Source organism: Haematobia irritans, chromosome 5 (assembly GCF_050003625.1).
Source record: "Haematobia irritans isolate KBUSLIRL chromosome 5, ASM5000362v1, whole genome shotgun sequence".
NCBI classification, from domain to species: domain Eukaryota; kingdom Metazoa; phylum Arthropoda; class Insecta; order Diptera; family Muscidae; genus Haematobia; species Haematobia irritans.
Window position 1 is genome coordinate 148,313,962 of NC_134401.1, and position 57,151 is coordinate 148,371,112.

The following is a 57,151-nucleotide window of genomic DNA, read 5'->3' on the forward strand; positions in this document are numbered from 1 at the left end:
CACAATTTGTAATAATTTTTACATTTTTGTGGCTCTAGAGGAGGAAATTAGAAGCCGGCAAGGCTTGATCTTTAATAATGTGTGGTAAACTTTATTGCTGTAGAAAATTTTGTCAACATTTTATTTCTACACAACATTTTGTCAAAATTGTAATTCTATAGAAATTTTTTTCAAAATATTATTTCTATAAAAAATTTTCTCAAAATTTTATTTCTGTAAAATTTTTTCTCAAAATTTTATTTCTATAGAATTTATTGTCAAAATTTTATTTCTATAGAAAAATTTCTCACAAAAATTTGTTTATATAAACTCTTTCCAAAATTTTATTTTTGTAGAGATTTAACAAAAAAGGTTACTAATTTCGGTACAATTCTACCAACTGTGGCAACCGTGGTGGTAATACAAATTTATGTTCTAAGTTATTTACGTTGCATATTCATGTTTTAAGATAATAAAGTACTTAGAACCATTTTTGTTTTGTAAATTTTTTTTTAAATTTAACGAAAAATATTGTAGAGAAAATTGTTTGGGAATATATGGGAAAGTAGGGAACTTTTTTTTGTCGTTGTAGGGAAAACCGAATTTTTTCCCTGCCAACAATGACTATGAGTTATAGTCAGATTGATACAAAGCACCCATAAACAGGTACCCCTTAATTTTCTTAAATATGCAACTGCGGTTTATCTCCCAGACCTATATTAATGTTACCCCACAAATGCTTATGTTTACTAATTCAGTAAGGGTGGTTTAGGGTATGATATAGTTGGCCCCGCCCGACTTTCTACTTTACTTACTTGTTTTTAATTGATACTATCATTTCTGTGATTGAAGACATTTCAATTAAAAATTAATTGGACTAATTAATGTCGTGATGGAAGACAAAAGATACTTTTTGTATGTGTATGTAGTGTTTTGATATGTGTCGTTGCAACAAAGTATATCAATGTATTTTTTAATTCACTTTGAATTCTCTCATAATTCAGCGAAAACAAATTTCCTATCACAAAAATAGATCTTCAAACAAAAAAGATGAACAAAACCAATTCCAATCATAGGAGAAAACCCATGAAGGGAATCGTTAACAGACTGTAGGATACCCTACTCTGTTTTTCACCACTACCGTGCTAAAGGGTATAATAACAGGTTGGCTGATAAGTCTCCGGTCTGACACATAGATGGCGTCGCTAGTATTAAATGCATATTATTTTTATATAGTACCAACCTTCAAATGATTCGTGTCAAAATTTGACGTCTGTAGAGCGTCTTTTGTGAAGCAACTTTTGTTATTGTAAAACAAGTAAGGAAAGTCTAAAGTCGGGCGGGGCCGACTATATTATACCCTGCACCACTTTGTAGGTCTAAATTTTAGATACCATATCACATCCGTCAAATGTGTTGGGTGCTATATAAAGGGTGATTCTTTTGAGGTTAGGATTTTCATGCATTAGTATTTGACAGATCACGTGGGATTTCAGACATGGCGTCAAAGAGAAAGATGCTCAGTATGCTTTGACATTTCATCATGAATAGACTTACTAACGAGCCACAACGTCGAATTTTCAGTGAATGGGCCCTAGAAAAGTTGGCAGAAAATCCGCTTTTTTATCGACAAATTTTGTTCAGCGATGAGGCTCATTTCTGGTTGAATGGCTACGTAAATAAGCAAAATTGCCGCATTTGGAGTGAAGAGCAACCAGAAGCCGTTCAAGAACTGCCCATGCATCCCGAAAAATGCACTGTTTGGTGTGGTTTGTACGCTGGTGGAATCATTGGACCGTATTTTTTCAAAGATGCTGTTGGACGCAACGTTACGGTGAATGGCGATCGCTATCGTTCGATGCTAACAAACTTTTTGTTGCCAAAAATGGAAGAACTGAACTTGGTTGACATGTGGTTTCAACAAGATGGCGCTACATGCCACACAGCTCGCGATTCTATGGCCATTTTGAGGGAAAACTTCGGAGAACAATTCATCTCAAGAAATGGACCGGTAAGTTGGCCACCAAGATCATGCGATTTGACGCCTTTAGACTATTTTTTGTGGGGCTACGTCAAGTCTAAAGTCTACAGAAATAAGCCAGCAACTATTCCAGCTTTGGAAGACAACATTTCCGAAGAAATTCGGGCTATTCCGGCCGAAATGCTCGAAAAAGTTGCCCAAAATTGGACTTTCCGAATGGACCACCTAAGACGCAGCCGCGGTCAACATTTAAATGAAATTATCTTCAAAAAGTAAATGTCATGGACCAATCTAACGTTTCAAATAAAGAACCGATGAGATTTTGCAAATTTTATGCGTTTTTTTTTTTTTAAAAGTTATCAAGCTCTTAACAAATCACCCTTTATAAAGGTTTGTCCCAAATACATATATTTAAATATCACTCGATTTGGACAGAATTTGATAGACTTTTACAAAATCTATAGACTCAAAATTTAAGTTGACACCATGTGTCTATCTCGTCTCCTTCTGGGTGTTGCAAACATATGCACTAACTTAAAATACCCTGTTCCACAGTGTGGAGCAGGGTATAAAAATGGAAAAAAAGGAATTTCGTGTTTTACTGTTTTCTGAAGGGAAAAAATACGGTGGAAGCAAAAACTTGGCTTGATAATGAGTTTCCGGACTCTGTCCCAGGGAAATCAACAATAATTGATTGGTATGTAAAATTCAAGCGTGGTGAAATGAGCACGGAGGACGGTGCGGAAGCTCTGTGCAAAATGGGTCCCGCGCGCGCTCACATTTGACCAAAAACAACAACGTGTTGATGATTCTGAGCGGTGTTTGCAGCTGTTAACTCGTAATACACCCGAGTTTTTCCGTCGATATGTGACAATGGATGAAACATGGCTCAATCACTACACTCCTGAGTTCAATCGACAGTCGGCTGAGTGGACAGCGACAGGTGAACCGTCTCCGAAGCATGGAAAGACTCAAAAGTCCGCTGGCAAAGTAATGGCCTCTGTTTTTTTGGATGCGCATGAAATAATTTTTATCGATTATCTTGAGAAGGGAAAAACCATCAACAGTGACTATTATATGGCGTTATTGGAGCGCTTCAAGGTCGAAATCGCGGCAAAACGGCCCCATATGAAGAAGAAAAAAGTGTTGTTCCACCAAGACAACGCACCGTGCCACAAGTCATTGAGAACGATGGAAAAAATTCATGAATTGGGCTTCGAATTGCTTCCCCACCCACCGTATTGTCCAGATCTGGCCCCAGCGACTTTTTCTTGTTCTCAGACCTCAAAAGGATGCTCGCAGGGAAAAAATTTGGCTGCAATGAAGAGGTGATCGCCGAAACTGAGGCCTATTTTGAGGCACAACCGAAGGAGTACTACCAAAATGGTAAGAAAAAAATTGGAAGATCGTTGTATCGCTCTTGAAGGGAACTATGTTGAATAATAAAAAAGAATTTTGACAAAAAAATGTGTTTTTTTGTTTTTGTTAGACCGGGGACTTATCAGTCAACATGTTACGTTTGTGTATTTATATGTACGCCAAGAAGGAGCAGTTAGTAACCCATCGATCGTCTTAGAATTAACCATCTAATGCCTCAATTTTTGTGCCAGCTGATTAAATTTTCAATGTAAACGACACAAAAGCGAGAGAACCAAGTAAGAAAAATTTATACGGTAAAATTCAGAAAATGTTGCAAAGCCTTTTGAATAGTTTCAAATAAGTTTTCGTTTTATTTTGCCCATTTTTGTAGTCTTAAGGTGTGTTTTACTTAAAGCTTCCTTATTAAATGAAACCTGCCTAAAGGCGGGCTTGGGCATTAGAGGGTTAAATTCTGAATCGATTTAGCAATGTCCGTTTGTCTGTCTGTTCGTATATTTTTACAAACTATAGGTCGCAGTTTAAGTCCAATCATCCTCTGAAGGGCATAATATAGTCGGCCCTGACCGACTTTAGACTTTCTTATTTGTTTTTAATAACTTTGTCATGATGTCGATCGTTTTTTCTATTTTCTTTTTTTATTGTTTTTTATAAAACTACACTGAAAAAAATATTGACCTAATATGGAAGATTATGCAACTTAAATTTTAGGACTCGAAATTTACGGACAAAATTCTTTAAAATAATGACATTTTAACCCAGCAAAAAAAGAGCTTCCAAAAAAGTAGTTTGGATCCCCAATCTGTGATCCGGAAGTAGTGCAAACTTGGATCATCTCCAATAAATTTTACATGGGCTTGTCATAGGACGGAAGTACTCCCTTTTTGGATCCTTTGCATTGCTTTAGAAGTTGTGCCCTGGAAGTTAATTTGAATGAAGAAATTTAAAAAGCGAAAAAAAAATTTTAACCAATTTTACTTTTTTTCATCCATATGTTTTATTACACAATTTTTTTCCTATTATCTAATTTTTACAATTTGACAAAACTTTTTCGCTCAGACCAGGGGTTGAACCTGGGTTTGCTGGCACCATAATAGAACGCCTTCGCACACTCAGCCACAAACGCCATTGAACATAAAGCGTCGAAAGGTCAATTCAAATGTTTGTGATATGATCGTAATACGACACCAAGGAATAACATTCTAATTGCTTCTCGAGATGTTCTTTATTAGTATGAACGAAAAAATAAGAAACGCAGGTTCAAATCTCACCAGCGGCAATTTTTTTATCAAATATTTTTCTAAAAAATTATTTTTTTATGTCATGCATCGTTTTTAGTTTTTATTTTCGGCATACATTTTCGTATAAATATATTTTTTCCATTAAGAATCGACAAAAAAAATTAAAAATTCTCGTTATTTGCAAAACCTTCTCAAAAGAACTTCCATGGAAGCAAAAAAGTCAAACGGCACAGGTTCAAATCCCAGCGGGGATGAAATTTATTTATTTTTGTATTATTATTTTTTACTTTTTTTTAACTTTTATTATTAATTTCTATTTCTTTTTTTTTTAGTTTTTTATTAGTTTTCTATTTTTTTGTAAAATTTAATTGTACAAACTTTGCACTAAAAATGGCCTGATTGCGTTCTTTCTAATACTTGTCCAAAAGGACTGCATCGGAAGTAGAAAAAACTCATTGGGGGATCCCAAGATGCGCTTTAGAAGAAATGTTTGTGCACTTGTCCAAAAGGACTGCATCGGAAGTGGAAAAAAATTATTGGGGGATCCCACGATGCGCTTTAGAAGAAATGTTTGTGGACTTGTCCAAAAAGACTGCATCGGAAGTTGAGAAAACTCGATGGGGGATTCTGGGATGGGCTTTAAAAGAAATGTTTGTGGAACAACTTCCAATTTTTTTTTGCTGGGAATTAAAAGAAAGTTTATAATCCTTGTTTCAAAAATTTTTTCATTAAATTTAGGACACAAATCTTGAAATTGTGCGTCCCTCTGTTGAAGTTGTATATCTTTGAATTAAGGCAAATGTTCTTTAAAATAAAGAAAAACATTTTTAATTTAAAGAAATCGTCTTTAACTCAACTGACATATTGAATTTTCAAATTTAAAATAAAAATGCTTCAAATATAGGCTAAGACTTATTTTAAGGATTTGCATCTTTGGTTTTAATGTTTTATTTTTAAGCATTAAGAAAACAGTTTTTACTTTGAAGTACTTCGAATAATTTGGATTTTGAAACTGGAATTTGTTTGTAAATTAATACCTTTATTAATATATCGCAAACACAGAATAAAAATTCGATGAATGAGATCTGTATACAATTTTAATTTTATCGATCCTAGATTTAAAGCCAGGGAGGTCCATAAAAAATGTCTTTATTTTAAAGAAGCCGCATCTTTGGCTCGGAATCAATACCAAATTCATTAAAGGAAGTTCAAAATTTTTGGATCCAAGTAAACTTTTTTGTGAGTGTAGTCCATTCCATGGTGTACCATTATTTCTATGTCAACAAATATCAAATTCTAAAAATTTCACAACATTGTGTATATTTGCACTTAATGTGGATGATAAGAAGGAACTTGACCTTTATTTATGGGCAAATTCATATTTAGGTTTGCCGCTCGTCGTATTACGATTTTTTTCTTTCGGTAAAATTTCTTAGAAATTCTCTTAGCTGATAACTTTTAGTTCTTCCAACCAATGCTTAGGAAACGAAAGCCATAATACTGAAGCCAAAATCACTTGATCGAAAATGAATTCTCGGACGCCATCCTTTATAGTTGGAATATTTTATGTAATTATAGGCTTGACAGCCACATTATTTCTTCTCTATGGAATTTTTAATGATGCCTTACCTAAGGAGACATTTGTTGGAGAATGTAAGTGCATGAATTTAATTAATTTCCCTTCTTTTTAAATTTCTTATTTAAAAAAAAGTTTAATTTTATTTTCTTTTTTTTAAATTTTAGGCTGGTCACAGCAAAATAAATTAGAGAAAATTTTCGAATTTATATCTGATCAGACCAAAAATGAATTAATTGGTCATTTGTCGAGGCAAATGCTGCAACTGATTTTGGTGATTCTCTTGGCAGTGGGTATTAAACAGGTGGGCGATGAGCAATAAAAATATTTTTTTCTATATTATTATAAATTTAAATTTTCCTATATTTTCTAGAAAAATCGTACACTTATGGCCCCTTGGATTTATGTCAATATTATAGGTTTAACTATTGTAACTATATGCAAAGTACCAGCGTCTATAATAGAGCATATAACAGAGGGGGAATGGTTTACCTATAATGAAATAAATTTTGCCATGTTTTTGTGTAAGCGCATATTTTTTTTGTTTTTTTTTATTATTTTTTTTTTAAATATTCAATTTAATTATTTTCTTTTCTCCCCATAGTTACCTGCTGGTATGTAATCTATCCGATCTATAAATCTTTTAAATGTATTAAGAAATGCGAACAAATACCAACATATAGAGGATATCTTATGCCATCAACTGAAATATGACTTAAGCCATTTAAATAATTTATCATTTAATTATAAATCACTCTAATGGAATCTGCAAAAAAAAAATCCGTGATTAATAATTTCTTTATATCTTTCTCGAAAATTATAATAATAACAAGTCTATAAGGCCATAAGTTCGGCCAAGTCGAATCTTATGTACCCTCCACCACCACCACGAAAGACTGTAATCCACAATCGAATTACTTGGGTAGTGGTATCTTAAAACTTTTTAACATCGTTTTTTAAACTTTGAGTTAATCCATACGTGGTATATATAATACCAAAAAGGTATGTATAGATAAGTCTACAAATAATTACGAATCGATATGGACTTTTGCACGGTACGTAACATAGAGAGCCAGAATATGGGGGTCGCTTATATGGGGCCTATATACAATTATGAACTTGATATGGACCAATTTTTGTGTGATTGGGGATCGATTTATCGGAGGGCTATATCTAAGTATAGACCGATATGGACCTAGTTAGACATGGTTGTTAACGGCCATATACTAGCACAATGTACCAAATTTCAACTGACTCGGATGAAATTTGCTCCTTCAAGAGGCTCCAAAACCAAATCTCGGGATCGGTTTATATGGGGACTATATATGATTGAGGACTGATATGGACCACTTTTGGTATGGTTGTTAAATATCATATACTACCACCACTTACCAAATTTCAACCAGATCGGATGAATTTTGCTTCTCCAAAAGGCACCGGAAGTCAAATCTGGGGATCGGTTTATGTGGGGACTATATATAATTATGGACTGATATGAAACAATTCCTGCATGGTTATTGGATACCAGATACTAACATCACATACCAAATTTCAACCGATTCGGATGAATTTTGATCTTCCAAGGGGCTCCGAAGGTCAAATCTTGGAATCGGTTTATATGGGGGCTATATATAATTATGGACCGATTTCGACCAATTTTTGCCTTGGTGTTTGAGGCCATATATTAACACCATGTACACAATTTCAACTGAATCAGATGAATTTTGCTCTTCCAAGAGGCTCCGGAGGTCAAATCTGGTGATCGGTTTATATGGGGACCGATGTGGACCAATTTTTGTATTGTTGTTAGGGACCATATACTAACACCATGTACCAAATTTCAGCCAGATCGGATGAAATTTGCTTCTCTTAGAGGCCTCGCAAGCCAAATTTGGGGGTCCGTTTATATGGGGGCTATACGTAAAAGGACCGATATGGCCCATTTGCAATACCATGCGACCTACATCAATAACAACTACTTTCAATTCGATAGCTTGTTTCGTTTGGAAGTTAGCGTGATTTCAACAGACAGACGGACGGACGAACATGCTTAGATCGTCTCATAATGTCACCACGACCCAGAATATATACTTTATGGGGTCTTAGAGCAATATTTCGATGTGTTACAAACGGAATGACAAAGTTAATATACCCCCCATCCTATTGTGGAGGGTATAAAAATTATTTTGGCCATATCTCCTTAAATATGCGTTATAGACCCCCAAATATCTAAGTTTTGACGAAAATCTTCAAAAAATATCCAAATTTTTATATGAAAAACTTACTTTTGGCCATAATTCCTTAAATATGCGCCGTAGAGCGAAAATATGATGAACTGGTGACTATTTCCAAAAAAAAAAAATAAAATTTCGATGAAAATCCTACAAAAAATCCAAATTTTTATATGAAAAATTTATTTTTTCAACATCTCTTTAAATATACGCCCTGGAGCGCTAAAGGAGGTTAATTCACGACCACTCCCAAGAAATCAAAATTTCGATGGAAATCCTCAAAAATTCCAAATGTTTATATTGAAATACTTCCTAGCGCCAAAAGGAGCTTAATTCGTGACCACAAAAAAAAATTTAATGCAAATCCTCAAAAAATTCAAATTTGCATCCTACAGGAAGAGGTTAATTCGTGGCCACCACCACCAAAAAAAAATAAAATTTCGTTGAAAATCATCAAAAAATCGAAATTTTTATATGAAAAACTTATTTTGACCATGACTCCTTAAATATGCGCCTTAGATCGAAAATAAGATGAACTGGTGACTATTCCCAAAAAATTAAAATTTCGATGAAAATTCGTACAAAAAATCCAAATTTTTATATGAAAAACTTATTTTGGCGATCTTCATAAGCGTGCTACAACCAAAACGAGGTTAATTCGTGACCACACCCAATGATCTAAATTTCGATGAAACTCCTACAAAAAATCCAAATTTTTATATAAAATATTTATTTTGTCAACATCTCTTTAAATATACGTCCTGGAACGCTAAATGACCCCAAAAATCTTAATTTCGATGAAATCTTAATTTCAATGAAACTTCTACAAAAAATCCAAACTTTTTAATGAAAAACTTTTTTTGGCCATATCTCCCTAATAAGCGTCCTAGAGCCAAAAGAGGTAAATTCATGACCACCCCCAAAAAATCTAAATTTCGGGGAAATCTTTTTTTCAATTTTGTAGATTAAACATGTAAGTAAAGTCCAAAGTCGGGCGGGGCCGACTATATTATACACTTCACCACTTTGTAGACCAAAATCTGTGTTACCATCTTAACTCCTTCATGAAGGTTTATATTCTCATATACAAATATTTATATCTTAACCGTTTTGGAGACAATTTTTTGTACTTCTACAAAATCTCTTGAACTAAAATTTAAATCGGCTTATGCCCTGGGATGAAGTACAATGTTACTAAAAAAATATGTGAAACATTTAAATCTGAACCAATTTTAAGGAAACTTCGCAAAAGTTTATTTATGATTTATCGCTCGGTATATGTGTATTAGAAGTTTAGCAAAATTAGAGTCATTTTTACAACTTTTCGACTAAGCAGTGGCGATTTTATAAGGAAAATGTGGGCATTTTGCCATTTGGGCCTAAATCGGAAAAACATATATATGGAAGCTATATCGAAATCTGAACCGATTTCAATAAAATTTCACATGCATACACCCTCAAAAAAACATCGCTTCTTTAACATATGTTCCAAACATATTTTGCAGGAAGCACATATATTATTGGATACTGCCGAAACATTAATATGTTTGTTTTATGTGAACATATTATATGTTTGGAAGCTTTTTGAGCCCAAAAATAGTATATGCTTGGAAGAATTTTTCCCAAAGACGATTGTGCTAATTGCCTAACATACTCGTAATTTTATAAATTTTTTAAATTTTACCTTTCGCCTGCACGGAGAATCGAACCGAGGACTATACAGTTTGTAAGCCAACACACTATCCACTGGACTACGTAGCTGTTATAGTCACCAGTAGATAATTATCGTTATAAGTTACATTTAAATAGCATAGTTTGCAGCGCCCACGAGCCCATGCAAACATAACATTGTTTAACAGAAACATACATTTGTTTGCCACGTGGAGCAGTGGTTAGTATGTCTGCCTTGCATGCAAAGGGTCGTGGGTTCAATCCATGCTCCGACCGAACACACTTTTTTTTTTAATTTACACATTTATATTTATACTGTATTAAATTTTTATAATGAAACTTCGAAATACGGGTTATTAAAGATTTATAGTCAGTAACAGTGCTTGATATAAACGAAATTGACTGATTTTTGGATAAAATATTTTTTATTGCAAAAATAAAAATTTTGTAACAAAAAACTGTTTTAGTACAAAACTTTAAAATTTGGAAGGAATTCAAATACTCTAACAAAAGAAGAAAGTGGAGTCGACTATAAACATACATAAATAGATTTATAATATAAACATAAATTTAGTTAGGCGTGAACAGTTTTTTACTAGCATTTAACACCATCGCTCTAAAATGCCTTTAATAATTCATTTTAAAGAAAAAAAAACTTTTTAAATTATTTTTTTTTAATAAGAGGAATAATAATTATTTTTTTTCTTAATAAAGAGGAACTAAACTTTGTTTTTATAAATTTTACTGTGTAATTTTTCACTATTTCCTCCTTATTTCATTTTACTGTGCCAACTCTAAAAAGAGTATAGTGCCCTTTCGTTATTTTTATGAATACCCCTGATTTATTTTAACGAACCAAGAAAAAAATTGTGCCCATAATGCCAAAATGATAAACAAAACACATGTCCACACATACATAAAATGCTGCTCTCAAGGCGAAAACATATGCTGTTTGTTATACCCTCCACCGTAGGATGGGGGGGGGGGGGGGGGGGTATATTAACTTTGTCATTCCGTTTGTAACACATCGAAATATTGCTCTAAGACCCAATAAAGTATATATATACTGGGTCGTGGTGAAATTCTGAGTCGATCTGAGCATGTCCGTCCGTCCGTCTGTTGAAATCACGCTAACTTCCGAACGAAACAAGCTATCGACTAGAAACTTGGCAAAAGTAGTTGTTATTGATGTAGGTCGGATGGTATTGCAAATGGGCCATATCGGTCCATTTTTACGTATAGCCCCCATATAAACGGACCCCCAAATTTGGCTTGCGAGGCCTCTAAGAGAAGCAAATTTCATCCGATCCGGCTGAAATTTAGTACATGGTCTCTAACAAACCTGCAAAGATTGGTCCCCATCGGTCCATAATTATATATAGCCCCCATATAAACCGATCCCCAGATTTGACCTCTGGAGCCTCTAAGAGAAACAATTTTCATCCGATCCGGCTCAAATTTGGTGTATGGTGTTAGTATATGGTCTCTAACAACTATACAAAAATTGGTCCATATCGGTCCATAATTATATATATCCCCCATATAAACCGATCCCCCGATTTGGCTTGCGGAGCCTCTAAGAAAAGCAAATTTCATCGGATCCGGCTGAAATTTGGTACATGGTGTTAGTATATGGTCTTTAACAACCATGCAAAAATTGGTCCATATCGGTCCATAATTATATATAGCCCCCATATAAACCGATCACCAGATTTGACCTCCGGAGCCTTTTGGAGAAGCAAAATTCATCCGATCTGGTTGAAATTTGGTTCGTGGTGGTAATATATGATACTTAACAACCACACTGTTAGAAATATATGTTTTTCATATGTTCCGATATAAACAAAATGTGTTTCGGGCACAATTTTTAAACACAATACATTTAAGTATAAAAATGTAATGTTCCTAAACTAACACAAAATGTTTGGGACACATGTTAATATGTTAGAATATATAATGTTTGGGGCATGAATATTTCATAAAAATAATAAGTGTGAATGTAAACATATATAAATTTACAAATTTCGAGTAAACATATATAGGTAGGGATACTTTATTCAGAGAGCGACATAGAGAGAGTTAGTATAGAGAAAGAAATAGAGATGGAAACCGGGAGGGTGAGGGTTGAATAAAAAGATATCAACATAACACAACGAGAGAATGAAATGAGAACAATTTCTGTGAAACCGCTTGTATGTTGTTTCAGAAAACTGTTTCATGATAAGGCCAAACATTTAACGTGCTTAAGTCTAAATATTATTTCATTTGAATATTAGAATGAATATTCGGAACCAAGAGAATAGACATTTGAAAAAAACAGCATATTTGTATTACAGAAAAAGATGCGAAGAACTTAAAAATTTCGTGGAAGTGAAAATTATGTGAGGGAATGAGCACAATCTTCTTTGGGGAATTCTTCCAAGCATATACTATTTTTGGACTCAAAATGCTTCCAAACATATAATATGCTCACATAAAACGAACATATTAGTGTTTCGGCAGTATCCAATAATATATGTGCTTCCTGCAAAATATGTTTGGAACATATGTTAGAGAAGCGATTTTTTTTTGAGGGTGCATGTGAGTTGAAATTTGTGGATGACAGTCTTTCGTAGAAGTTTCTACGCAATCCATGGTGGAGGGTACATAAGATTCGGCCTGGCCGAACTTACGGCCGTATATACTTGTTTTTCAAATGGTTCCGAATGTCTATTCTCTTTATTCAAATTAAATAATATTTAGACTTAAGCATATCAAATGTTTAGCCTTATCATAAAACAGTTTTCCGAAACAACATACAAGCGGTTTCACAGAAATTGTTCTCTTTTTATTCTTTCGCTGTGTTATGTTGATATCTTTCGTCAACTCTCCCGGTTTCCATCTCTATTTCTTTCTCTATACTCTCTCTGTCGCTTTGAATAAAATATCACAACATATGCATGTTTAGCCGAAATTTGTAAATTTATATATGTTTGCATTCACACATATGATTTTTATGAAACATTCATGCCCCAAACATAATATATTCTAACATATTAACATAGATGTCCCAAACATTTTGTGTTAGTTTAGGAACATTACAGGTTTGCACTTAAATATATTGTGTTTTAAAATTGTGTCTGAAACACATTATGTTTATATCGGAACATATGAAAAACATATTTTTCTAACAGTGTAGTTACTATATTAATTCTACTCTCTCCGCAAAATTTCACGTAAATTAGAGTAAAACTTTTTTGGGAGCTATATCTAAATCTGAACCGATTTCAATAGAATTTACCACACTTGACTACACTACTAACTGTATTCCTAGAGCAACATTTCAAGCGAATTAAGGTAAAACTCTGGCTTCTGGGGCCATATAAGCCCATATCGGGCGAAAGATATATATGGGAGCTATATCGCAGTCTGAACCGATTTCAACTAAATTTGGCACAATAAACAATGCTATTAAACGTACTCCTTGTGCAAAATTTGAAGCAAATTAGGGAATAACTCTGGCTTCTAGGGCCATATAAGTCCAAATCGGACGAAAGATATATGTATATGGGAGCTATATCTAAATCGGAACTGATTTTAATCAAATTTGGCACACTTAACTATACTATTAAACGCACTGATTGTGCAAAATTTGAAGCAAATCAGGACAAAACTCTGGCTTTTGTGGCCAACTCAACTTTGGTCTAATTTTCAACAAGTCGGACAAAGGGGAGGTTCCTCTCCGCGACCATATGTCAAAATATGAGGTACCCTATTTTCAGCACATGAGTGCACCCCACGATCTCTGAAAGTTTCAAGTAAATCAGTTCAGCCGTTTTCGCGCCAACCCGGAACATACAAATAAACAAACAAACAAACAAATAAACAAACATAATTTGAATTTTATATATATAGATATATATATGACAGCTATATCTAAATCTGAACCGATTTTTTTCAAAACCAATAGCGATTGTCTTTGAGCCAAATTAAAACTCTTTGCCAAATTTTAGGACGATCGGACTTAAACTGCGACCTATACTTCACAGAAAAAAATATCACCAAAATATTTCCAATTAAAAAGTTAATTGAAGTTGAAAATTTTTTCAATTAATAAATTAATTGATACAATACTTTTTAATCATGACAGAAGCATTAAGTTTATTAAGTCAATGATTGAAAATTTTTAAATTTTTAATTAAAAAATTAATTGATACAATTAACTTTTTAATCAAATTCGGAAGACTAATTCAGTTAAAAAAATGCTGATTTTTTTTTTTTTAATTTTTAATTAAAAATGTATTTCAAACAACCATTTGTTAATCCAAATAAAAACTCTAAGCCAATTCAGAAAGTAATTAAAAATAGTTACCTTTTTTAATTAATAAATTAATTGAGTTTTGCAATCAACATCAATGAAATTTTTAATTGAATCAATTAAAAAATTAATTGAAATTAATTTGAAAATCAATTAATTTTTTAATCAAGCATTTTTTCTATGCCCAATTAAAACTATGATTGATACTATCATTTTCGTGATTGAAGACATTTCAATTAAAAAATTAATTGGATCAATTAATTTGGTGATTGAATCAGAAAATTTTTTTTTGTGTGTTTGCACACAAAATTACATATACAGACAGACAGACGGACATCGCTAAATCGACTCAGAGTTTAATTCTAAGACGATCGGTATACTAAACGATGGGTCTCAGACTTTTCCTTCTTGGCGTTACATACAAATGCACAAACTTATTATACCCTGTACCACAGTAGTGGTGAAGGGTATAATGAGTTGATAAATACGTCAACTATGACCAGATCGGTGATAAATATATATGACAGCTATATCCAAATCTGAACCGATTTTTTTCAAAATCAATAGCGATTGTCTTTGAGCCAAAATCCAAGTCTGTGCCAAATTTTAGGACGATCGGACTTAAACTGCGACCTGTACTTTGCACACAAATTTACATATACTGACAGACAGACGGACGGACATCGCTAAATCGACTCAGAATTTAATTCTAAGGCGATCGGTATACTAAACGATGGATCTCAGACTTATCCTTCTTGGCGTTACATACAAATGCACAAACTTATTATACCCTGTACCACAGTAGTGGTCAATTTTAGGTGATAAATGCATTTTAACTTTCTTTCGTCTGGGAATAGAAAATTTTGGTTTTATTCGAAAAATATACAAAATCAATCTTGCAAAGGCCAAATATGTGATAGATCATTCTTGATAGCCTTCTAATTTGATAACACTACTCAATATTTGAAATATGCCAACTTACTAACATTAACATAAAAGAATTTTATTCTTCACACAAATCAAAGCGAAAGCATCATTTTCGCTCCAAGTATTTTGGAAACGAGAAAGCTAAAAATGTTTCGAGGAAGAACATTGGTCTTTGTGCTACTATTATGGATAGCTCTGACAGTAAGAAATTCATGGGCTTTTTCTAGCGAAGAAATGGATTACCCGGCAGAGGATAACTCAGAATTCAAAGAAGCTACAACTGTACAATCGTATGATGAACTTGTTTGGTGTAAGCGGGAAAATATTTCTTAAGAGACATATTAAAACCCTATTAACATATAATTTTCTAGGTCCTACAAACCGCAAAACATACCAGGAAATCTTCAAGAGCTTCTTATATAAATGGGACGAAAATACAAAATACACAGTATCAATTGCTGTGATCCAATTTGCAAGTACATCGATATTATTGATAATTGGCTTTTATCAGTTGGTAAGATCAAATGAAGATTTGTTTTTTGCCCAAAAATCAGATTATTAATCTAAGTTTTCTCAATATTAATAGAAATGGCATAAAATTATGACACCTGGAATATTTGGACATATGCTTATTATGGCTATATTCATAGGCTATAATGTTTACGCGTTGTTATCGAGATGACCTCAAATAGAAACAAGCAAGCCGGTGTAATAAAGCAACATGCCGATTTAATAGATTCGTGTACATAAAAGCAGCGTAACTATTGAGAATATCTAAAAAAGTGGCTCAAAAAGTGTCATAAAAATCAAAATTGGCAATGTAATTAAAATGAAAATGACAAGAAAATTGGCACATTTTCTTACAAACGAAAAAAAAAATATAATTAAATATATTTTTGTCGGATATTTGTGATAGTATACCCATTTTTCTCAGTGATTTTTTTAAGAAAGAAAACTTCTTGAATAATTTTGTCTGTGTAAACTAATCCTTGAATTAGCAGTTTAGAGGGGTACACGCTTTACCTACACCCAAAAAAAAGTGTCTTCGAAACTAAAGGAAACAAGTATATACGGCCGTAAGTTCGGCCAGGCCGAAGCTTATGTATCCTCCACCATGGATTGCGTAGAAACATCTTCTAAACACTGCCATCCACAATCGAATTACTTACGTTGCGGTAACGCTTGTCGATGGCAAGGTATCTTAAAACCTCGTAACACCTTCTTCTAAATTGTATGTAAATCCATACGTGGTATATATTAAATAAAAAAAGATCGATCAAATACGTATATAATTCAGTTTGACAAAATTTTCTATAGACATACAATTTTGACAAAATTTTCTATAGAAATAAAATTTTAACAAAATTTTCTATAGAAATAAAATTTTCAAAAAAATTTTTATAGCAATAAATTTTTAACAAAATGTTTTTTAGAAATAAAATTTTGACAAAATTGTCTACAGAAATAAAATTTTAACAAAATTTTTTATAGAAATAAAATTTTAACAAAATTTTCTATAGAAATAAAATTTTGACAAAATCTTCTATAGAAATAAAATTTTGATAAAATTTTCTATAGAAATAAAATTTTAAAAAAATTTTCTATAGAAATAAAATTTTAACCAAAAATTTTCTATAGAAATAAAATTTTAACAAAATTTTCTATAGAAATAAAATTTTAACAAAATTTTCTATAGAAATAAAATTTTGACAAAATCTTCTATAGAAATAAAATTTTGATAAAATTTTCTATAGAAATAAAATTTTAACAAAAATTTTCTATAGAAATAAAATTTTAACAAAAATTTTCTATAGAAATAAAATTTTGACAAAATTGTATATAGAAATAAACTTTTGACAAAATTTTCTATAGAAATAAAATTTCGGTAGATTATTTTTGTCTCGAGTGGCAACCATGATTATGAACCGATATGCACCAATTTTTGTGTGATTGGAGATCGGCTATATATAACTATAGACCGATAAGGACCAATTTTGGTATGGTTGTCAGCGGCCATATACTAACACCACGTTCCACATTTGAACCGGATCGGATGAATTTCGCTCCTCCTAGAAGCTCCGGAGGTCAAATCTGGAGAACGGATTCTATATAGGGGGGCTATATATAATTGTGGACCGATGTGGACCAATTTTTGCATGGTTGTTAGAGACCATATACCAACACCATGTACCAAATTTCAGCCGGATCGGATGAAATTTGCTTCTCATTGAGAAGCCAAATCTGGGGATCGGTTTATATGGGGGCTATATATAATTATGGACCGATATGGACCACTTTTGGCATGGTTCTTAGAGACCATATACCAACACCATGTACCAAATTTCAGCCGGATCGGATGAAATTTGCTTCTCTTTGAGGTTCCGCAAGCCAAATCTGGGGATCGGTTTATATGGGGGCTATATATAATTATGGACCGATATGGACCACTTTTGGCATGGTTCTTAGAGACCATACACCAACACCATGTACCAAATTTCAGCCGGATCGGATGAAATTTGCTTCTCTTTGAGGCTCCGCAAGCCAAATCTGGGGATCGGTTTATATGGGGGCTATATATAATTATAGACCCATGTGGACCAATTTTTGAGGCTCCGCAAGCCAAATCTGGGGATCGGTTTATATGGGGGCTATATATAATTATGGACCGATATGGACCACTTTTGGCATGGTTCTTAGAGACCATATACCAACACCATGTACCAAATTTCAGCCGGATCGGATGAAATTTGCTTCTCTTTGAGGCTCCGCAAGCCAAATCTGGGGATCGGTTTATATGGGGGCTATATATATTTATGGACCGATGTTGACCAATTTTTGCATGGTTGTTAGAGACCATACCCCAAAACACCATGTACCAAATTTCAGCCGGATCGGATGAAATTTGCGTCTCTTTGAGGCTCCGCAAGCCAAATCTGGGGATCGGTTTATATGGGGGCTATATATAATTATAGACCCATGTGGAACAATTTTTGCATGGTTGTTAGAGACCATATACCAACACCATGTACCAAATTTCAGCAAGATCGGATGAAATTTGCTCCTCTTTGAGGCTTTGCAAGCCAAATCTGGGGATCGGTTTATATGGGGGCTATATATAATTATGGACCGATGTGGACCAATTTTTGCATGGGTGTTGGAGACCATATACCAACATCATGTACCAAATTTCAGCCGGATCAGATGAAATATGCTTCTGTTAGAGGCTCCACAAGCCAAATCTGGGGATCGGTTTATATGGGGGCTATATATAATTATGGACCGATCTGGAGCAATTTTTGCATGAGTGTTAGAGACCATATACCAACACCATGTACCAAATTTCAGCCGGATCGGATGAAATTTGCTTCTCTTAGAGAATTCGCAAGCCAAATCTGAGGGTCCCTTTATATGGGGGCTATACGTAAAAGTGGACCGATATGGCCCATTTGCAATACCATCCGAACTACATCAATAACAACTACTTGTGCCAAGTTTCAAGTCGATAGCTTGTTTCGTTCGGAAGTTAGCGTGATTTCAACAGACGGACGGACGGACGGACATGCTTAGATCGACTCAGAATTTCACCACGACCCAGAATATATATACTTTATGGGGTCTTAGAGCAATATTTCGATGTGTTACAAACGGAATGACAAAGTTAATATACCCCCATCCTATTGTGGAGGGAATAAAAATGTTCATCAATTTAGTTTAGCCAATTTATTTCCATTCAGTTAAATTTTTGTGTGAAATAATAAAATTTATTTGTTTCAGTAAAAAAATCCTAAACTGAAAAAATCCTAAACTGCAGTTAGGAATAGTTCATTAACTAGAATAAGGCATGGCATTTTACTAATACAGTTTTCTTCGCTGGGTATAAGAATTTACTACTGAAAAAGAAAATTTTATTCACTGATAACAAAGCATTCGTAAAAATAAACAAAAACCGAACTAAAACCAAGTTCCCAAAATTTAGTAAGATTTCTTATAAAATGATAATTCTGACTTCCTTTATTATAGAAAGCTTATCATACATACGAATAACACTTGGCATAGAAAAATATTTTAGTTCATTCGTACTAAGAAGTATTCAATCCTTTCAAAACTTAAGGAAACACACTTGTTAGAATATTTAGCTGTTTTTAATCTACGTACACCAAGTAGGTTCTCTTTTATACATATCTCTTATTTTCGATGTTCTCTTTGTCTCATATTTTTACATTCTTTAAGACCGTAATCTGACCATACTCTTTAACATGTGGGGCGAAAGCATTGCTTTGCTTGCCTTTGTTTATGTCTGCTTCGTGTTCACTCATTCTATTACTTTTTGTAAATTCAACTACAATTTCAATTGGCACATTGGTAATATTTTTTTTTTTTCGGTGTAATGAGTTTTTTTTCTTTTGTATAAACTAATAAATGTCATTTGTTCTAAATTGAAAATACATTTTCTTATTGAGATCATAAATATTATTATCGAAACCCTTATACCACCAGAGATAATGCCACAAAATTAACGGCATTTTTAGCCATATTACAAACACATGTTGTTTTGTTGCGCTCTCTCCCTCTCTAGAATGACATAGTTTTCCGAACATTCATTGAAGTCACTGAATGAATTTATCTTTTCGCGCGTGCCTACACAGGAAATTCTCTTAGCCCCACCATCGAACCACCACCACTACCACCATCATCCTCCTTTAGTCAAAGAGTGGCAAACACAAAGCTATTAAAAGTCAAGACCCGAGCATTTGTGCGATATTAAAAATTGTCAAACGCCCGCCTAGCATGATGATGATGATGAGTAATTAAAAGATGCAGAACCAACGAAGAGATCTGTGGGCCAATCACCCAACTACCTCGCTAACTAAAACATTTGCAACATAAGAGTTCGTTTCACTGCGAATCAGTCATTTCACGACAGTCGTCATAACAATCGCGGCGGCGTTCTAGTTTTACAGCGACGCGATTACCAAGAGAGCCGGCAAAACAGAAAAAATATCTTTCTTTAGAATTTTGCAATGATAACAAAATTGTGTGAGCTCGACAAAAGTTGATAAATTGCCCTTTTATGTTTTTAAGTTTTTGTTGTTGCTCTTCAACTATTTCGATATTGTGTTAAAGAAAAAATATTAAGTGTTGTTTGTGTGTTTACAATTTTATTGAACATCAATTTTTGTAATTTTTAATGTGCAATAATGAATCACTAAAGAAAACTATTAAAAGCTGTTTGTGTGTGAGAGGTTTTTTTTTTGGAATTGTATCATTAATATAAAATAAATAAATATTTCAACAATTATTAAATAAAAATATTTAGGAAAAGAAATTAAATCATCTGTGACCTATTAACACATAAAACATTAAATATGAAAACTTTGTGTGGATTACCTTTGAATACTGCCGCCATTGTGGTGGGCTCATTTTCGGCGGTCATTTTCTTTTATGCCAGCATTCATACCACCTATAATTTAGTGGAATTTATGCGACGACCCAAGATCATGGGCCCCGAATGGATTGTTGATCCTGATACGGGGGAAATTAGTCATGGATCTATTGGAGGTAGAAAAGTTACTAAAGGACCCAAAACAACATATACAGGATGGATAATGGATATTGATAGAGGTAAGATATTAAGGGATGAAGAAATAAATAGTTTGATGAGTTGAAAAATCACTGTTAGCTAGACCTTTGCATCCATACATGTTTAGCAGTGTTGCCAATATTTTTCTAAGCCATGTCCCCAAAATCGGCGCTATGAATATGGGCCCCACGAAAATTAGCCCCAAAAACCTAAATGAAGTAAGGCCCCCAAAAAATTATATGGGAAGTAAAGCATTAGATTTAATTTTTGCGGTATTTAAGATTGTTTCTCATACACAGGATGGATAAAGAATATTAATGGAGGTAAGATATTAAGGAATGCAGAAATAAATATGGCTATAAGGTTGATGAGTTGGAAATAACTGTTAGCTAGACATTTGCATCCATACATTTTTAGCAGTGTTACCAGTATTTTTCTAGGCCATGTCCCCAAAATCGGCGCTACGAATATGGGCCCACAAAAATTAGCCCCAAAACCTAAATGAAGTAAGGCCCCAAAAAAATTATATGGGAAATAGAGCATTAGATTTGATTTTTCCGGTATTTAAGGTTTTTTCTTCTATGGACAGAGTCAAAAGACAACGATTTAAAAGACTGCGTCCTATGGACAGAGTCTTCACATGGTCTTTGAAATCAAAATGCACTAAAAATATTACAGTATAAATTAATGTACTTAAATAAAAAGTGGTACAATATGGAAAAATGTAAAAAGTATGTTATTTAGTGGAACAAAACAAGAGAGATACAAAATTATCACCGATTGAAAAATGTGGCAAATTTGCCTCTAAAGTGGCTTAACGGTAACGCTGGATGTCTGCATCCAAGCATTAGTAGCAGTGTTGCCAATATTATTGTAGGTCCCCAAACTCGGTGCTATGAATATGGGCCCCTTGAAAATTTGGCCCAAAACTGAAATAGGACCCAAAAAATTATATGGAAAACAACAACACCAAAAATTATGTTTTTTGGTGAGTAAGTTGAAAATCACCTTAAGCCAGGGCTGTGGGTCCTAACATCAGTAATTGTGTATTTTTCTAGGTAAGGTCCCCAAAATTGGCGCTATGAATATTGGCCACATGTAAATTAGCCTCAAAACTTAAATGTACTTGAACCCAAAAAAATGATATGGAAAACAACAACACTATTTTTTTTTGAGGAGAACTCGTCTGTCTGTGCATCCAAACAATAGTAGCAATGTTGCTAAAAATTTTTCTAGGTCATGTCCCCAAAATCGACGCTATGAATTTTGGCCCCACGAATACTAGCCCCAAAACTTCAATCAAATAGGACCCAAAAAATTATATGGAAAACAACAACACCAAATATTTATTTATGCTTTTTGGGAAAAAGTTGGAAATAACCAAACATTAATAGAAATGTTGCCAGTATTTTTCTAGATCATGTCCCCGAAATCGGCGCTATGAAATATTGGCCCCAAAAACTTAATGAAGTAGAAGCCCAAAAAATGATATGGAAAACAACAACACCAAATGTTTATGTTTTTTGGGGAGTCACTTTATTTTACTTTTTTGGTTCGTTTGCATTATGAAAATAAACCCCAATATTTTAAATGAAAATAAACTTCAATTTCTTTTTGGGACTGTGCTTCGTTTTCTAGTGGGACCTATTGAGGCATTCTGGCCTTTAACAATGGTGGCAACTATACACACTTTTGTTTTTCTAAATAGTATTGTAATCACGGTTGCCACAGTTGGTAGAATAATACCAAAAATGGTAGATATTTTACTGTTTGGTAGAATTATTTATGTTTTGGTAGATTTTGCAAAATAGTCCTCTCCACTTAAAAGCGTACTTCACAAATGTTCTATAAAAATAAAATTTTGACAAAAATTTCCCTAGGAATAACAATTTCACAAAATGTTCTGTAGTAGTAGAAAAATTTGACAAAATTTTCTACAGAAATGAAATTTTGACAAAATTTTCTATAGAAATTAAATTTTGAAAAAATTTTCGATAGAAATAAAATTTTGACAAAATTTTCTATAGAAAAAATTTTTGACAAAATTTTTATAGAAAAAAATTTTGACAAAATTTTCTATAGAAATAAAAATTTCATAAAATTTTCTATAGAAATAAATTTAAAAAAAAAAAATTTCTATAGAAATAAAATGTTGACAAAATTCTCTATAGGAATAAAATTTTGACAAAATTTTCTATAGAAAAAAAAATTTGGAAAAATTTCCTATAAAGATAAAAATTTGACAAAATTTTCTATAGAAATAAAATTTTGATCAAACTTTGTATATAAACAAAAAATTTTGAAAAAAAATTTCAATAGAAATAAAATTTTGACAACATTTTCTATAGAAAAAATTTTTGACAAAATTTTCTATAGAAATAAAAATTTTCTATAGAAATAAATTTTTAAAAAAAATTTCTAAGAAAAAAAATTTTGAACAAACTTTGTATATAAGGTTAGGTTAGGTTATGTGGCAGCCCGATGTATCAGGTTCACTTAGACTATTCAGTCCATTGTGATACCACAGTGGTGAACTTCTCTCTTATCACAGAGTGCTGCCCGATTCCATGTTAAGCTCAATGACAAGGGACCTCCTTTTTATAGCCGAGTCCGAACGGCATTCCACATTCCAGTGAAACCACTTAGAGAAGCTTTGAAACCCTCAGAAATGTCACCAGCACTACTGAGGTGGGATAAGCCACCGCTGAAAAACTTTTTGGTGTTCGGTCGTAGCAGGAATCGAACCAAGGCGGGCATGCTAACCATTGCACCACGGCGGCTCCGTACTTTGTATATAAACAAAATCTTGAAAAAAAACTTTGTATAGAAAGAACATTTTGACAAAATATTCTTTAGAAATGCAATTTTGACAAAATTTTCCATAGAAATAAAATTTTTACAAAATTTCCCATTGAAATAAAATTTGAAAAAAAATCTATAGAAAAATATTTTTGACAAAATTTTCAATTGAAATAAAATTTTGACAAAATTTTCTATAGAAATAAAATTTTGAAAAAATTTTCTATAGAAATAAAATTTTGACAAAATTTTCTATAGAAATAAAATGTTGACAAAATTTTCTATAGACAAAAATTCCGAAACGTTCGTCCATCCAACCATCTTGCAGAGTATAGGGCTTTGCCCAAATAAATTTGACAAACATTCTTTTCCTATGTTGGTTAAGCTACACTTGTAGTTTAGTCAATGCATGGTTTTAAGCTGAAATCAAAAAACAATAATAATGATTGAAGAATAAACCAACAATAACAAAACATCAAAAAATTTTGACAAAATTTTCTATAGAAATACAATTTTTTCCAAATTTTCTACAGAAATAATTTTTTTTACAAAATTTTCTATAGAAATAAAATTTAGACAAAATTGTCGATAGAAATAAAATTTTGTGAAATTTTCTATAAAAATAAAATTTTGACAAAATTTTCTATAAAAATAAAATTTTGACAAAATTTTCTATAAAAATAAAATTTAGACAAAATCTATATGAAATAAAAATTTTACAAAATTTTCTATAGAAATAAAATTTTGATCAAACTTTGTATAGAAACAAAATCTTGAAAAAAAAATTCGTACAGAAACAAAATTTTAACAAAATTTTCCATAACAATAAAATTCTGACAAAATTTTCTATAGAAATAAAATTTTGAAAAAAATTTTCTATAGAAAGAAATTTTTAACAAAATTTTCTAAGAAACGAAATTTGACAAAATTTTATTTCTATAGAAATGCATGGTTTTAAACTGAAATCAAAAAACAATAATAATGATTGAAGAATAAACCAACAATAACTAAACAAAACAGCAAAAAATTTTGACAAAATTTTCTATAGAAATAAAATTTAGACAAAATTGTCGATAGAAATAAAATTTTGTGAAATTTTCTATAAAAATAAAATTTTGACAAAATTTTCTATAAAAATAAAATTTTGACAACATTTTCTATAAAAATAAAATTTAGACAAAATTTCATATAGAAATAAAAATTTTACAAAATTTTCTATAGAAATAAAATTTTGATCAAACTTTGTATAGAAACAAAATCTTGAAAAAAAAATTCGTATAGAAATAAAATTTTAACAAAATTTTCCATAACAATAAAATTCTGACAAAATTTTCTATAGAAATAAAATTTTGAAAAAATAGAAAGAAATTTTTAACAAAATTTTCTAAGAAAAGAAATTTGACAAAATTTTATTTCTACAGAAATAAAAATATAAAAATATAAAATAATAATAAAATTTGGACAAAATTTTCTATAGAAATAAAATTTACACAAAATTGTCTAAGTAAATAAAATTTTGAGAAATTTTCTATAAAAATAAAATTTTGATCAAACTTTGTATAGAATCAAAATCTAAAAAAAAAACTTGGTATAGAAATAAAATTTTGACAAAATTTTCCATAGAAATAAAATTTTTACAAAATTTTTCATAGAAATAAAATTTTTACAAAATTTTCCATAGAAATAAAATTTTGACAAAATTTTCTATAGAAGTAAAATTTTGACAAAATTTTCGATAAGAATAAAATTTGACAAAATTTTCTATAGAAATAAAATTTTCTATGGAAATAAAAATGTGACAAAATTTTATGTAGCAATAAAATTTTGATCAGACTTTGTATAGAAACAAAATCTTGAATAAAAAACTTTGTATAGAAATAAAATTTTGACAAAATTTTCTAGAGAAATAAAATGTTTACAAAATTGTCTATAGAAAAAATTTACAAAATTATCTATAGAAATAAAATGTTGACAAAATTTTCTATAGAAATAAAATATTGATATTAATAACATAAGATATTTTTGTTTGGTAGTTTTTTGGTCAAATATGCTCCAAATTTTGGTAGACTATTTTTGTCTCGAGTGGCGACCGTGATTGTAATGCCTTAAATTTTATTGTTTTGTGGCCGAACTTCGACCGGTATTTAACACTTCCTTGTATGGACAGAGTCCAAAGTGGGCTATCGCAATACCCAAGAGATAGGATTGATTACCTCACGGCCCTTTAATTTAAAAGTGAAAACGATCCCAAATATTATTTTTCATTACCGCTCCCAAAATCCCCAATTTAAACCGAAATGTCAAACAAATCAATTTCGAGGCCCATTTTCTTAACGCCCCTACAAAATCTCCAATTTAACTATTGAGTTAACTATGACCAATAATATTTCTTAAATTTTTCCAAAAATATTTGTCATATAAGTTGATTTACTATTTTACAAATATGGTTTAGCTAAAAATTTCTAAAATTAACCTTCATTCTCTTTCCTGGTGAGTTCGTTTTTTTTAGTGTAGAAAAAGTCCTCTATTAATAATACTCACTAATAAAATATAATAAAACAATATAAAATATAATAAATAAATATATTTATATTTCAGGGGGATTTCATTGGTTTTTTGTTGGCCTCTGTGTGACGTCATTCGTATCATCAATACTTCTGGTTGTAGGAGCGATAAGGGTAAGTACTGTAAAAGTTCATAGACAACACAGTGATGCTACTCATTGCACTTCAATACTCGTTCTACACCATTTCCATGCCGTAGTAAAAGCACGAACAATTGCTAGTTAGGATTTGTTTTGTACTAAAGTCCAAGTAACATAGAATGAAAGTCAGGCGGAACCCACTATATAATGCTCTAAATTTTAATAAATGGAATTTTTATAGACAATTTGATTGAATGGAATTTTTATAGAAATATTTTTTGGAATTCTTATAGAAAATTTCATTGAATTTTTATAGAAATTTTCATTCAATTGGAATTTTTATAGAAAATTTCATTGAAATGGAATTTTTATAGAAAATTTCATTAAAATAATTTTTTATGGAAAATTCCATTAAAGTGGAATTTTTGTAGAAAATTTCATTAAATTGGAATTTTTATAGAAAATTTCATTGAAATGGAATTTCGACAGAAAATTTCATTCAAATGGAATTTTTATAGAAAATTTCTTTGAAATGGAATTTTTATGGAAAATTTCATTGAAATATAATTTTTATAGAAAATTTCATTGAAATTGGAATTTTTATAGAAAATTTCATTGAAATAGAATTCTGTAGAAAATTTCATTAAAATGAAATTTTATTCTAAAATTTCATTGAAATGGATTTTTTATAGAAAATTTCATTGAATAGGAATTTGTATAGAAAATTTCATTGAATAGGAATTTTTATAGAAAATTTCATTGAATAGAAATGTTTATCGAAAATTTCATTCAAATGGAATTTTAAGGGAAAATTTCATTGAAATTAATTTTTTTATGGAAAATTTCATTGAAATGATTTTTTTTATAGAAAATCTAATTGAAATGGAATTGTTATAGAAAATTTCATTAATTTGGAATTTTTATAGAAAATTTCATTAAATTGGAATTTTTATAGAAAATTTCATTGAAATGGAATTTCGACAGAAAATTTCATTCAAATGGAATTTTTATAGAAAATTTCATTGAAATGGATTTTTTATAAAAAATTTCATTGAAATGGAATTTTTATAGAAAATTTCATTGAAATGGATTTTTTATAGAAAATTTCATTGAATAGGAATTTTTATAGAAAATTTCATTGAATAGGAATTTTTTTAGAAAATTTCATTCAAATGGAATTTTTAGAGAAAATTTCATTGAAATGGAATTTTTTTTTAGAAAATTTCATGAAAATGGAATTTTTATAGAAAATTTCATGAATATGGAATTTTTATAGAAAATTTCATTGAAATTGGAATTTTTATAGAAAATTTCATTGAAATGGAATTTTTATAGAAAATTTCATTCAAATGGAATTTTTATAGAATTTATTTGTTTATTCATTATTTATTACAATTCTAAAAACTATAATAAACATTAAAGCACTAGCTACAAAGGCTATCGGCTTTTTTATAGAAAATTTCATTGAAATAGAACTATATAAAATATAGAAAATTTAACTGATTTTTTTTAAGAAAATTTCATTGAAATGGATTCCTTGGAGAAAATTACACTAAATTGGAATTTTTATAGAATATTTCATTAAAATGGAATTTTTATAGAAAATTTCATTAAAATGGAATCTTTATAGAAAATTTCATTAAATTGGAATTTTATAGAAAATTTCATTGATATTGATTTTTTATAGAAAATTTCATTGAAATGGATTTTTTATAGAAATTTTCATTGAATAGGAATTTTTATAGAAAATTTCTTTGAAATGGAATTTTTATAGAATTTATTTATTTATTCATTATTTATTACAATTCTAAAAACTGTAATAAACATTAAAGCACTAGCCACAAAGGCTATCGGTTTTTTTTTATAGAAAATTTCATTAAAATGGATTTTTTATAGAAAATTTAATTAAAATGGATTTTCTATAGAAAATTTCATTAAAAACGAATTTTTATAGAAAATTTCATTGAAATGCATTTTTTTATGGAAAATTTCATTGAACTGATTTTTTATAAAAAATCTAATTGAAATGGAAATTTTTATAGAAAATTTCATTGAAATGGAATTTTTATAGAAAATTTCATTGAAATGGAACTTTTATAGAAAATTATTGAAATTGATTTTAAAGAAAATTTAACTGATTCTTTTTTAAAGAAAATTTCATTGAAATGGATTTGTTGGAGAAAATTTCACAAAATTGGAATTTTTATAGAAAATTTCATTAAAATGATTGTTTATGGAAAATTTTATTGAAATGAATTTTTTTATGGGAAATTTCATTGAAATGGATTTTTTTATAGAAAATCTAATTGAAATGGAATTGTTATAGAAATTTTCATTAAAATAGAATTTTTGTAGAAAATTCCATTAAATTTGAATTTTTATAGAAAATTTCATGAAAATGGAATTTGTATAGAAAATTTCATTGAATTGGAATTTTTATAGAAAATTTAATTGAAATGGAATTTTTATAGAAAATTTCATTGAAATCGAATTTTTATAGAAAATTTCATTGAAATGGAACTTTTATAGAAAATTTCATTGAATTGGAACTTTTATAGAAAATGTAACTGAATTTTTTTTAAAGAAAATTTCATTGAAATGGATTTGTTATTGTTGTTGAATTTTTATAGAATATCTCATTAAAATGGAATTTTTATTGAAATATTGTTTGGAATTTTTATAGACATTTTTTATTTAATTTTTATAGAAAATTTTATTAAAATGGAACATTTATAAAAAATTTCACTGAAATGGATTTGTTAGAAATAATTTCAGTGAAATGGAATTTTAGCAAATTTTTTACTATACTATAAATAAAATAAATTCTTTCAATGTAGTTTCGTAAATATTTCTTTCCAAATTTCAATTTTCAGAATAATCGCAAACTCTTAGTACCATGGCTTGTAACCGGTACCGTGACTCTAGTTGGTCTGAGTTTATGTTTAATCTACACCATCTACCTGTTCATCATCTACAGTCTAAATGGATGGTGTGTGGAAGGAAATATGGTCATTGTACTTTTCGTGTCAATAATATCACTGGGTAAGTTATTCTATATTATATAGAATTCCACAAATAAACAAACTTTTAAGTTTGAATACCAAATTCATCAAAATTTTACACTCAAAAAAAAGTGAACTCACTATTTCACTAAAGCCAATTTAACTATATTTTAGTTCATGAAATTATTATATTTGGAGAAGGTTTCATTTACACTAATAATTTTTTGCGTACGTTAGTTAAATGAACTAAAAGACGGGAAATAATTATACACAAATTTAGCAAAATGATTTACTAAATTCGTACTTCTCACAAAATAGTTCATTATTTCTTTAAATTTGTAAATTTTACTACAACAGCGTCCATCATGAACTTCGTATGTCACTAAAGACATTCTTGCAATTTCGAACTCCAATTTTTTCCTTCAAACTACAAAATTTTCTTTAAAAAGTGAAAAAAATTATTTATGTCTAATAAATTTTCTTGAATTTGTCGAAAAATATTTACTTATTTTTGTGATATCGGCGTGATGCCAGCGCTTGTAACTCTGTTTAGTTAAAAATTTCTAAAACTATTCAAAATTTTCTAAAAATAGTGAAAAGTTTTCTTCCTGGTGGGTTCACTGTTTTTTCAGTGTAAAATTACTGCACAACTGTATGATTAACTAGCAAGTGATGACAAAATTGAAAGATTTTCTTTAAGTGGTAAAAGTGAAATGAAATTTAAAAACAAAAATGGTTATATTTTAATCCCAACCAAGCAATGTGTCATCAATCATGTCCATATGTTATGTTCGCGAGGGTGGTGTCTATTTTTGTTGGCACAAATTCAATTTCATCCCATGTCGGCTATACATGAAATGCCACCACAATTAGCAATTTTATAGGCCAACATCGGACCTTGACATCAAATTCTTCGATATCATTTAATGAGTGTGTGGGTGTGTGGGTGTGTGTGAGAAGTTCTGGAGAGACTATTTTCCCCATCTGATGAATTTTAAATGAAAGTGCATTTTCCATTAGGTTCACACACATCATTGTAGACAATTACAAAGTACAAATTGACAATGTTATATTAGAGTGTAACGATTAAAGAATCATTTTTCTTCATATGCTATGAAAACATTTGATTGATATTTAAAAGCTGGGTCTAAAATTCATTTAAAATCTAAGATATATCGAAAAAGTTCACGCCAATATATTCCCAATAAAAAAAAGTTAATTGAAAACAATTAATTTTTTAATCAAATTAAAAAATAAAGTCAATTAAGAGAGAGAATGAAAACTTTTAAGTTTTTAATTAAAATATTAAGATAATTAATATTTTAACTAAAAAATAAAAACACTTACAATCATTTTCATTTTGTTTATCAAAAATTTCGTTTCCCAGAAAATAAATTCATTTGTTTACGGCAGTATGAAAATATGCCCCTTGATAATGAGCCCCAAAACTCGAATAGAACAGGGACCAAAATTTGGGGTGACGCTTTTTAATCAATATAAGCCCCAAAAAGCAGATGTGTCGAAAATCGACTCTAAAATTTAAGATGAAGGATTTTTTTGTAAAATTTACAAAACTTAAGACATTATGAACAATTTTGTGGGAAAGTCAATTTTATAAAATTTTTTTCTTCATGTAACAAAATGTTTTCGTTTTTAGTTTAGTTAAATTATTAAAGTGTAAGATTTTTTTGTTTTAATATTGGACAAATTTTAAATAAACCATAATAATTTCCATGAACTAAAATAAAGTTAAGTCGGGTACTAAACCCTTCTCTGTCTGTCTGTTGTAAGTACGCCACAGGCTTCAACAATGGCGCTATTGTCCTGTAATTTGGCACAGATTCGTTTTTTGTTAGCAGACAAGTCACGTACGAAGATTTGCGATATCGGTCCAGGTTTTGATATAGCCCCCATTTTATACCTCCCGATTTAGGGTCTTGGGCTCTAGAAACAGTATTTTCAATCCGATTTGCCTCATATTTGAAATCGAGAGGTATTTTGGGACCAAAAATAGGAGTGTCGAAAATGGTGCCAATCGGTCCAGGTTTTGATATAGCACCCCCCATATAAACCGACTCCCCCGACATGGGGTCTTGGGTTTATAGAAACCGTATTTTCTATCCGATTTCCATGAAATTGGAAATCTTAAAGTATTTTAGCAATAAACAAGTATATACGGCCGTAAGTTCGGCCAGGCCGAAGCTTATGTACCCTCTACAATGGATTGCGTAGAAACTTCTACTGAAGACTGTCATCCACAATCGAATTACTTGGGTTGCGGTAACACTTGCCGATGGCAAGGTATCTTAAAACTTCCTAACACCGTAATATATACCACATAGTCCATACGTGGTATATATTAAACTAAAAAAGGCCGATTAAATTCGTATATAATTAAGTTTAAAGCTTTTATAGAAATAAAATTTTGACAAAATAACATTTTGACAACATTTTCTATAGAAGTAAAATTTGGAAAAAAATTTTCTATAGAAATAAAATTTGGAAAAAAATTTTCTATAGAAATAAAATTTTCACAAAATTTTCTATAGAAATAAAATTATGACAAATTTTTATATAGAAATAACATTTTGACAACGTTTTCTATAAAAATAAAATGTTCATAGATTATTTTTGGCTCGAGTGGCTACCATGATTATGAACCGATATGGACCAATTTTTGTGTGATTGGGGATCGGCTGTATATAACTATAGACCGATATGGACCAATTATGGCATGGTTATACGCGGCCTGATACTAACACCATGTTGCAAATTTCAACCGGATCGGATGAATTTTGCTCCCCCAAGAGGCTCCGGAGATAAAATCTGGGGAACGGTTTATATGGGGGGCTATCTATAATTATGGACCGATATGGACCAATTCTTGCGTGTTTGTTAGAGACCACGTTCTAACACCACGTTGCAAATTTCTACCGGATCGGATGGATTAAGCTCCTCCAAGAGGTTCCGGAGGACAAATCTGGGGATCGATTTATATGGAGCTATATATAATTATGGACTGATATGGACCACTTTTGGCATGGTTGTTAGAGACAATATACTAACACCACGTACCAAATTTCAATCGGATCGGATGACTTTTGCTCCTTTAAGAGCCTCCGGAGGTCAAATCTGGGGAACGGTTTATATGGGGGCTATATATAATTGTGGGCCGATGTGGAGCAATTTTTGCATGGTCATTAGTGAACATATACCAGCACCATATACCAAATTTCAGCCGGATCGGACGAAATTTGGGTCTCTTAGGGGCTCCGCAATCTAAATCGGGCGATCGGTTTATATGGGGGCTATATGTAATTATGGACCGATATGGACCAACTTTTGCATGGTTGTTAGAGACCATATACTAACACCATGTACCAAATTTCAGCCGGATCGGGTGAAATTTGCTTCTCTTAGAGCCATCGCAAGCCGAATTTGGGGGTCCGTTTATATCGGGGTTATACGTAAAAGTGGACCGATATGGCTCATTTACAATATCATCTGACCTACATCAATAACAACTACTTGTGCCAAGTTTCAAGTCGATAGCTTGTTTCGTTCGGAAGTTAGCGTGATTTCAACAAACGGACGGACGGACATGCTCAGATCGACTCAGAATTTCACCACGACCCAGAATATATATACTTTATGGGGTCTTAGAGCAATATTTCGATGTGTTACAAACGGAATGACAAAGTTAATATACCCCCATCCTATGGTGGAGGGTATAAAATAGGTGTGCCGACAATGGTGGGTATCGGTCCATGTTTTGGTATGTCCCCCATATAGACCGATCTCCCGATTTTACTTCTTGGGCTTATAGAAATCGTATTTTCTGCCCGATTTCCCTGAAATTGGAAATCTGGAGGTATTTTAGAACCATAAAGAGGTGTGGCCAAAATGGTGAGTATCGGTTCATGTTATGGTATAGCCACCATATAGACCGATCTCCCGATTTTACTTCTTGGGTTTCTAGAAACCATAGTTTCTATCCGATTTGCCTGAAATTGGAACAAGAGAGGTATTTTAGAACCATAAAGAAATGTGTCAAAAATGGTGAGTATCAGTCCATGTAGACCCCCATATAGACCGATCTCCCGATTCAATTTTGCGGGCTTCTAGAAATCGAAGTTTTTGTCCAATTTGTCTGAAATCGAAAATCTAGAGGTATTTTAGAACCATAAAGAGGTGTGCCAAAAATGGTGAGTATCGGTCCATGTTTTGGTATAGCCCCATATAGACCGATCTCCCGATTTTACTTCTTGGGTTTCTAGAAACCGTAGTTTTTATTCAATTTGCCTGAAATTGAAAATCTAGAGGTATTTTAGAACAATATAGAGGTGTGGCAAAAATAGTGAGTATCAGTCCATGTTTTGGTATAGCCACCATATAGACCGATCTCCCGATTTTACTTCTTGGGCCTCTAGAAACCATAGTTTCTATCCGATTTGCCTGAAATTGGAACAAGAGAGGTATTTTTGAACCATAAAGAGATGTGCCAAATATGGTGTGTATCGGTCCATATTTTGGTATAGCCCCCATATAGACCGATCTCCCGATTTTATTTCTTGGGCTTCTAGAAACCGTAGTTTTCATCCAATTCACCTGAAATTTTAAATCTAGAAGTATTTTAGAACCATATAGAAGTGTGTTAAAAATGGTGAGTATTTGTCCATGTTTTGGTATAGCCCCCATATAGACCGATGTCCCGATTTTACTTCTTGAGCTTCTAGAAACCGTAGTTTTCAATCAATTTGCCTGAATTTTGTAATCTAGAGGATTTTTTGTATAACACCTATTTGGGGTCTGGATTCTGTAGGTTTTCAGAACCACAATTAGGTTTTCCGAAATTATCAAGTAATCCGCTACGACGAACATTTTTCAAAGGAAACTATTATATTTTATTCATGGTGGTGGGTATTTAAAATTCGGCCCGACCTAACTTAGTGCTGTGTATACTTGTTTTAGTAGGACAAATAATTTTGTGTTATTTTATTTTGAAAATTTAAAAAAAAAAAATCTTTCGATTTCTTGTCGATTTTGTAGCTTGAAAATTTTGTCATAAAAAATCGTTATATTCTATTTTAAATCCTTCTTAAATAACTCTATTAAATACAATCTAATTTAATAATAACTTATTTCCATTTTATGTATTTTTTCTTTCAGCTTTACAACTATATTTTTGGCTTGGAATTCAAAAACTCTTTATGAATCTAACGGACTATCGTGAAAGATTGAAAATATTACCTACCACAGTGCCACTATATGCCCAAGATGAAGGTTTCTACTAGAAAACCTACAACAATGTGTAATAATAGAAATCAGTGAATCATCGATTTTTTTTTTTTGTAAAAAAATTAAATACGAATATAAATTCTATCATCTCGAATGTCATTTACAATGGACCGAAGGAAGAACGAAGACTTTGTAAACATTTCTTGTCTAAAAATTCATTTATATGAATTTATTTGTATAGCTTTCCTAATATGTACATTATTAGCATTAAGAAGGAAAAAAAATTGTTATTTGTTTATGTGAAGAAATCCTCATAAAAATAATATTAAAAAGTAATTCCAATTGTCATTATTGTAGTTCCAAATTTCTATATGGCTTCTTATGGTATAAAATCCTCCCAAAAAACAATGGCGTCACTAATCTAACACCACAGTCACTGTCAAAATATTTTGATTGGCAGCAACAAACATAAAATAAAATTAAAGAAAGAAAAAAAAAAGAAATGAAAATTAAATAAATGTATGACAATTATTTGTTTGTAAATAGTTCTGCATGCATATGAAAGAAAATTGCGGCATAATAGAGTGGGCCGCTACAAAAGCCCAGAAAAATAATATGTGGCAATGGTTTGGTTTCCCCTCAGTATATTTTCTTATTATAAATTATTATAATTTAAATGAATATGTGATTTTTTATATATATATATATATATATATATATATATATATATATATATATATATATATATATATATATATATATATATATATATATATATATATATATATATATATATATATATATATATATATATATATATATATATATATATATATATATATATATATATATATATATATATATATATATATATATATATATATATATATATATATATATATATATATATATATATATATATATATATATATATATATATATATATATATATATATCTTCTATATTTTTAAAATTCAAAGTATGTTTGTTTATTTGTTGGTATGTTCCGGGTAAGTTTGGAAACGTCTGAATCGATTTACTTGAAACTTTCAGAAATCGTAGGGAGCGCTCATGTGGTGAAAATAGGGTGTCTCATTTTTTGACACCTGGTCGCGGAGGGGGACATCCCCTTTGTCCGACTTTTTGAAAATTGGACCAGAGTTGAACGATTTGCTTAAAATTTTCATTGAAGGTTGGAGTTGGCATCCAGACAAAGATCCGCTACTTTATTTTTTGATATTTGGTCGAGGAGGGGGACGGACCTCCCCTTTGTCCGACGTTTTTTTAAAGTACAGTGAAAAAACTAAAGTTCTCTGATTTACTTGAGATTTGCACAGAACATAAGGTTATGAAATTAATATGGGGTACCTGATTTGTTCATATGTGGACGGGGAAGGAGACATCCTTCTTGCCCGACTTTTCGAAACTTGGAACAAAATTATCCGATTTGCTTGAAATTTTCAGGGAAGGTTGAAGGAAGTGTCTAGACAAAAATCCACAACTTTATTTTTCTATATTTGATGGGGGAGGTGGGCCTCCGCTTTGTCCGACTTTTTTAAAGTAAACAAAACTAAAGTCCTCCGACTGAAATTTTACGGAAAAACAGGGTTGAGGTTATGAAGTTTATATCAGGTTCTTGATTTTTAATAGTTGGTCGGGAAATAATAAAAGGGCATAGGGAGACATCCGCTCATCCTTAAGTATATACAGAGAAGCAATTAAACTTTTCCAATTTACTTTACGAGGTTATGAAATTAATATTTGATACTTGATTTTGTGATATTTGGACGGGAAGAGGGGCCGCCCCTTGCCCTGCTGTTTGAAAATTAGGCTTATAATTTGCTTGACATTTTCTAGGACGCTTACACAAGATGCGCTACATCACTTTTCGATGTTTGGTCGGGGAAGGGGACCTCCTCTAAAACTGAAAAAACTAAAATTCTCAAGTTTTCTTGATATTTACACATTTTGACAAAATTTTCTATGAAACTAAATTTTTAACGAAATTGTCTATATTTAGAAATAAATTTTTGACAAAATTTTCTATGGACATAAAATTTTTACAAAATTTCTATAGACATAAAATTTTGAGAAAATTTTCTATATAAATAAAAATTTGACAACATTTTCTATAGAAATAAAATTTTGACAAAATTTTGTATAGAAATGAAATTTTGATTTAATTGCAATTTTGCACAGGGATTAGAATAAGCATTGTAGCTATGCGTGCCAAATTTGGTTGAAATCGGTTCAGATTTAGATATATCTCCCATAAAAAGCTTTCGCCCGATTTACACTCATATGACTACAGAGGCCAATTTTTAACTCCGATTTAGTTGAAATTTTGCACAGGAAGTAGAACTAGCATTGTTGCTATGCGTGCCAAATTTGGTTGAAATCGCTTCAGATTTAGATATAGCTCCCATTTCACCCCACCCAATTTTCTATAGAAATAAAATTTTGACAAAATTTCTATAGAAATACAATTTTGACAAACTTTTCTATAGGAATAAAATTTGTGACAAAATTTTCGATTAAAAAAAATTTTTGGCAAAATGTTCTATATTAATGAAAATTTACAAAATTTTCTCTAGAAATATAGTAATGAAATTTTGACAAAATTTTCTATAGAATGAAATTTAGACAAAATTTTCTATAGAATTGACGTTTGATAAAATTTACTATTGAAATAAAATTTTGACAAAATTTTTTATAGAAATAAAACTTTAACAAAATTTTTTATAGAATTAAACTTTTGACAACATTTTCTATAGAAATAAAATTTTGATAAAAGTTTCCATAGAAATAAAATTTTGACTAAATTTTCTATAGAAATAAAATTTTAACAAAATTTTCTATAGAAATAAAAGTTTGACAAAATTTCTATAGAAATAAAATTTTTGACTAAATTTTCGATTGAAAAAAATTTTAGCAAAATTTTCTATAGTAATGAAAATTGACAAAATTTTCTCTAGAAATATAGTAATGAAATTTTGACAAAATTTTCTATAGAAATAAAATTTTGACAAAATTTCTATAGAAATACAATTTTGACAAAATTTTTAATACAAATAAAATTTTGACAAAATTTTCTATAGAAATAAAATTTTTACAAAATTTTCTATAGAAATAAGAGTGTTGACAAAATTTTCCATAGTAATAAAATTTTGACAAAATTTCTATAGAAATACAATTTTGACAAACTTTTCTATAGAAATAAAATTTTTGACTAAACTTTCGATTGAAAAAAAATTTAGCAAAATTTTCTATAGTAATGAAAATTGACAAAATTTTCTCTAGAAATATAGTAATGAAATTTTGACAAAATTTTCTATAGATTGAAATCTAGACAAAATTGTCTATAGAATTGAAGTTTGACAAAATTTATAGAAATAAAATTTGGACAAAATTTCTATAAAAATACAATTTTGACAAAATTTTGTATACAAATAAATTTTGACACAATTTGTCATTGAAATAAAATTTTAACAAAGTTTTCTTTAGAAATAAAATTTTTGACAAAATTTTCGATTGAAAAAAAAATTGGCAAAATTTTTTATAGTAATGAAAATTGACAAAATTTTCTCTATATATATAGTAATAAAATTTTGACAAAATTTTCTATAGAATGAAATTTAGACAAAATTTTCTATAGAATTGAAGTTTGACAAAATTTACTATAGGAATAAAATTTTGACAAAATTTTCTATAGAGATAAAACTTTAACAAATTTTTTTATAGAATTAAAATTTTGAGAAAATTTTCTACAGAAATACAATTTTGATAAAAGTTTCCATAAAAATAAAATTTTGACTAAATTTTCTAAAAAAATTAATTTTAACAAAATTTTCTATAGAAATACAATTTTGACAAAATTTCTATAGAAATACAATTTTGACAAAATTTTGATAAAATTTTGACAGGGTTTTCTTTAGAAATAAAATTTTTGACAAAATTTTCGATTGAAAAAAAAATTTGGCAAAATTTTCTATAGTAATGAAAATTGACAAAATTTTCTCTATATATATAGTAATGAAATTTTGACAAAATTTTCTATAGAATGAAATTTAAACAAAATTTTCTACAGAATTGAAGTTTGCCAATATTTACTATAGAAATAAAATTTTGACAAAATTTTCTATAGAAATAAAACTTTAACAATTTTTTTTATAGAAATAAACTTTTGACAAAATTTTCTATAGGAATAAAATTTTGATAATAATTTCCATAGAAATAAAATTTTGACAAAATTTTCTATAGAAATCAAATTTTAACAAAATTTTCTATAGAAATAAAATTTTGACAAAATTTCTATAGAAATACAATTTTGACATAATTTTGACAAAATTTCCAACAGAATTGAAATTTTGACAATATTTTCTATAGAAATGGAATTTTGACAAAATTTTCTAAAGAAGTAAAATTTTGACAAAATTTTCTATAGAAATAAGAGTGTTGACAAAATTTTCTATAGAAATAAAATTTTGACAAAATTTCTATAGAAATACAATTTTGTCAAACTTGTCTATAGAAATAAAATTTTAACAAAATTTTCTATAGAAATAAGAGTGTTGACAAAATTTTCCATAGTAATAAAATTTTGACAAATTTTCTATAGAAATACAATTTTGACAAAAGTTTCTATAGAAATAAAATTTTGACAAAATTTACTACAAAAATAAAATTTTGACAAACTTTCTATGGAAATAAAATTTTGACAAAATTTTTTATAGAAATACAATTTTGACAAAATTTGCTATAGAAATAAAATTTTGACAAATTTTTCTATAGAAATAAAATTTTGACAAAATTTTCTATAGAAATACAATTTTGACAAAATTTTCTATAGAAATAAAATTTTGACAAAATTTACTACAAAAATAAAATTTTGACAAACTTTCTATAGAAATAAAATTTTGACAAAATTTGCTATAGAAATAAAATTTTGACAAATTTTTCTATGGAAATAAAATTTTGACAAAATTTTCTATAGAAATAACATTTTGACAAAATTTCTATAGAAATACAATTTTGACAAAATTTTGACAATATTTTCTATAGAAATGAAATTTTGACAAAATTTTCTAAAGAAATAAAATTTTGACAAAATTTTCTATAGAAATAAGAGTGTTGACAAAATTTTCTATAGAAATAAAATTTTGACAAAATTTCTATAGAAATACAATTTTGTCAAACTTGTCTATAGAAATAAAATTTTAACAAAATTTTCTATAGAAATAACATTTTGACAAAATATTCTATAGAAATAAAATTTTGACGAAATTTTCTATAGAAATACAATTTTGACAAAAGTTTCTATAGAAATAAAATTTTGACAAAATTTACTACAAAAATAAAATTTTGACAAACTTTCTATAGAAATAAAATTTTGACAAACTTTCTATAGAAATAAAATTTTGACAAAATTTGCTATAGAAATAAAATTTTGACAAATTTTTCTATAGAAATAAAATTTTGACAAAATTTTCTATAGAAATAACATTTTGACAAAATTTCTATAGAAATACAATTTTGACAAAATTTTGACAATATTTTCTATAGAAATGAAATTTTGACAAAATTTTCTAAAGAAATAAAAATTTGACAAAATTTTCTATAGAAATAAGAGTGTTGACAAAATTTTCTATAGAAATAAAATTTTGACAAAATTTCTATAGAAATACAATTTTGTCAAACTTGTCTATAGAAATAAAATTTTAACAAAATTTTCTATAGAAATAACATTTTGACAAAATTTTCTATAGAAATAAAATTTTGACGAAATTTTCTATAGAAATACAATTTTGACAAAAGTTTCTATAGAAATAAAATTTTGACAAAATTTACTACAAAAATAAAATTTTGACAAACTTTCTATAGAAATAAAATTTTGACAAAATTTTGTATAGAAATACAATTTTGACAAAATTTGCTATAGAAATATAATTTTGACAAATTTTTCTATAGAAATAAAATTTTGACAAAATTTTCTATCGAAATACAATTTTGACAAAATTTTCTATAGAAATAAAATTTTGACAAAATTTTCTAAAGAAATAAAATTTTGACAATAGAAATTACATTTTGAAAAATTTTCTATAGAAATAAAGTTTTTATAAAAGTTTCCATAGAAATACAATTTTGACAAAATCTTCTTTAGACATAACAAAATTTTTTGACAAAATTTTCATATAGAAATAAAATTTTTCTATAGAAATAAAATTTCGACAAAATTTTCTATAGAAATAAAAGTTTGACAAAATTTTCGATAGAATTGAAATTTGACAAAATTTTCTATAGAAATCAAAATTTTGACAAAATTTTCTATAGAAATAAAATTTTTACAAAATTTTCTATAGAAATAACATTTTGACAAAATTTCTATAGAAATACAATTTTGACAAAATTTTCACCAGAATTGAAATTTTGACAATATTTTCTATAGAAATGAAATTTTGACAAAATTTTCTAACGAAATAAAATTTTGACAAAATTTTCTATAGAAATAAGAGTGTTGACAAAATTTTCTATAGAAATAAAATTTTGACAAAATTTCTATAGAAATACAATTTTGTCAAACTTGTCTATAGAAATAAAATTTTAACAAAATTTTCTATAGAAATAAAATTGTGACAAAATTTTCTATAGAAATAAAATGTTGACAAAATTTTCTATAGAAATAAAATTTCGACGAAGTTTTCTATAGAAATACAATTTTGACAAAAGTTTCTATAGAAATAAAATTTTGACAAAATTTACTACAAAAATAAAATTTTGACAAACTTTCTATAGAAATAAAATTTTGACAAAATTTTGTATAGAAATACAATTTTGACAAAATTTGCTATAGAAATAAAATTTTGACAAATTTTTGTAAGATTCTGGTCACCTTATTCCCCTCTATTACAATCCCAATACTATTCTCCTCTTTGTACTTTTGTCTTATTCTTTTTGATCTTGTTAAATCTCTCCTTTTGTAAACCTCCTTGAATAAAGATCGTTTTGTTTTACTCGTGTACTTAATCGTGTTCTTATTTAATTCCGCTTTACACCCACATAGGTTATGGGCCCAGCGTGCCAAAAAGTTAAATAAGAAATATTAAGTCGGTCGAGAATTTGTTAAAACGGAAAATTTTTGTTAAAAATTCGTGGTTTTTGAATTGTGAAAAATGTCCGGTTCGCTACAAATAGAAAAGTTAAATGGAGACAACTATTCCAGTTGGGCAATTCATATGAGAAGCCTTCTCATAACTATGGATTACTGGTCAGCAGTTGAAAGTGCTTGTCCTATATCGGCTACTGTAGAGGAAAAGGAGTTTTGGAGGGTGATGGACATGAAGGCATTGGCCACAATTACCCTGAGTATAAAGCCATCAGAATTAGTCCATGTGAAAAAATGTAAGACTGCTAAAGATGCTTGGAATACTTTAAGCAGCATTTACGTAACGAAAGATCCAGCTCGGAAGGTAACCTTATTCAAACGGTTAGTTAGATTTAAAATGCAAGAGGGATTATCGTTTACACAACAAATTAATGAATTTACGAGCCTCGTCGATTCCCTGAAAGAAATCGATATAACCATTCCAGAAGACTTTGTAAGTATTGTCTTGCTGTGTAGTCTACCTGAAGACTACGAGAGTTTTGTTGTTGCTGTAGAAAGCAGAGACACGTTACCTCCATTTGACCGTCTCAAGGTCAAAATATTAGAAGAATCCCAAAGACGCGGAGAAAGAGAGAATGTGGGGGAGGAACATGTATTCGCCGCAAATTCCAAGAATAAGTCAAACTCTAAAAGAAGACAAAGCGAAAAAGACAATGATGAAAATCGAAAAAAGAACATCAAGTGCTATGCGTGCGGAAAGCGGGGGCACATCAAGTCGCAATGCAGATTAAACACCCACAACAACAACAACAAGTCAATGATGATGAATGCAAGCGAGAAAGAAATATGCTCCAACAACAAGCAATGGATATTAGACAGTGGAGCGTCATCACACATGAGTGGGGATAAGTCGTTGTTCTCTTCGTTAAGAGAGCATAAACAAAACATTTCATTAGCATCGGGAGATCATATGTATGCAGCGGGGATAGGTGATGTAAACATAAAATCGGCATTTACCGACATCACTTTATCTAATGTGCTCTTTGTACCAGAGTTGAGTGCCAACTTTTTGTCGGTGTCAAAAATTATTGAGCATGGAAATCAGGTGTATTTTTCAAAAGAGAAAATAGCTGCAATGACAAAGAAAGGTGAAATGATTTTTAAAGCAAAGGCTCAATCAGGTATTTTTGTTGTGGAATTAGATAAAAACGAAAAATTGATGATGGCAAAACCAAATGATTGTGTTCTCTGGCATAAAAGGTATGGTCACCTTAATATGAGAGACATGCAGAAACTCAGAAACAAAGAAATGGTACGTGGTATGTCAATGGAATTATTCGAACCAAATGATTTTTCGTGTATGACCTGTTCAATGTGTAAAATCACGGTGCAACCATTCCAGAAATACAACGAAAGTTTTTCAAAAAGACCATTGGAATTGGTACACACCGATATTTGTGGGCCGATGAGAATTTGTAGTGGAAGTGGTTCACGATATTTTATATCGTTTATAGATGATTTTTCAAGATTCACTACAGTGTATTTTTTGAAGAAAAAGAGTGAAGCCCTAAATGTTTTTAAAATGTTCAAAATCAATGCTGAGAAACAAACTGGCTGTGTTTTGAAAACATTACGTAGTGATAATGGTACCGAGTATCTCAGTAATGATTTTCAAAGATTTTTGAAGGATGAAGGCATAAACCATCAAACTACTGTCATTTATACCCCTCAGCAAAATGGAATTGCTGAGAGGGCAAACAGAACCCTGGTAGAAATGACCAGATGTTTATTTCTGGAGTCGGGATTACCTCAGATGCTGTGGGCAGAAGCTTTAAATACGTCATCGTATATTCGTAATCGTTGTCCTACGAAGATACTTGGGAACAAGACACCTTATGAATATTGGTTTGGACGAAAACCTTCTGTAGCCCATCTACGTATATTTGGCTGTGATGTGGTAAAGTTGGATAAACGAAACAACAGATCAAAATTATTGCCCAAAGGAGAACGCCTTACATTTGTAGGCTATGCTCATCAAACTAAGGGATATCGTTTGTTCAATAGCCATGACAGAACAATAACAATAGCCCGTGACGTCAAATTTTTCGAAAATAGTTTTTCGAATTTGCCAAAAGATAAAAATGATGACGGAGGGAATATGGAGCCAAATGACGATTGGTTTGCTGTTGATTTGGAATTGCCGAAAGCAAGAAAAGAAAATTCAAGAAAAGAACCAATGAATGAAGAAGAAGCAGAGAATGAAGGTGAGACAACATTTGAAGAAAACGAAGAGGCCGAACCAGGTGAGAAAAGAAGAAGAGGAAGACCCAAGACTGTGAGAACAGGTAGAAAGGGAAGACCAAGAAAACTTCGTGTGGTGGAGCCAACTACAAGTGCATTGTTAAATAATGTAACAGAAGAAGAAGAAGAAGATCCAAAAACAGTGGCTGAAGCGATGAAGAGCAAAAATAAAGAATTTTGGAAAAAGGCAATGAATACGGAATATGAAAATTTGAAGCAGAAAGGAACATGGGAATTAGTCCAAAAACCGGTGGATAAAAACATTGTTGGGTGTAAGTGGGTGTATGTGACCAAGCGAAAACCAAATGGCGAAATAGAAAAATTTAAAGCGAGATTAGTGGCACAAGGTTTTTCGCAACAACCCCAGGTGGATTATACCGAAACATTCTCTCCGGTAATAAGAGTGTCTGCTATCCGTATGCTGTTTGCCATAGCTGCTCAGAAGGAATATTTGGTAAATCACATAGACATTGTGTCGGCATATCTCAATGGTGAATTAGAGGAGGAAGTTTTCATGCGACAACCAGAAATGTATGTGGACCAAAAGTACCCTGATCGTGTATGTAGATTGAAGAAATCACTGTACGGATTGAAACAAGCCGGCAGGGACTGGAATAGAAAGCTAAATGAAATCCTGATAAAGATTGGCTTCGAAAGGTGTAAGTCAGATAATTGCCTGTATGTAAACAAAATAGATGGCGAATTGGTTTTGCTCGCAGTTTATGTGGACGACATTTTGTTGTCGTGCTCATCGGAAAATATGATGAAGAGAATTGTCCAAGAATTAAACAAATATGTAGACGCAGTTGACAGAGGGCCTGCTAAGTATTACTTGGGACTTGAAATCGAGAGAGATGGATTGAGAGGAAAAATCCGAATACATCAAGAGAAGTATGTAAGAGATTTACTGGCCAAGTGGAACATGAGCGAATGTAAGCCAGCAAATACTCCTCTCGCAAATGGATTGGTACTTGAAAAATGTTCGAAAGAGGATTGCAGTGGACACGATGCAGCTAACTACCAATCATTAGTCGGAGCATTAAATTATTTGTCGGTGTATTCTCGCCCCGACATATGCCATGTGGTGTCAAAGCTATCTCAGTTCTGTAGTCACCCTGAGAGAGAACATTTTACGGCAGCTAAGCATGTTCTTCGATACCTCAAATCGAAACCTAAAGGTATGTTATCTTATGATAAAAATAATAATGGTTTGGTTTCATACACAGATGCTGACTGGGGGTCAGACGTGAGCGACAGACGGTCGTATAGCGGATTTGTGCTATTTATGGCGGGTGGTCCCATAGCTTGGGAATCCCAAAAACAAAAACAAGTATCTCTGAGCTCTATGGAAGCCGAATACGTGGCTATGTGCCAAGGTACCAAAGAAGTGGTGTACGTTAGAAGTTTGCTGAAAGAAATTAGTATGGATGACTATGTTCGTGGACCAACAATTCTGAAGTGTGACAACCAAGGTGCACAGTTTCTTGTCGAAAATCCAGTGGCCCACAAACGTAGTAAACATATCGACATTCGGTACCACTATATAAGGGAAAAATTCGATGCCAAAGAGATTCAGATCGAATATGTTACCACAGCAGAAAACATAGCTGATTTATTTACGAAATGTTTATGTAAACAGAAACATGAAAATTTTTGTAAAATGTTATTTGATGAATATTGAATTAATTTTTGAATCAAATAGTATTTGGATTGCGGCAGGGTTTGTAAGATTCTGGTCACCTTATTCCCCTCTATTACAATCCCAATACTATTCTCCTCTTTGTACTTTTGTCTTATTCTTTTTGATCTTGTTAAATCTCTCCTTTTGTAAACCTCCTTGAATAAAGATCGTTTTGTTTTACTCGTGTACTTAATCGTGTTCTTATTTAATTCCGCTTTACACCCACAATTTTTCTATAGAAATAAAATTTTGACAAAATTTTCTATAGAAATACAATTTTGACAAAATTTTCTATAGAAATAAAATTTTGACAAAATTTTCTAAAAAAATAAAATTTTGAAAAATTTTCTATAGAAATAAAATTTTTATAAAAGTTTCCATAGAAATAAAATTGTTATAAAAGTTTCCATAGAAATACAATTTTGACACAATCTTCTTTAGACATAAAATTTTGACAAAATTTTTATATAGAAATAAAATTTCGACAAATTTTTCTATAAAAATAAAATTTCGACAAAATTTTCTATAGAAATAAAAGTTTGACAAAATTTTCGATAGAATTGAAATTTGACAAAATTTTCTATAGAAATCAAAATTTTGACAAAATGTTCTATTGAAGTAAAATTTTGTTGAAAATTATTTAACCAATTTCTTGAAAAAATCCCTACAAAAAAACCCCAAAATTTATGGAAATTCCCCACCAAATCTCCAAGTCCCCAACTCAGAAATTTCGTCTACATATCCTCATATCCTCAATTTGGCGGAAAACCCCCAATACTGGCAACACTGTCGGTCAACAATTTTATATAGCCCCCATGTAAACCGATATCCAGTCTCTTCTTTATCCGATCCGATCCAATTTCTTCAATATCCGGTGTCGGCTTGTGTACTTGAATCCGGTTAAACGATGTCTTTGGACACCCTAATTGGCACCTTTTGCACAACCAAAGTAATTTTGTTGTAAACTATCCATGGTGGAGGGTACATAAAATTCAGCCTGGCCAAACTTTCAGCCGTATATACATTCTAGGGGTTATCTAATTTTTACATTTATTCAATTAAATATACATATGTATTCGATATCACTTATTTATGTGAAAATTCTACAATAAAAATATTCTATAATAATATTATATAACTATGTGTTGTGGTTTGATAAATACTTATTCAGTCTTATTAAAGAGATTAATTATGTACATATCTTCAATGAATATCACAGTGGTACATTGACAAAATTTTGAATATCCGTAAAATGTGGTGGCGGGGTTTCATTGCCCATTGCCTGGTCATATGAAGGCGGTGGTTCTCCATAAGGAATTCGGTTGGAATATATATCAACATCTTGATAATATGGCCCAGCTGTAGACTCAATGCCACTAAAAAGATAATTTTCCGATCGCACATTATCTTCGTCGCGTGCTTTACATTCGGCACAATAACGTCGATATAATTTGTAAATGGGATACCAGGAGATACCTTGAAAAACTATGAGATTTTTTAAAAAAGATTATTTGTGGATTTTTTTATTTATTTTATGTTATACTCACTTAACACCAGAGCTCCTAAGATGATTTGAAGAACTTCGGTGGTCAAGACCAGCATGACAAAACACAAAAGAATCATTAACATATTTGTGAAAAGCCAGGGTCGAAGAAAATCGGCTTGCCGCTAAATGGTAATAAAAGAAATCGAATCGATATATTAGAAATAATTTATAACACATATTTTCAAAATCGAGTTATTGAATTTTTGGAAAGTTGATCGTCAAATCGATTAATGCTATTGGTCATAATCGTCTACAGGGACGAAAAAGACTGTTTTTCATATGTTTGGGAGTAAAATTATATGTTTGGAACTCAAATTTTTTAGCAAAATATTTTTATTGCAAGCATATACTGTCCATAAACTAGCATAACATGTTTGGGACATATATGTTAATATCTTAGAACATATTATGTTTGGGACATAAAATGTTTGTAAATATAATATGCTTAGATGCAAACATATATTAATTTGGAAATAGCCTATAAACATATATGTGTTTAGAAAGAGAGACCTAGAGAGTATGCTGCAAGTAAAATAATGGAAGTAACCAATTGGCGCCTTAAAAATATATCCACACAAAGAAAATTTTATTAAAACTTTTTACTACCAGTGTATGCCCTAAGGTGAAACAAATGTTTTAATAATCAAATAATATTTTGTTTGAACCAATCCTGAAAATATATATGCTTGAAGCAAAATGTGTTTGGGATGGGTATATGTTACAGAAGCGATTTTTTTGAGGGTGTAACCGTCTTTTTAAAATGGAGTATTTCCGTCCTATGATAAGCCCAGGTGAAATTTATTGCCCTACTTCCAGATCTCAAGTCTGACATCCAAACTACTTTCTTCAGAAGTTCCTTTTGCTTAATAGGTTTAATTATTAAGAACTACCCTTGATGAGGATAATAGATCATTTCATTTTTTTTTATTTCTACCTCAAGTTGTGATTGGACGAAAATAATTTTATAAATTCATACACCCTTGCTGAGGATATATTCGATATGATGCGTGCTCATTCGCTTTTTGGCGATATATGTTACTAACCCAACGTATTAAATTTATTTTCACAGAGTACATATATCACGTAACAGATTTTTAAACTACATTGTATCATATAATACGAATTAAAAATACCGACATTTTCCCATATGGGCTGGCTATAAATCGCAAAACTGTGGCTATAAATATATTGTGTTTCCCTGGATTTGTTTTGTTAAAATCCCAGAAGCAAAGCTTTAAAACTGATTCATTCGCTAATGTCATAACATCTTTAACGATTCAAACTTTTTTAATAATTAAAAAAAGCATTACTTTATGCATTTGAATTCACAACGCAAAACTCTTGTTCTCTTTCACACACCATATAACCAGGGTTTCCAATTTTGCCGATTTATCGGCATTTTGACGATTTCCTCAAAAAAAAAAAAAATAGCAAATACCAATTTACCTATTTTGCCACAAAAAATGACGATATTAGCTTGGCTCAAAAATGTTGACTGGAAGCATTTCGTTTACAACTTAAGAGCCAGCAAAAGCGATAATGCACTTGTAAGAGAGAGAAATTGCAAGTTTTTCTAGAGATTTCATACATGTAAGCTACATACCTCATTTAACATCTATAGTATTAATATCGCGGTTGCGACTCGAGTAAAAAATAGTACACCAAAATTTGAAGATTTTCGAAATTTTACCAAAAATCTACTAAATTACAAATTGTTTTATTCGAAAGAAGCGTTTTATATTGATTGTATACAATATTTTGTTAAAATTTTATTTCTACAGCAAAAGTTGTCACAATTTTATTTCCATAGAAAATTTTGTCAAAATTTTATTTCCATAGAAAATGTTGTCAAAATTTTGTAAAAATTTTATTTCTATAGAAAATTTTGTTAAAATTTTATATCTACAGAAAAAGTTGTCATAATTTTATTTTTAAAGAAAATTTTGTTAAATTTTTTTCTATAGATTTTTTTAAATTTTATTCCTATAGAAAATTTTGTCAACATTTTATTTCTATGGAAAATTTTGTCAAAATTTTATTTCTATAGAAAATTTTGTCAAAATTTTATTTCTATAGAAAATGTTGTCAAAATTTTATTTCTATAGAAAATGTTGTCAAAATTTTATTTCTATGGAAAATTTTATCAACATTTTATTTCTATGGAAAATTTTGTCAAAATTTTATTTCTATAGAAAATTTTAAAAAGTTGTCACAATTTTATTTCTACCGAAAAAGATGTTACAATTTTATTTCTACAGATTTTTTTTTTAATTTTATTTCTATAGAAAAATTTGTCATAGAAAATTTTGTCAAAATTTTTTTTCTATACAAAATTTTGTCAAAATTTTATTTCCATAGAATATTGTATTCAAAAAATTAAAATTTTAATTCCAAAGAAAATTTTTGTTAAAATTTTATTTCTAAAGAAAATTTTGTTAAAATTTTATTTATATAGAATTTTTTTTAAATTTTATTTCTATAGAAAATGTTGTAAAAATTTTGCCAAAATTTTTTTTCTATAGAAAATTTTATTTCTATAGATTTTTTTTAATTTTTTTTTCTTTAGAAAATTTTGTCAAAATTTTATTTCCATAGAAAATTTTATTCTAAAAATTAAAATTTTATTTCTAAAGAAAATTTTGTTGAAATTTTGTCAAAATTTTAGTTCCATTGAAAATTTTATTCTAAAAATTAAAATTTTATTTCTAAAGAAAATTTTGTTAAAATTTTATTTCTATAGAATTTTTTTTTAATTTTATTTATATAGAAAATTTTGTCAGCATTTTATTTCTACGGAAAATTTTGTAAAAATTTTATTTCTATAGAAAATGTTGTAAACATTTTGTTAAAATTTTATTTCTATAGAATTTTTAATTTTATTTCTATAGAATATTTTGTTAAAATTTTATTTCTATAGATTTTTTTATTTTATTTCTATAGAAAATTTTGTTAAAATTTTAATTCTATACAATTTTTTTTTAATTTTATTTCTACAGAACATTTTGTCAAAATTTTATATCCATAGAAAATTTTATTCTAAAAATTAAAATTTTATTTCTAAAGAAAATTTTTTTAAAATTTTATTTCTATAGAAAATTTTGTCAGCATTTTACTTCTATAGAAAATGTTGTCAACATATTTTTTTCTATAAAAATTTTTTTCAAAATTTTATTTCTACAGAAAAAGTTGTCATAATTTTATTTCTAAACAAAATTTTTTTTAAATTTTATTTCTATAGATTTTTTTTAATTTTATTTCTATAGAAAATTTGGTCAACATTTTATTTCTATGGAAAATTTTGTCAAATTTTTATTTATATAGAAAATTTTGTTAAAATTTTATTTGTACAGAAAAAGTTGTCATAATTTTATTTCTACAGAAAAAGTCAAAATTTTATTTCTATAGAAAATGTTGTCAAAATTTTATTTCGATAGAAAATGTTATGAAAAACTTGTCAAAATTTTTTTTTATATAGAAAATTTTGTAAAAATTTTACTTCTACAGAAAAAGTTGTCACAATTTTATTTCTATAGGAAATTTTATTCTAAAAATTAAAATTTTATTTCTAAAGAAAATTTTGTTAAAATTTTATTTCTATAGAATTTTTTTTTTAATTTTATTTCTATAGACAATTTTGTCAGCATTTTATTTCTATGGAAAATTTTGTAAAAATTTTATTTCTATAGAAAATTTTGTCAAAATTTTATTTATACAGAAAAGTTGTCATAATTTTATTTCTAAACTAAATTTTGTTAAAATTTTATTTCTATAAATTTTTTGTTTTAAATTTCATTTCTATTGAAAATTTTGTCAAAATTTTATTTCTATAGAAAATTTTGTCAAAATTTTATTTCTATAGAAAATTTTGTCAAAATTTTATTTCTATAGAAAATTTTGTCAAAATTTTATTTCTATAGGAAATTTTGTCAAAATTTTATTTCTATAGAAAATTTTGTTAAAATTTTATGTCCAGAGAAGAAGTTGTCACATTTTGTATTTCCATAGAAAATTTGTCATTTTTTTTCTATAGAAAATTTTATCAAAATTTTATTTCTATGGAAAATTTTGTCAACATTTTATTTCTATAGAAAATTTCGTCAAAACTTTATGTCTATGATTTTTTTTGCAAAATGTTATTTCTAAGAAAATTTTTGAAAATTTTATTTCTATAGAAAATTTCGTCAAAATTTTATTTCTATGAATTTTTTTGCAAAATTTTATTTCTAAGAAAATTTAGTCAAAATTGTATTTCTATAGAAAGTTTTATTTTGTTTCTATAGAAGATTTTGTTAAAATTTTATTTCTATAGAAAATTTTACCTCTTAGTTAAAGAGTTAATCAATAAGAGTTTTATGGTCAAAGTTTGAAAAATCGGGCAAATATGAATGAAGTACAAACCCACAATAAAAAACAAAACAGGAATGAAGTAAGAGGAAGCAAGCTCAAAATAAACCCAACCAACTGCACTCAAATCGATGATTTGATGGTGGAAAAGGAAAAGAGAAATGTTTGTATGCATTTATTTCGGCATAAGCCGACTATCATAAACCTTTTTTCGGAAGGTTCAAGTGTGGTTCATTGTTGCGTTTAATGAACTGCCTGAATTTATTCTGATAATTGGTTGATAGTTTTGCTGCAAGTAGAGGATGCTGATGAGGAATGTGGTAATTTCGAAACGTGCGTCCATCCAACCATCTTGCAGTCTATTGGGTTTTGCCCAAATAAATTAGACAAACATTCTTTTCCTCTGTTGGTTAAGCTACTCTTGTAGTTTAGTCAACACAATGGTTTTAAAGCTGAGATCAAAACAACAAATATTTTTTTATTTTTATATAAAAATCTTACTGAATTAGTAACTATATATAAAAAAAATAATTTTTATATTTTATTTTTTGAATTGTATAGCATAGCATTGCATAAATTTTTTTATGTTATTTTTGTACAAAACTAAATTCATTATGCTTATGTTGTTGAAAGACATAGTTATGTATGTTCATTTTGTGTTCTTTATATGAAATAAATACTTCTGTTTTTAAACCAAAAATTAGTTTGGTTTTAATATTTATTTATATTAATATTTATTATTTTCACGATTTTAAAAATGGAAGTGACGATTATGACGATTTCTTCTTGAAATTTTATTGGCAGCCCTCCTTATAACACACAATACAAACTCTCTCACAATCGCTCTCTCTCTCTCTGTCTCTCTCTTAGTAATGAAATTTTATTTTCCTAGGCATAAAAGCCAATAATGGGACTTTTATATTTGCCATTTAAAATTGCTAAAGTCAATACAATGTCGTTATGGGTCATTGGCCAGAAGTTTGTAATAAAAAATTAGGATTCTCGCACGTATTTAGTTTTAAAGCTTTGTTATTTAATATAATTTATTCATTTAGTATATTATTGTTTTAAGTCGGGGTGTTATTGCTATATGCGACCAAAGAGTATACGCATATTATATAGTCACATCCCTTTGAGATGAGTAGTGAGATAATAGAATAACCCTATCGTATACACTGAAAACAATATTAACCTAATATGAAAGATTACATGGAAAAAATACATCACAAATAAATCACCAAAATATATCCATTTGAAAAGATGATTGAAGTTGAAAACGTAATCAATTAACCCCAATTTTCATGAAGCTCAGTTAGTGCTACGTTAGCTAACGAATTTCTAAACCGTGCTATATATGCCAATTAGAAACTTAACTGCTGAAATTTTTTCAGTTAAAGTTAACCAGAAAAAATATATTTTCATTTTTCTTTCTGTTAACTGGCAGTTAAAGCCTAACGGAGCTACATGAAAATGGCCGTAAAACGTTATAAAAACAAGTATATACAGCACTAAGTTCGGCCGGGCCGAACCTTAAATACCCACCACCATGAACCAAATATTAGGGTTTCCTTTGAAATTTCAGGAGGGCTTGAGGACTTGAGGACACTTCCCGAAGATAAACTTAAAGATTTCACCTATGAAGACTATATCGGATTCTGGATTTATAAGAACCATTTTGGTTTGAGTATTAGAGGAATCATTAACATCTCTTGTAAGTGTGTAAGAAAATTATAAAATAACGTTTTGATTTGAAATCTTAAATCTGTAGAAGTAAAATCTAGAAATTTTTCATTGAGTTTCAAGCAATTTTCATGATCAGTGCGCCTTCTACACCCTCAAGAAGTGAAGTCGGTCTATATGAAGGCATTACCAAATGGACCGATAAAAACTTAATCTGATACACGTTTTTGTGAGCCTAAAATACCAGAATATTTACAATTTCAGGCAAATCAGATAAAAACTACGGTTTCTAGAAACCCAAGGAGTTAAATCGGGAGATCGTTCTTATGGGGGCTATACTATAATATGGACCGATACTCACCGTTTTCGGCACACCTCTTTATGACCCGAAAATACCTCTAGATTTCCAATTTCAGGTAAATAGGATAAAAACTTCGGATTCTCGAAGCCCAAGAAGTAAAATCGGGAAATCGGTCTATATGGGGGCTATACCAAAATATGGACCGATACTCACCATTTTCGGCACACCTCTTTATGGTCCTAAAATACCTCTAGATTTCAAATTTCAGGCAAATTGGATAAAAACTGCGGTTTCTATAAGCCCAAGTCCCCAAATCGGGAGGTCGTTTTATATGGGGACCATACCAAAACATGGACCGATACTCACAATTTTTCGCACACGTATTTGTGGTCCTACAATACCTCTAGATATCCAATTTCAGGTAAATTGAATATAACTGCGGTTTCTATAAGCCCAAGAAATAAAATCGGGAGATCGGTCTATATGGGGGCTATACCAAAATATGGACCGATACTCACAATTTTTGGCACACGTATTTGTGGTCCTAAAATACCTCTAGATTTCAAATTTCAGGCAAATTGTATAAAAACTGCGGTTTCTATAAGCCCAAGTCCCCAAATCGGGAGGTCGTTTTATATGGGGACCATACCAAAACATGGACCGATACTCACAATTTTTGGCACACGTATTTGTGGTCCTACAATACCTCTAGATTTCCAATTTCAGGTAAATTGAATAAAAACTGCGGTTTCTATAAGCCCAAGAAGTAAAATCGGGAGATCGGTCTATATGGGGGCTATACCAAAACATGGACCAATACTCACCATTTTTGGCACACCTCTTTATGGTCATAAAATACCTCTAGATTTCAAATTTCAGGCAAATTGGAAAAAAACTACGATTTCTATAAGCCCAAGACCCCAAACCGGGAGTTCGGTATATATGGGGACTATATCAAAACCTGGACCGATATAGCCCATCTTCGAACTTGACCTGCCTGCAGACAAAAGACGAGTTTGTGCAAAATTTGAGCACGATTGCTTCATTATTGAAGACTGTAGCGTGATTACAACAGACAGATAGACAGACGGACAGACGGACATCGTTATATCGTCTTAGAATTTCTCCCTTATCAAGAATATATATACTTTATATAGTCGGAAATCGATATTTCGATGTGTTACAAACTGATTGACAAACTTATTATAGCCCCGTCACCATTCTATGGTGGTAGGTATAAACAACACTGCTATAAAACGGACAATTGTGACGCCTAAAAATAGGCAAAGAAATATTTCTTTTTTTGCCATATTGAGCCACTTTTTAATAAATTGGTATTTAGTGCATTAGTTAACGTAAATTTTAATCGCGGTTATGTTTACATAAAATCGAGTTAATGCGTCCAATACTATAATTTTGAGCACGTTTTCCTTGCCAAATAATACTATTATTAAACGGACATTTTTGAGGCCTAAAAATATGCAAAGATATTTTTGTTGTTTCCCATTAACAGTTAATTTCAAATAAGTCATCTCTCTTTTACCCTGATATCATAGGTTTTTAACCATTTTTACCCATAGCTAGTTGTTCGTCTTGTATGATATGTAGTAGTCTCTAATGTTAATTTTCAGTTTACTTATTTTTATCACAAGATGTGGTCAAAATTTCTTGGTCAGAAAAAAACTAAGTAACACTTTATGTGGTCTGACACTTAAATTTCGTTGACTTTTAAATAGAAAGGCACACTGTTTTTAACCCACTAGCCACAATATTTATAATCTTGGAATTTTGCACATAATTTCTCACTCATACATACCATTGATATGCCCAATGACAAAAGAAATGACAGTATAAACATTATGGTTATCACCAAAAATAATATTCCCATAAATAATTTACAAATCAATGGAGCTGCAATGGACAAGAAAAAAAATCCCATAAAAATATAAATTTAAATATAAAATGATTTTTATTTTAAACAAACTCTTACCAACAAACTCACCATTCATTCCACAAATGGGACAGCTAAAACTATTGTAGGTCACATGACATGTGTACAATAAAAGCACCGTGAAGAGGATCATTTGTTTGAAACCAATGAATTTTCCAATCTTATCGAGAGTATCATTTCGCGGGTAATCCATATTGACGCTAAGCGACACAATGCGAGAATTTCGCTTGAAACAGTCATATGGCTTGAGAACAGATGTGGTACTAAGAACGACTGCACTTTAAACAAAAGTATTAACATAAAAAAATGCTTTATTAATAATAACGCACACGGAGAACCCGAATGAGTAGTCTTTGTGAGGAGACTGCATGTGCTGCTGCTATGCGAGCGTTGAGAGGAAAAACGAGTTATGCCAAATAGATTTCAATGAGTTAGAAAATGCTTTAAATTATCATATTTTAGTCAAAAGAAAAGGCTAAATAAAACATTGGAACTTCTCCCAGCTCAAATTAAATTTCTAACAACTCAGATCAAATTTATAGTTGACAAATATCTTTGGAAAAAATTAGCTTATTGGGACATATCTCAAAAAAAATTCGACGAGTCCGCACAAAAAGCAAAATAAAAAATATTTCTAAAAAAACATTAAATTAATATTAAATAAATAAATAAATTAATATTGGACACTTAATCAATTAAAAGATTAACTGATACAATTAAGTATTTAATCAAATTAAAAAAATTAATTTATTATGCTTTCATATTAAGTCAATACTTGTCCAGTTTTTTTTTTTTTTTTGGAATTATTCAATGACTCTAATGGCGTTTTCGATTCGCAAAAAATATGTTGCCTTGGTGTTACCCTACTTTTTTCCTCATTGCATTTTCGACCAAATGATAGCGTCATTCCAAAGTTATCGTTAATTGCTAATATTGTGAGAGATACAGGATCCAAAATCTATCACAGTGTCCTTCATATTGTGCTATCAATTTCGAGAATGTTGTACCTTTTTTCCCAATAGAAATCGCTATAAGAGAATTCTAAAATAGAAATGCTCTTAGATGATACTCTCCTACAATACGAACTAATTAAATAAGGCAAAATAGAGATTGTACGAGAATCTCTCCCTTGTAGATGTCTTGAAATTTCAAACAAATGAGAAACGTTAAGCATATTTTTAAACAAAAAAGGGCCTTCCTGTTTATATGCCAATAAATTTAAAATTAATCTTTTGTCATTCACAAATTTGTGAACTAACTCAGATTACACAAGTTTTTAAAAGTCAGACCAATTGGGTTCGAAATCGAAAATAGGGTACCCTATTTAAAGCATTAGCAGTTACCGAGCCAAAAGGAGTCATAGCAAAACTTTATGATATTTTGTTGGCAGAGTCCTCTGGTGCTTCAGTTTTGCTATGACAAGACTGCATCTTCTTCTCAATTATCTTTGGATGTATTATAGCCACGGTTGCCACAGTTTGTAGAATTCTACCCAAAATGGAAGTGTTTTTACTGTTTGGTAGATTGGTAGAATTTTAATGCTTTCATAGATTTTTTCAAAATAGTCCACTCCAACTACGAGGTAATTCACAAATAGAAAGAAGATTTTCCAAAGAAATCAAATGTTGACAACATTTTCTATAGAAAAAATATTTTGACAAAATTTTCTATAGCAATTTTAACAAAATTTTCAATATAAAT

General features: G+C 29.9%; 4 protein-coding genes across 5 annotated transcripts; 3 read left to right on the forward strand and 1 right to left on the reverse strand.

Annotated features, from left to right (window-relative positions):
- Positions 1-6,003: 6,003 nt before the first annotated feature.
- LOC142239430 (uncharacterized) lies at positions 6,004-6,971 on the forward strand. The gene is made up of 4 exons (XM_075311216.1): positions 6,004-6,231; positions 6,322-6,458; positions 6,528-6,678; positions 6,759-6,971. The coding sequence occupies exons 1-4, from the start codon at positions 6,105-6,107 to the stop codon at positions 6,866-6,868; spliced, it is 525 nt and encodes a 174-aa protein (XP_075167331.1). The 5' UTR covers positions 6,004-6,104; the 3' UTR covers positions 6,869-6,971.
- Positions 6,972-15,386: 8,415 nt separating this feature from the next.
- LOC142237474 (uncharacterized) lies at positions 15,387-16,096 on the forward strand. Its single transcript, XM_075308804.1, has 3 exons — positions 15,387-15,590; positions 15,652-15,794; positions 15,867-16,096. The coding sequence occupies exons 1-3, from the start codon at positions 15,428-15,430 to the stop codon at positions 15,960-15,962; spliced, it is 402 nt and encodes a 133-aa protein (XP_075164919.1). The 5' UTR covers positions 15,387-15,427; the 3' UTR covers positions 15,963-16,096.
- A 4,016-nt stretch (positions 16,097-20,112) lies between these two features.
- LOC142240640 (uncharacterized) lies at positions 20,113-35,075 on the forward strand. Its single transcript, XM_075312347.1, has 5 exons — positions 20,113-20,315; positions 20,598-20,902; positions 26,259-26,338; positions 29,178-29,346; positions 34,476-35,075. Exons 2-5 carry the CDS (start codon positions 20,647-20,649, stop codon positions 34,598-34,600), a joined length of 630 nt encoding a protein of 209 aa, XP_075168462.1. The 5' UTR covers positions 20,113-20,315; positions 20,598-20,646; the 3' UTR covers positions 34,601-35,075.
- An 11,577-nt stretch (positions 35,076-46,652) lies between these two features.
- LOC142239234 (uncharacterized) lies at positions 46,653-55,712 on the reverse strand. Of its 2 annotated transcripts, none has more exons than XM_075311005.1 (4): positions 55,502-55,712; positions 55,316-55,410; positions 47,176-47,296; positions 46,653-47,113 (listed from the first exon to the last, which is right to left on the reverse strand). In XM_075311005.1, the coding sequence occupies exons 1-4, from the start codon at positions 55,641-55,643 to the stop codon at positions 46,842-46,844; spliced, it is 630 nt and encodes a 209-aa protein (XP_075167120.1). In that variant the 5' UTR covers positions 55,644-55,712; the 3' UTR covers positions 46,653-46,841. The 2 variants fall into 2 exon arrangements, with proteins under 2 accessions (XP_075167120.1, XP_075167119.1); XM_075311004.1 differs by having other exon boundaries at positions 55,490-55,712.
- Between the last annotated feature and the right edge of the window lie 1,439 nt (positions 55,713-57,151).

What these genes read in the sequence shown, in the direction of transcription:
- LOC142240640 (XM_075312347.1), top strand. Translation starts at nt 20,647, where the DNA reads ATGAAAACTTTGTGTGGATTACCTTTGAATACTGCCGCCATTGTGGTG. An exon ending in GATAATGGATATTGATAGAG is followed by an intron (nt 20,903 to 26,258) that starts GTAAGATATTAA and finishes TTTATATTTCAG; the next exon opens with GGGGATTTCATTGGTTTTTT. An exon ending in CGTGTCAATAATATCACTGG is followed by an intron (nt 29,347 to 34,475) that starts GTAAGTTATTCT and finishes TTTTTCTTTCAG; the next exon opens with CTTTACAACTATATTTTTGG.
- LOC142239430 (XM_075311216.1), top strand. Translation starts at nt 6,105, where the DNA reads ATGAATTCTCGGACGCCATCCTTTATAGTTGGAATATTTTATGTAATT. An exon ending in GGAGACATTTGTTGGAGAAT is followed by an intron (nt 6,232 to 6,321) that starts GTAAGTGCATGA and finishes TTTAAATTTTAG; the next exon opens with GCTGGTCACAGCAAAATAAA. An exon ending in TGGCAGTGGGTATTAAACAG is followed by an intron (nt 6,459 to 6,527) that starts GTGGGCGATGAG and finishes TATATTTTCTAG; the next exon opens with AAAAATCGTACACTTATGGC.
- LOC142239234 (XM_075311004.1), bottom strand. Translation starts at nt 55,643, where the DNA reads ATGGATTACCCGCGAAATGATACTCTCGATAAGATTGGAAAATTCATT. An exon ending in TGTCATTGGGCATATCAATG is followed by an intron (nt 47,297 to 55,315) that starts GTATGTATGAGT and finishes ATTACCATTTAG; the next exon opens with CGGCAAGCCGATTTTCTTCG. An exon ending in CTTAGGAGCTCTGGTGTTAA is followed by an intron (nt 47,114 to 47,175) that starts GTGAGTATAACA and finishes AAAATCTCATAG; the next exon opens with TTTTTCAAGGTATCTCCTGG.
- LOC142237474 (XM_075308804.1), top strand. Translation starts at nt 15,428, where the DNA reads ATGTTTCGAGGAAGAACATTGGTCTTTGTGCTACTATTATGGATAGCT. An exon ending in GTATGATGAACTTGTTTGGT is followed by an intron (nt 15,591 to 15,651) that starts GTAAGCGGGAAA and finishes ATAATTTTCTAG; the next exon opens with GTCCTACAAACCGCAAAACA. An exon ending in TAATTGGCTTTTATCAGTTG is followed by an intron (nt 15,795 to 15,866) that starts GTAAGATCAAAT and finishes CAATATTAATAG; the next exon opens with AAATGGCATAAAATTATGAC.